The 67,238-nt window shown below is 36.0% G+C and overlaps 2 protein-coding genes and 1 long non-coding RNA gene across 3 annotated transcripts; 2 read left to right on the top strand and 1 right to left on the bottom strand.

Annotated features, from left to right (window-relative positions):
• The first annotated feature begins 7,744 nt into the window (after nt 1-7,744).
• LOC116168505 (electron transfer flavoprotein-ubiquinone oxidoreductase, mitochondrial) lies at nt 7,745-11,631 on the top strand. Its single transcript, XM_031484395.1, has 7 exons — nt 7,745-7,870; nt 8,064-8,156; nt 8,203-8,514; nt 10,053-10,385; nt 10,435-11,067; nt 11,116-11,337; nt 11,392-11,631. The coding sequence occupies exons 1-7, from the start codon at nt 7,837-7,839 to the stop codon at nt 11,553-11,555; spliced, it is 1,791 nt and encodes a 596-aa protein (XP_031340255.1). The 5' UTR covers nt 7,745-7,836; the 3' UTR covers nt 11,556-11,631.
• Nucleotides 11,632-42,974: 31,343 nt separating this feature from the next.
• Nucleotides 42,975-43,462, bottom strand: LOC116168507. The gene is made up of 2 exons (XR_004144774.1): nt 43,167-43,462; nt 42,975-43,111 (listed from the first exon to the last, which is right to left on the bottom strand). It is a non-coding gene; the product is annotated as an uncharacterized LOC116168507 (long non-coding RNA).
• A 1,002-nt stretch (nt 43,463-44,464) lies between these two features.
• Nucleotides 44,465-57,229, top strand: LOC116168506 (pickpocket protein 28-like). The gene is made up of 9 exons (XM_031484396.1): nt 44,465-44,640; nt 44,691-44,900; nt 48,190-48,289; nt 48,338-48,498; nt 55,573-55,777; nt 55,821-56,091; nt 56,141-56,200; nt 56,688-56,928; nt 56,977-57,229. Exons 1-9 carry the CDS (start codon nt 44,525-44,527, stop codon nt 57,227-57,229), a joined length of 1,617 nt encoding a protein of 538 aa, XP_031340256.1. The 5' UTR covers nt 44,465-44,524.
• The last annotated feature ends 10,009 nt before the right edge of the window (nt 57,230-67,238 follow it).

Raw genomic sequence — 67,238 nt, 5'->3', positions numbered from 1 at the left:
TTGATACTGGATACTTGATACTTGATACTTGATACTTGATACTTGATACTTGATACTTGATACTTGATACTTGATACTTGATATTTGATACTTGATACTTGATACTTGATACTTGATACTTGATACTTGATACTTGATACTTGATACTTGATACTTGATACTTGATACTTGATCCTTGATACTTGATACTTGATACTTGATACTTGATACTTGATACTTGATACTTGATACTTGATACTTGATACTTGATACTTGATACTTGATACTTGATACTTGATACTTGATACTTGATACTTGATACTTGATACTTGATACTTGATACTTGATACTTGATACTTGATACTTGATACTTGATACTTGATACTTGATACTTGATACTTGATACTTGATACTTGATACTTGATACTGATACTTGATACTTGATACTTGATACTTGATACTTGATACTTGATACTTGATACTTGATACTTGATTACTTGAATACTGAACTTGATACTTGATACTTGATACTTGATACTTGATACTTGATACTTGATACTTGATACTTGATACTTGATACTTGATACTTGATACTTGATACTTGATACTTGATACTTGATACTTGATACTTGATACTTGATACTTGATACTTGATACTTGATACTTGATACTTGATACTTGATTGATACTTGATACTTGATACTTGATACTTGATACTTGATACTTGATACTTGATATTGATACTTGATACTTGATACTTGATACTTGATACTTGATACTTGATACTTGATACTTGATACTTGATACTTGATACTTGATACTTGTACTTGATACTTGATACTTGATACTTGATACTTGATACTTGATACTTGATACTTGATACTTGATACTTGATACTTGATACTTGATACTTGATACTTGATACTTGATACTTGATACTTGATACTTGATACTTGATACTTGATACTTGATACTTGATACTTGATACTTGATACTTGATACTTGATACTTGATACTTGATACTTGATACTTGATACTTGATACTTGATACTTGATACTTGATACTTGATACTTGATACTTGATACTTGATACTTGATACTTGATACTTACTTGATACTTGATACTTGATACTTGATACTTGATACTTGATACTTGATACTTGATACTTGATACTTGATACTTGATACTTGATACTTGATACTTACTTGATACTTGATACTTGATACTTGATACTTGATACTTGATACTTGATACTTGATACTTGATACTTGATACTTGATACTTGATACTTGATACTTGGATACTTGATACTTGATACTTGATACTTGATACTTGATACTTGATACTTGATACTTGATACTTGATACTTGATACTTGATACTTGATACTTGATACTTGATACTTGATACTTGATACTTGATACTTGATACTTGATACTTGATACTTGATACTTGATACTTGATACTTGATACTTGATACTTGATACTTGATACTTGATACTTGATACTTGATACTTGATACTTGATACTTGATACTTGATACTTGATACTTGATACTTGATACTTGATACTTGATACTTGATACTTGATACTTGATACTTGATACTTGATACTTGATACTTGATACTTGATACTTGATACTTGATACTTGATACTTGATACTTGATACTTGATACTTGATACTTGATACTTGATACTTGATACTTGATACTTGATACTTGATACTTGATACTTGATACTTGATACTTGATACTTGATACTTGATACTTGATACTTGATACTTGATACTTGATACTTGATACTTGATACTTGATACTTGCCAAGTAACCTGTGCTACCTTTGTGTACAAGATACTGAATAATCACCTAAATGTCCCGCAATTGCTTCAGGAAATTAACTCAAAGTGCCATATGTTAAATTAAGGAAAATCGATATCAACTTTGTAGTGACCACTCCGTCATCGCAACTATCGAGGAGCCTGTTAGTTTTAAATGACCACTCCGTCATCGCAACTATCGAGGAGCCTGTTAGTTTTAAATAAGAAGTGCCGTGAAAGAGACATAGATATATTTCACGGCTCGTTGCATGAATGAATTAGTCATATTAGATCGTAATTACTATGTAGTTTTAGCATCCCAGTGCCATGTAATTGGAATACTTGCATTCTGTATTGTATCTGGCTAAACAAATAAGTAAATAAAAATAAGGGCCAGGTATTTTTGACTGTTTGTAAAAACGCCAAAGTAAACACTTGGCCAGAGGAGCCTGCAACATGATAACGCCAGACCCCACACCAGTATTGAGACCATAGAACTCTGCAAAATTTGGCTGGGGCGTGTTACCACATTCACCTTACAGTGCCTTGGAACTTCCATCTCTTTGGACCTCTGAACGATGGTGTACAGGGCGAACATTTTCAAGGCTTGGATGCTGTTGTCGCGGCTGGTTTTGATTTTTACTGGTGCGGCATAAAGGTTTTTGTTCATCGTTGGCAAAAGTACATAACAAATATGGTAGTCTCACGTGTCAAGTCAACGTAGTCAAGGTGGAAACCCTAAAGGCGCAGTTACACGCTGCGTGGTTCGGCGAACCTGGCTTGACGAATCACGAGTCGTCTGACCTGACATAGGCGGTACGCTAATGGCTCGTGGTGCGCTCGCGCTGCGTGGTTCGTACGATCCGTTGGCGGTCGGTAAAAGTGCTCACATCAACTTTTGTTTTTCAAATAATGCAATGCCTATGTTTTGTTAAAATAGTGAAAACGAGATTCGAAAAGAGTATTCAATTTTCTGTACAACAAATAAGTATGCATATGGTTGATATACAAAAAATGGAGAAAATCATGATTCAAATACTGCATGGAAATACGCTGATATCATCATGGTGCACAAACCCGGTAATCCTCCACATGAAACATCTTCATTCAGACCTATTAGTCTGCTGCCAATCCCGTCTAAGCTAATTGAGAAACTTATACTTAAACGAATTCAATCAGACCAATACCTAAACAACCTTTACTGCCTAATTAAGTATCAGTTTGGTCTTCTCTACAAGCTCAAAAATATGGTTAATAGCAACTATTACCTTCTCCTGAAGTCTTACCGCACTGATAGAAACTTACTCTGTTAAACTCAATGGCTCTGTCTCTCTCCACTATTCTAGACATTCTGGGGTCCCTCAGGGAAGCGTGCTCGGCCCGCTCCTTTACCTATTATATGCTGCCGACATAACATGACCGTTGGCGGCATTTGCGGATGACGTTGCTATTTTCTCCTCTGACCACGATCCGGTTGGATGGTATTCCAAATGGCGAATCAAGATCAATCAAGCCAAATCAGTTCAAGTTACTTTTACCCAACGCAGAGAAATCTGTCCTGCCCCTGTCCAAACGAAAAGGGAGCAGTTGGATAACAAAGTCAAACAAATGTACTGGCTCATGGGACGCAAATCTAAACTTTCTAAACTCCTGCTGAACAAAACCATGGTGAAAGCCCACTCGTTTAAAACCAATCCAAGCGTTCCAAAAGAAAACACCCCCGAGCAATCGATCGTTAACGCTCCATGGTACGTTAGCAACTTCATACTCCATCAAGACCTTCAAATTTCATATGTCACGAGCGTAATCACCACTGTCTCTGCCGCTTACCAACAACGAATTACAGGTAATCCAAACGTCCTCATAGAAAACCTCTACCAGGGACGGACCACCCATCAGAAGATTAAGCAAAACCTGGCCTGCTGACCTACCCCCATAACACTAAGTGACAGTGAACTATGGCGAATTGTCAGTGGACACTTAATCTTCCAAGACCCAAGTCCAAGTCATACATCACATTAACTTAATACTCTTAATGAAGTAGACTGTAAATTTGCAATAAAGAAAAAAAAATTAACATTTAGAAAATTTATTATTTATTAAAACTTACTTTTATTTATGCTAATGACATTCCCAGCCAGATAATTGCCAATACTAGCAGATAACTTTCTTGTCAGGTCCTTGTGTGTCTAAGCCCGTAAGTAATTGACAGTGGTGTTGCTGGTGGTGGCGAAGAGCATCATCGTGACTGTCTTTATCCGCGATGTTGGGACTTGCGAATTCCTCGACAAGAAGTTGTTAGTTGCATATTTGAAAGATCGGGCGGATACTCACGGATTTATGTGTGTTGGCATTCGGCAGCCAAATGAAGAGCAGTTTGTAAGTTGACATTTCGTAGATCCACGTTGGCTTTCCATTAAGGACCGCCACTTCAATTTACTAGGTCTGTGTAGCCGTCCTTTTTTTTTCATCCGAAATCCATGGGCGTAGAAGTTTGTGACCTAGAAAATTTTCATAGCGCTAAAAATAGAAATAATAGAAAGAATAAAATAAAATAAATAATAAATGTTTTTGTGAAAAGTCACTAACTTTGAAGCCAAGTAGCAGAGAATGTGTCTTGCACTTGTGGCACATAGTTCAGAAAACGAAGCTTAAAATAGTACCAATAAACCTAGCAACTTTTGCAAAATGCATCGATTTGCATAACAATTTGAGATTAAGCTCCACTTCCAAAATCTATATTATGCTGGACGGACCCCTTTTTAGCGCATTTTTGCAAATTAATTTGTAAAAAGTAGCTTTAATCTCACTTTGGCTGGCTGGCTGGCTGGCTGGCTGGCAGCAAATGTTGTAGAGGCAAATGGGGTGTACGTGTATCTGAAAGGCCGTGTAATTTTTCAACCTTAGGGCTACATGATGTGGGGTTGACGACATCTGGGAGTCATCCTCGAGCGTAGTTTACTGACGTGAAGGTTTTTCAGTTTTGCCCTATCTTCTACTACAGTTTTTGTCCGATTCTTTTCAAATTGGTGTCGTCGGAAATCTGTTGTAAACGTGCACAACTCCTGCGTGGCGGAATTTTGTTTTTCGTCCTAGGGGCGAAATTAACGACCTTTTGCACGGCGCGCGTCTTCGCGAGGTAGTCAACTTCGGGCGCCTTTTACCTTCCGTTGCGAATTTTGTCACGCGGTTTAACGTTTCGTACATCTCGAATCGCTGTCTCTCTTTCTCGTGTCGCTAATAGAAGCTTGAGTAATGAGAAGTGTCCCAAAAATTAAGTACTATCTTGTGGAAGGTTTTTAGCGAAATCCACTAAAATGTGGGTGTAATGTATAAAGTATGCACCGAAGAAGGAAATGTGGTAGCCTCCGACAAGATCTTCCTGATGGCGGAGTCAAATCTTCCTCCGCGCATTGGAAGGGAATGGAACATCGGAAGTGGATACCGACAAAGGGAATATGGTAGCCCCCAACAAGATTTTACTGATGGTGGAGTCAAAACTTTAAACGTGAATTGCACGTGCACGAGGAAAATGGGAAGCGGGTACCGACAAAGTGAATGTGGTAGCCTTCGACAAGATCTTTTATTGATGGTTGAGTCGAAAGTGGCTAATAGAATACTGATCTGCCACACAAAAATGCGCAGAAGTCCCTTCGATCTCACCCCTATGATGGTTTTATAAAAAAAAAGTATTGACCCTCAAAAAATTAATAATAATAATTTATCACAGCGTTTTAATTAAAAAAATGTTATTGCTTAAAAAAATTACTAATTCCATTTTGTAACTTTCAATCCTTTAAAACCAGATTTATTTTCTCTGAAGCCAAAGCAACAATATTCAAATTAATTAAATGACAGCCAGATCTTTGTTATTTCGGCTGTATAAGATTAGGCGCCCTTCAAAAGATATTTTTAAAGTCACTAGATGTAGAAAGTACCGCAATCATCCGCCATTTTTGGGCAAATTTGCTGCCAACTTAAAAAAATTGACAAATAAAATCTGAATAGCTGTAATTTTTTATAACCTAACTTCATAGTACTGTCATGTTTTATAAAAATATATACAGATATCTCCAAACAGGTGGAACAATCCCTAACATTAAAGTTACTAGAATCTGGTAACTTCCGCCATTTTTGGGCAAAAATCATGCGTTCTCTCTCTAACACACGAGCCCAATGGATTGCGGTACGTTCTATATTTAGTGACTTTAGATATTTTGTCATTTAAAAGTAGACATAGGGAAAAACAATACACGTAAATCCCTATGTCTACTTCTTAATAAATTGCACTGTATATTCAATTTGAGTTCTACATAATGGCAGTTTTGAATTACAAATAATTAACACATTATGTATAATTAAAATGTGGTTTAGCTAAGCTTCTTCTAGACTTACAGAAAACGAATGTAGGTACTTACTGTGTGACAGACAATACTAGCAGATAACTTTCTTGTCAGATCCTTCTGTGTCTAACCCCATAAGTAGGTAATTGGCAGTGGTGTAGCTGGTGGTGGCGAAGAGAATCGTGACTGGTCTTTATCCGCGATGTTGAGACTTGCGATTTCCTCGACGAGAAGTTAGTTAGTTGCATATTAGAAAGATCGGGCGGATACTCACTCGAACGATTTGCGTGTATTGGCATTCAGCAGCCAAATGAAGAGCAGTTTGTAAGTTGGCATTACGTAGATCCATGTTAGCTTTCCATTAAGGACCGCCACTTCAATACTAGGGCTGTGTAGTCGTCCTTTCTTTTCATCCATGGGCGTAGAAGTTTTTGATCTAGAATTTTCATAGCACTAAAAATAGAAAGAATAAAATGAAATAAATATAATAAATGTTTTTGTGAAAAGTCACTTGAAGCCAAGTAGCAGGGAATCTACCACTCCGGTGCGATATGTGTCTTGCACTTGTGACATACAGTTCAGGAAACGAAGCTTAAATTAGTACAATAATAAACATAGCAATTTTTGCAAAATGCATCGATTTGCATAAAAATTTGAGATTGTGCTCTACATAGGGAAGAACAATACATGTAAATCCCTATGTCTACTTCTTAATAAATTGCACTGTATATTATAATGGCAGTTTTACAAACAATTAATACATTATGCATAATTAAGATTTCGTTTAGCTAAGCTTCTTCTAGACTTACAGAAAAGAATGTAGGTACTTACTGTGCAAATGCACCTCCTTTGGCGTCCACGAAGAAACTAATTCTAAATATTTGAATATTATAATAGATAACAGTTGAAAGTGAACCGGATTGAACGGTTACGCAGTTTTATTACTCATGCCCACAATTAAATGTGTACCTATGGAGGTACTTATACACATTTCGTAATCAAAATTGCCCGTTTTATGTTAAAAAAAACCGTGGGGGACTCGGAAACCCATGAGATACACGGTCGGTTAAATTAGAAAAAAGTTGCGTATTTCAGGGCCTAGTAAAATGATGTTTTAAAAATTCGGAAATTCCGATCAGTGCCGAAAATATTCGAAACTTATGTAAAATAGGACCAAGAGTTATATTTTCAAGTCTCAAAAACGGCGGGATACATTTATACTGAATTCGCTTTTAAATAAGTACAATTTTTTCCATTTAAAATCCTGCAAAAATAACCCAATGTTTACAAACCGCCACCACCTATACACGCCATTTGTAAATTATACCAGCGGCTCTAGTGTTAATCTGAATCGCGAGCGGAAACGAAAAGTTTTTTTCTTTTACCGTCACAGATTCGTCGTTTTTAAAGAATGATAACAAATCTAAACCTTCGCCGAACTGGATGAAACACTCCCCACGTCTCCATATCTACTAATGCACTAATCTGGTGTAAGGTGGGAATCATTCTGCCGCACCCTGTAAAGTAGGCATTTTTCTTTAGGGTAGTTACAACTGAACTAAAATACTCTATTTCTGTGGTAGCTACTTTTGTGCCATCTGTTACATACAACTCAAAGCATGGTGACAGTCAGCTGTGATGTTGTTGCCACAAATCAGCTGAAGTATGCAGTAACCCTAGCAACAAACTACAAAAATCATGGCAACTAAAAGTTTATTAAAATTGAATTCTTGTAAGTGTACCGGCCAAATTAAACCCCGGTTAATTAATTAAACCGCCACTAATTATCAATTTAAGTGCTGATACTTTTAGTGCAATCCAGCTGCTCTGATTACCTAAATTCAAGTGAACTTTGTACTTTGATATAAATATACTAACACGATTATTTTGCTATTGGGAAATATGTTGATCGTCTCTAATTGCAGTAAGCCACCTGAGGTGGTCCTCGACGTCCACCTTTCCAAAAATCACGACACACTACACAATTCATCCGCGCGAAACGGACGAAAGATGGAAAGGTAAGGCGACTTTCGGCTCGTGCAAAACTGAACCGCAATCTTCCAGATGTAAAGATGGAGCGGTTCGAAGACGCAACCGATGTACTAATCATTGGGGGAGGGCCTGCCGGCATGTCGGCCGCAATCAGGGCAAAACAACTGGCGGCGGCCAGCGGGCAGGAAATTCGTGTTTGCGTAGTCGAGAAAGCTTCCGAGGTTGGTGGTCACACGCTGTCGGGAGCGTGCATCGAACCGATATCGTTGAACGAACTAATACCAGATTGGAAAGAGAAAGGAGCTCCTTTGAATACGCCGGTAACGGAGGACAAATTCGGATTGTTAACTAAATCTGGACGGATTCCAATTCCAATTTTGCCTGGTATGAGATGCGTAGATTGGTAGTTTGGCTATTTGCATCAAACAATTTTTGAAGGTCGTTAAGCATTTTCCAAATCCGAACTGCTCTTCCTCTTTCAGGATTGATATTACTGCCCTTTAAAACTCAGTATTTGCTCTGGAAACCATTATTTAAAGTTTGTAGTTTGAAATAGTAGTTCAAAGTGGCGACAGTAGTTCACAGTTCACTTGCGTGTAGAACCCAACGTGACTCTCTAAAAAAATGCACATGCTCAACGTTCCGCTGCGATTTGTAAGATACAATTTTTTTAATTGCCTTTGTTTACAGTACTTGATATTAAACACATTTTTCGAGAGTGGTGTGGGATTGTAAATGCAAGTCGGTAGTTGTGTCATTAGAAATGTGTATACAGGGTATGCAAAAAGTCCTGGAATGGTCAATTATATAGCTACTATATACAGCAGATGACTCGTCCGCCATGTTGGAGCCCATCTACAATTGACGTTTGCAAAACGTTCCATGTCCTGCATGTATTGTGTTATTATTTAAAAAAAACTACGTTATTAATGCATAAAGATAAACCTCATGACTGAAAAATGGCTGACGAGTCTGCTACCATAATCAAGTCAATTACCTCGATTACTTGCTAATCAATCTTTTTCAAATTTGTTGAGAGTATACTGTAAAGGATTACTTTCTTTTTCAATGGTAGATCCCGTACATTTTTTATATTTGAATACGAAAAACTACAATAATAAATAGGTATCAGTAAAATAAGTTTCTGCTTTAAAGAAAAATACAGGACAAAATTTAAATAACACAAAATATTCACGAATTATGGTTTTACTTTGCATAATTGAGGAGATTGGGCAACTGAGAGTGTTTATTTTTTGATTCCTCTAATTTCTCCCCTACTATGCCAAAACAATTCCCAATAGCCAACCATGGTTAATAGGTAAATTTTTCCCAATATTGAATTACTTTACCATCTACCCCTATTACTATAAAGTGCTTTGGTTCCTTCATCTGTCCATGTCTTTGGCTACTTTTTAATCGAAGGTCCTATTGCTGTTAAAGCAAAAGATTTCTATAACAAAATGTCTCTCTCTCTACCCATATCATTTTTATTCTCTATTTGAAAGATCCTTACCTAATGAAACTGAAACTTTAGATTATGGCTTTTAATATTTTCTTGGGTATTTAATTTTAATTGTTTGTAAAATCTTAGAGTGCTCTCTAGAGCCAAACAGCCCTATAAAAGGTAGTCTATTTATAATTTTTTTAATTTTTTAAAAAATATTTGGGCTTGTTGAGGGCCCAGAACAAGATCAGGCTAATAAATAAATAAAAAAATAATAAGAGGCTACGCGAAGTTGGCTTCCCTTACTTTTAAAAGTGATCATAAACGAGTTAATTGTTGCAACTGTTCTAGAATTGATCAAGACCTCCAATTAAAATTGTAAAATTGCATTAAGCCAGGGGGGGGGGATTTATATTTATAAAAACAAAACAGTAGGAAGTAGGAGCGATTACACCCAATTACTTTAAAAACATTGTAGGTATGACGCTAAGAAACCATGGTAACTACGTGGTGCGACTGGGCCACTTTGTCAAGTGGTTAGGCGAGCAAGCCGAAGAGCTGGGCGTCGAGATATATCCGGGATACGCGGCGTCTGAGATTCTGTTTCACAAGGATGGCAGCGTAAAAGGCGTCGCGACTAACGACGTGGGAATCGCAAAAGACGGCGCTCCCAAAGACAACTTCGAGCGCGGAATGGAGTTGCACGCGAAGTGTACGATTTTCGCCGAAGGTTGCCACGGTCATTTAAGCAAGCAAATAATTCAGAGGTTCAATTTGCGTAGCGACAGCGAGCCGCAAACTTACGGACTGGGTTTGTATGCTGGGTGTAGTGTGACTCTTAATCCGTGGGGTTTTTACAGGATTAAAGGAGTTATGGGAAATTGATCCGGGACAACACAAACCTGGGCGAGTGGAACATACGGTGGGATGGCCGCTGGATACGCGCACTTACGGTGGTTCATTTTTGTATCACTTAAACGAATCGACCCCACTTATAGCGGTCGGCTTTGTGGTAGGCTTAGATTATACTAATCCATACATCAGTCCATTTAAGGAGTTCCAAAGATTTAAGTTGCATCCCTCTGTTAAACATTATTTTGAAGGTGGAACTAGAATCGGTTACGGAGCGAGAGCAATTGTCGAGGGAGGTATTCAGAGTTTGCCCAAATTAACCTTCCCAGGGGGGTGTTTGGTAGGGTGCTCGGCCGGCTTCCTCAACGTTCCGAAAATAAAGGGCACTCATAATGCCATGAAAAGTGGAATGTTGGCGGCCGAAGCGACCCTAGAGGCGATTAACGGCGAAAAACAAAGTACGGAAGGGTATGAACCCAAAAGCTACACTGACAAAATTAAAAACAGCTTTGTCTGGAAAGAACTGCACGCGATTAGAAATTGCCGTCCGAGTTTTCATAAAGGACTATACGGTGGTATACTGTACAGCGGCTTCTCCATGATGATCGGCGGGCGCGAGCCTTGGACATTCAAACACGGAGGTAATTGCTGAAGTGTAGTTAACTATTTTAAAGCAAGATGTCGTTTAGGTCGAGATTGCGATAGCTTAAAACCAGCAGCTGAATGTAAACCAATCGATTATCCTAAACCGGACGGAAAAATTACCTTCGACATCCTCACATCGGTATCCCTAACCGGTACAAATCACGAGGACAATCAACCAGCTCATTTAACACTTAAAGATGATAGCGTACCTGTTAAAGTAAATTTGGATAAGTACGACGGTCCGGAAGGAAGGTTTTGCCCTGCAGGTACATACACGAACACAGTGATTGGTCATGCAAATAACTCACTTTTGTTTTTAGGCGTTTACGAATTTGTTCCTTTAGAATCTGGAGATGGGCAAAGATTGCAAATAAACGCTCAAAACTGCATTCATTGTAAGACTTGCGATATTAAAGATCCGACGCAGAATATTAACTGGGTTACACCAGAAGGTGGCGGCGGTCCGGCTTACAATGGAATGTAATAATGCAATTTTTATAAACTATTTGTACATTTCTTATAATTGATGTCTTTTACATTATTAAATGATTTTATTATTCGTTCTTTTTTTTCTTTTTTAAAGCAGCTGATGAAAGCAAAAAGTAGGTAATCAGTTTGAGCGTTTATACTCCTTTATGAATTCAAAAAGGAAAATTCCAGTCGCTCATAAGTGGAATATACAGTGATATTTGTTTTAAAAAATGGACATCGGGATTGACCTATATCGTTTTTCGGATTTTTTCTATGGCCCTCAGAAGTGCGCCGAATTTTATGCAACCAAAATAACATCTTAAAACAAATAAAAGTCACTGATCTGGCTGTCATATTCAGTAATTTGAGTATTGTTGCTTTGGTTTCACAGAAAATAACCTCTATACCAATAAACAATATCAACTTTTTCTTCAGTTGAATACATCGTAGACGAACAAAAATTAAAATACGGAAGCCAAAGCATTAATATTCCAAGATCTTCAATTTATTTAAGGCGTTATTTTGGTTGCATAAAATAAGGCGCGCTTCAAGTGATTTTATCATTTAAAAGTAGACATAGGGAAAGTGGCAAAACTGTCGTTAAGTGGGTAAAATTGGCATTGACTGTTTTCAGTGGGCCACCCTGTATGAAAGTATTTTCATGTCTCTTATTGCCACATAAAGATGAGCATATCGATTTTGATGAGGAAATGTAAATAATGTACAGGCTCTCACTTATAGTTATTTGTTAGTGTTTTGTAAGTACGGCAATGAGAGTTTAGGGGGGGGGGGCGTATTTTTTTGTATTTGTAGTATTAAGTTGGATCCCCCACGGATTTTCCGGTAAACGAGAAACGCACACACTTAGGCAGGGTAGAGATCTGATGGGATAAGTAAATTTGTACCAAACTCGCCTTTGGCTCGCACGGTCCTGCTTGTAAAAAGTATACATTTTTCGAAAGTTTAATAACAAATCTCTTTTCAAGGGCAATTTTGAAACAAATTTACCTACTCCATCAGAGCTCTACTCAGTACTCTGCCTAGGTTTGTGTCGAATTCGCCTTCAGGGGGCTTGGCACTGGCTTTTTTAGTAGGGTACACCTTTTCTAAGGTAAAAGAACAATTAGCGGAATTGGACCGAAGATTTTATGAACTTTTGTCGAGTTCGCCTTTTTAAAGGAAAAAGTTTTAAAAACGTTCTGTTAGTTTCATTAAAAAATTGTAAAACTGAATCGGTTGCATCCCTGCTAAGGTAAACTCATTGAAAATTGAAAGTAGTTTCCGAGCGTAACTGTAAGAATTATTTAACTCTTGGTTACTTCAGAATCCAGAACAATACAGGGTGTTTTTGTTGTAAGCTTTAGTTAAACGTTTCTGGGAAAACAAAAATAGGTATAGGTTTTTGAAAATTTGTACTTAGGTGTTCCTCTCTTGGCCAAATGGATGTGGAATATTTCCAAAATGGTGGCACTTTTGGAAATGCCGGAAGTAGCTAGTAACTTCGTTATTTTAAATGGCAACATTGGCAACCCGTATTTTTTTATTGCATTTTTGGAAATTGCCACCATTTTAGTACCTCTATTTCACTTTCCCGGAAGCGTTTAAATTAAAGCACCCAAAAAAAAACTTGTTAAAATGACTTCCACAGGAGTCTCTGACGGACAAAACTGAATTGTTTTTTCTTGCTCCCAAAATTTACTTCCCTACGATTCTAAATATCAGGTGACAATTAGCAAAAGATCCCTATAAGAATATCGATTTGATTCGCAAGTCTGATGGATCTGCTAAACCTATAGGCAACATTTTTTGAAATGTCTATTAATGTTACTGATGAGCAATTTTCTTTATTGAAGGCATTACTAAAAAACATACGTTTAAATGTGATTAATAAAAACATTAGACATTCTGAATTAAAACCGTCTACCTACCACTATGAAACCACCATGAAGTATGAGTAACATATTCTAACCCCAAGTAATCCTTTGGGAACCTATGAGCAACTTCTGTCTTAAAAAATACAAATTAAACGACTGTTTTGATCCCGTAAATGCAAAATATAAATTACGACTCTCTTCATTATCCCCATAGTGCATACAACTTTTAAACAACAGAATTGGAAAACCTCGCTGTGACTTTTTGTTTGGTTTTCAGCAGCGCAAAAAAGTCTGTGCCGATTAAAAAACCTTCCTAAGTACGTGCCATATAACAGAAATGGTGTAAAGATCTGAATAGTTCAAGACTTGAAAAGGGAATTCAAAAATGTTCAAAGAAATAAAACAATTCCATACCTTACTGTTCTGTTACACCAAGGATTTTTGAGGAAGTTGGAACACCAGTTTCACGACAACGACGATGTACAACCAACCGCGTCCGCGGAGCAACTACATTCGAAAATAAGAAATCAGCATTTATTAGTTTAGATTAACAGGTTTACTTTATCTGCATTTACGTAACTTACGCAAGTTTCGGTGACACGTATCAAATGATTCACGTTTTGTTTGAGAGTGGTCACTTTTAAAATATTTACATGTTCGTTTTTAATATATACCTACCTTTCTCATCTAGTTATACAGTGCTATTTATTTACGTGTTACGTTTTTCCCTCTGTCTACTTTTAAATGACAAAATCGCTTCTGAAGTGCGCCTAATTTTATGCAACCAAAATAACTTCTTAAAACAAAAGCCAAAGAGTTTATGATTTGGCTGTCATATTCAGTAATTTGAGTATTGTTGCTTTGGTTTCACAGAAAATAACCTCTTACACTATACCATTGACTATACCAATCGACAATATCAACTTTTTCTTCAGTTGAATACATCGCACACGAATAAAAATACGGAAGCCAAAGTAATAATATTCCAATTAACTAATAGGACGCCCAGATCTTCATTTTACTTAAGAAGTTATTTTGGTTGCATAAAATAAGGCGCGGTTCAAGAGCGATTTTGTCATTTAAAAGTAGACATAGGGAAAAACAATGCACGTAAATAACCCCTCTGTCTTCTTCTTAATAAATATCACTGTATAACGAAACCACGCAGACCAACTTGGCAGAGCCGAATGGGCTGGGGTCAAGATAGATAGATCTTGGATCAAATGAAGGTTTCGGCATACACTTTTGGAAGTGCGTAGTGCGGTTCCACCTAACTGAAAATAAAGGTACCTACTTATATGAAAGAAATTCTGAAGAGTCCAAAGGTTCTGATACTTTCCCTCGTACTTTCCCTAACTGAAAAACTATGAAGATTTTTAATGTTTCAAATCCAAAGAAAACATTTATTTTTTATACAAATTTTGAGTTCTGAATAGTTTCATATAGTTTCATATAGTCGTCTAATTTTTGTTTAAATAGGGCGTTGGATGATATACTTATTTTTAGGGGTTCTAAAAGTTTTTCAAGTTAAAATCTACTTAAAAACGCTGTTGTTGGGGGTGTATTCGGTATTTATGGTAGAAATGTATGCTTCCTAGTTTGAGCTAGGGGACTATTGCGATCACCGTTTTTTGGACGTGTCACAATTTCATCAAATGTATACGCTTTATAATATATCATTTTAAGGAACGTTTAAAAAATAACTTTCTTCCATCTGTAGGTACGTCGGTCGTACGTATTTTTTTGTATTTGTAGTCAACAATTTTTGTAATAGGGTTCCCTTTTGGCTGAACATCTTTTTGAGTATGTTATTTAGTATTTTGATGAAATCAAATCATCCTCTAAGCAAAGGCGTTTTTTTTGTCAAATGTAAAATGTTAATCATCTTTGAGGTTTTGTTTTAGTGGTTGGAGGGGCGATAGAACAAAAGGTAACTCCTAACGATAGAGAATTTATGCTCTCCAGGAAAGGTAACCGCACCTTCTTCAATAAAGAGTGTAGTTTTGTTGTGGAATACCAAAAACTCAAAACATGCTTTAGGGGTGGCTCACCCTCCTCCGCCAGATGTTTGTATTTCAGAAAACAAATGAATAACGAAAAACAATTGCATTTTATTTAATAGCAATGTACCCGTTCATTAGAGTCATTTGATAGATATTTTTTTCCCGTTTCATTAATGTAACACCCATATCATTGTTTAAATAAAGTTTTTAAATCAATGCCCATATACAAGAAATTTTTTTCAAGCCGTTTGTGATACGTTAGGTTACTGGTTTGCAGTTAATGGCGAACATTTTGAACATTTATTGTGGTTAAAACTATTTTACTGCTAATTTCGTTTCGTCTTCAAAATTTAATAAGAAACGTAGACGTTCATTTGTTTTATTTAGATGTAAGGTATCTAGATTAATGTTATTGATGTAATTACGAAGTAAAGACTTTTTAAATTTTTTTTGAAGAATTTTCTATAGGGAACTAACATGTTACCTCATCGAAAAAGCAAAAAAAACCTCTGTCAAATGAGCCCAATGAAAGGGTAGGTACATTGGTATTTAAAAAAATTCAGTTGTCTTCTGAAATAAAAACAACTGAATTCTGTCATATTATGGGAATTCAAATGCTAAACAACTTTTATATAGAAAAATTTTGTATACAGTCGTTATTTGCAGATATAATATTCCATACATAATGCACCCTGTATTTGTCTAATAGTTTTTAAAAGCGTAGCTGGCGGCAGTCTCTTACATTTTATAGTATGCGATCAAAAATGAGTTGCAATCGAGTCACCTTTGGAATTTTTGGTAACATAGGAAATCGTACTTTACTTGAACTTCCAAAGGCGACTCCACTCATTTTTTAATTTGTTTTGTTGGCACCTCCTTTAGATATATTGATTTACTCCGAAAGGAAAGGCGCCCAAATCAATAATTGAGCACAAAGTTATGGAATTAGTGCTATTTGGATACAAGAATGAAGTATTCCACTATTAAGTTAGACCCCCAACGGAAAAACTTGATTTTCTGGTAAACGAGAAGCGCACACACTTAGGCAGGGTAGAGGTCTGATGGGACAAGTAAATTTGTACCAAACTCGCCTTCGGGTCGCTCTGTCCTAATGGTTCTATAAAGTATAATTTTTCGAAATTCAATAACGGATCTCTTTTATTGTTTGGCCATCCAAGGGCAATTTCGAAACAAATTTACCTACCCCATCAGAGCTCTACTCTCCCTAGGTTTGTGTCGAACTCGCCTTCAGTTCACTTGGCACTGGCTTTAAAAGGTTAGTAGGGTACACCTTTTCTAAGGTAAAAGAACAATTAGCGGAATTGGACCGAAGATTTTATGAACTTTTGTCGAGTTCGCCTTTTTAAGGGAAAAAGTTTTAAAAACGTTCTGTTAGTTTCATTAAAAAATTGTAAAACTGAATCGGTTGCATCCCTGCTAAGGTAAACTCATTGAAAATTGAAAGTAGTTTCCGAGCGTAACTGTAAGAATTATTTAACTCCTGGTTACTTCAGAATCCAGAACAATACAGGGTGGTTTTGTTGGCAGATTTAGTTAAACGTTTCTGGGAAAACAAAATAGGTATACTTAGGTTTTTGAAAATTTGTACTTAGGTGTTCCTCTCTTGGCCGAATGGATGTGGAATATTTCCAAAATGGTGGCACTTTTGGAAATGCCGGAAGTAGCTAGTAACTTCGTTATTTTAAATGGCAACATTGGCAACCCGTATTTTTTTATTGCATTTTTGGAAATTGCCACCATTTTAGTACCTCTATTTCACTTTCCCGGAGGCGTTTAAATTAAAGCACCCAAAAAAGACTTGTTAAAATGACTTCAACAGGAGTCTTTGACGGACAAAACTGAATTATTTTTTCTTGCCCCCAAAATTTAGTTCCCTACGATTCTAAATATCAGGTGACAATTAGCAAATGATCCCTATAAGAATATCGATTTGATTCGCAAGTCTGATGGATCTGCTAAACCTATAAGCAACATTTTTTGATATGTCTATTAATGTTACTGATAGAGCAATTTTCTTTATTGAAGGCATTACTAAAAAACATACGTTTAAATGTGACTAATAAAAACATTAGACATTCTGAATTAAAACCGTCTACCACTATGAAACCACCATGAAGTATGAGTAACATATTCTAACCCCTAGAAATGTACTTCTTTATTGGGAACCTATGAACAACTTCTGTCTTAAACAATACAAATTAAACGACAGTTTTCATCCCGTAAACGCAAAATATAAATTACGACTCTCTTCATTATCCCCATAGTACATACAACTTTTAAACAACAGAATTGGAAAACCTCGCTGTGACTTTTTCTTTGGTTTTCAGCAGCGCAAAAAGTCTGTGCCGATTAAAAAACCTTAATATATAACCATATAACAGAAATGGTGTAAAGATCTGAATAGTTCATGACTTGAAAAGGGAATTCAAAAATGTTCAAAGAAATAAAACAATTCCATACCTTACTGTTCTGTTACACCAAGGACTTTTGAGGAAGTTGGAACACCAGTTACACGACAACGACGATGTACAACCAACCACGATCACGGAGCAACTAAATTCGAAAATAAGAAATCCGCATTTATTAGTTTACTTTATCTGCATTTACGTAACTTACGCAAGTTTCAGTGACGCGTATCAAATGATTCACGTTTTGTTTGAAAGTAGCCACGTTTACTATATTTTTGCATAAAAGATCTAAATACATGTTCGTTTTTAATATACCTACCTTTAACTAATTTCTCAACTAGTTATACAGTGTAATTTTTAATTTATTTACGTGTTCCGTTTTTCCCTATGTCTACTTTTAAATGACAAAATATCTTCTGAAGTGCGCCTAATTTTATGCCCAACTTCTTAAAACAAATAAATATTGTGCTCTCATATTAATTCATTTGACTATTGTTGCTTTGGCTTCACAGAAAGTAAATCTCTTACGCTACTTAAACGGCTACCGGCACTATACCAATTGACAAAATCAACGTTTTCTCCAGTTGAATACATCACACACACGCGAATAAAAATACGGATTCGGCTCCCTCGGTTCTGGTTGTAAAAAGTATACTTTTTTCGAAAGTTTAATAACGAATCTCTTTTTCAAGGGCAATTTTGAAACAAATTCAGCTACCCCATCAGAGCTCTACTCTCCCTAGGTTTGTGTCGAACTCACCTTCAGCTCGCTTGGCTTTCTAAGGTAAAAGAACAATTAGCGGAGTTGGACCGAAGATTTTATGAACTTTTGTCGAGTTCGTCTTTTTAAAGGAAAAAATTTTAAAAACGTTCTGTTAGTTTCATTAAAAAATTGTAAAACTGAATCGGTTGCATCCCTGCTAAGGTAAACTCATTGAACATTGAAAGTAGTTACAGAGTGTAACAGTAAGAATTATTTAACTCCTGGTTATTTCAGAATTCAGAACAATACAGGGTGGTTTTGTTGGGAGCTTTCGTTAAACGTTTCTGGCAAAACAAAAATAGGTATAGGTTTTTGAAAATTTGTACTTAGGTGTTCCTCTCTTGACCGAATGGATGTGGAATATTTTCAAAATGGTGGCAAATGCCGAAAGTAGCTAGTAACTTCGTTATTTTAAATGGCAACATTGGTAACCGGTATTTTTTTTATTGCATTTTTGGATATTGCCACCATTTTAGTACCTCTATTTCACTTTCCCGGAAGCGTTTAAACTAAAGCACCCATAAAGACCTGTTAAAATGACTTCCACAGGAGTCTTTGACGGACAAAACTGAATTATTTTTTCTTGCTCTCAAAATTTAGTTCCCTACGATTCTAAATATCATCTGACAATTAGCAAATGATCCCTATAAGAATATCGATTTGATTCGCAAGTCTGATGGATCTGCTAAACCTATAAGCAACATTTTTTGATATGTCTATTAATGTTACTGATAGAGCAATTTTCTTTATTGAAGGCATTACTAAAAGACATACGTTTAAATGTGATTAATAAAAACATTAGACATTCTGAATTAAAACCGTCTACCATTATGAAACCACCATGAAATATGAGTAACATATTCTAACCCCAAGAAATGTATTAATCCTTTGGGAACCTATGAACAACTTCTGTCTTAAAAAATACAAATTAAACGACCGTTTTGATCCCGTAAGTGCAAAATATAAATTACGCCTCCCTTCATTATCCCCATAGTGCATACGGAAACTTTTAAACAACAGAATTGGAAAACCTCGCTGTGACTTTTTCTTTGGTTTTCAGCAGCGCAAAAAAGTCTGTGCCGATTAAAAAACCTTCATAAGTACGTGCCATATAACAGATCTGAATAGTTCATGACTTGAAAAGGGAATTCAAAAATGTTCAAAGAAATAAAACAATTCCATACCTTACTGTTCTGTTACACCAAGGGCTTTTGACGAAGTTGGAACACCAGTTACACGACAACGACGATGTACAACCGACCGCGTCCGCGGAGCAACTACATTCGAAAATAAGAAATCCGCATTTATTAGTTTAGATTAACAGGTTTACTTTATCTGCATTTACGTAACTTACGCAAGTTTCGGTAACACGTATCAAATGATTCACGTTTTGTGACGACAATATTCAAATTAATTAATATCTCTATTTGTTTTAAGATGTTAGCTTAGTTGCATAAAATTAGGCACTTTTCAGACGAGATTTTGTCATTTAAAAGTAGACATAGGAAAATACAGTGTACGTAAATCCCTATGTCTACTTCTTAATAAATAAAACTGTATGCATACTGGAATGGACAACCCCGGTTTTTTAGTTGAAAGTTTGGAATACTTATTAAGAGAAAATGTTTTTTTTGCTTACTTTTTGTCATTCCCATCGCACCCTGCTATTTGAGCACAAAAATGATGTACCAAACCCTCTGCAGTTTGTGCTCCTTCATCATTACCTCGATAAAGGAAAATTGGATGACATTTTGAAGCCACAGCATCACAATACCCTGACTTTTTCATAACCACTTATACCGGGTGGCTCGGGGAGAACGCACCATAGGCAAACAGAATTTGTATTTTTTCGCGAAAGATCCAGTAGGCTTTTGATATGAATTTGAAGTTAGCGTTCAACGTACGTTATTGCGCTTGCGGCTTGCCTGATGCTAATTTCAAAGGCCTCGTGGATCCTTCGCGAAAAAATACATTGCCGTTTCCCTTTGGTGTGTTCTACCTGAGACACGCTGTATATACAAAATGAAAGCTCATTAATTTCCTAACTTCCTTATTAGCTTTAACCATTCGTCGTTTTCAAAAAGTCAATTTCCAGTAAAAGTTGAATAGGGGGTTCCATTAAAAAAATGCAACTTTGATATAAATCACCCTGTGTAACAATTGCAATTTCGTTGAAAATATGTATATTCTTTCTTTTCTTTTTACACCCCAATGCCCACTACCCAAGTGTACAACAGCAAGGGAAAATTCGCGATAATGGTAGTCTTGTAATAACCCCCGAATTGAGTACAAGAAAGTAAAGCGTGTATGGCAAGTGGAGAGTAATTAAATTTGTGTACACGAGCCCTCTTTATGAATTCCTGGACTGGATGGCATCATGTGTTGGTACATTCCTTAGTTTACTACCACCTATAGGTAGGTATATATGAAGCGAACGTAAATTAAGGTGGCTGAAGGGAAAATTTTATTGCGCGCAGAATGAATGCCTACCCCATAAATTTTATCGAATTCGTTTTCATTGATATACGAGGTTTAATGTGTCAACTCTTTTTTATGGGCATGTTATCTACTAAACACACGATTAATCTTGGACACCACGACAATAAGGACGGATATTGCATACATTTGGTCATTCAATACCTACGAATGTGCCTAGTTCCTTCGTAATGTGTCGAGTGGTCAAGTAGCTGTTGAAGTGCGAACTATTGGAATAGTTTCAAAAGGAAATGAACTAACTCGTCACTCAGACGGACGGATAGATAAAACGTTAGTACCTAACCACATTTTCACGTCTGAAAACTGTGCCAAATATATTATTCTTTATACAGGGCGTTCATTTCAAAACCGGTTGATGCAATTTTTATAAAAAACAAATATTTCAACGAGACTCTCATTTAGATAGCTCGAAGGAAATTTAACCTTAGTTTTAGTGCTTGCGTCCGAACCCCCGCCACAACTTAAAAAAATGGTATAGCAGTAGTAAAGGCCCATTATCCCCCCCCCCGCCTTTTTTTGTGATTTTATGATCTGCAATTTTTGTCTAATAAGCCTAAGCTATGTTTGATAACACAGTTGTAGAGAAAAATCCATAAAACCGAAAATGTTGACCTTTGACCATGAAAAATGAGATCTATGGAAACTTTTAGCACTTTATTTCTATTGGTGTACCCAAGGTATCTACCAAAATTCAGTTCTGTCACAATTTTTGTTATTTGATCACTATTTTTACGTCTATTTTGACCGGGCTACTATGTCACATAATCACTGTGACAAATTTTTAATTTTACCCGCCTCAAAATGCCCTCAGCAGAACAGAATTGGTGTCATATTGATGTCATTATGACATCCCGGAACAAAAATGGCCGAACACAAAACACCCTATGTATAACTATCATTACGCCCTGTAAATTTCCAATATATACCGACTCAGACGATTCAATTTGGTCTCATCGGAACGAAATGGTCGATCAGTTAACGACCTATTTCCACCCGCGCAAAAACATCGATCACAAATACCCTGTATATTTAAAATGACAGCCAATCACAGTAACAAATTCAAATTCCCCGCACAAATTTAAATTTACCGCTACAAAATGGCCGGCATCCCGAAATTCAAAAAATCAAACTTACCGCCACAAAATGGCGCAGCCAGGCACAACTCAGAACTGCATCGTCACGTGACTTCAGAAAAAAGATGAGGCTTGTACTACTAATGGTCGCCCCATCCAGTGACCCATCTACGTTTTTCAAAATCTCCTGGTCGTAATGGATAGTATTTCCACCCTATGGTTAGAAAACACACTTTTACATCTGAAACAAAAATACGACATGCTCTGTACGTAACCAATCCTGCTACGTTTCCGATTTCGACCGTTCTGCGCAGATGCCGAAGACCAGAAGATTTTCATAACGAAGCTTTGTTATTGTTTATGTTTTGCATGAAATATTTGCATACTCCATGCTTTTGTCTTTGAGTACCGTTATATGTATGACTCATGCTTGTTTGTTTTACTGTACAGGGTGAGGCAACGATTGCGCGGAGTAACTTAATGCCTTGAAGATAAGATTTTTCGATAGAGTGCTTTTGTATTATGATACGGTTGAATATTCTCCACATTTTAAAAATATTTGGAATTATACAGGGTGCGCCCACAAAGTAGGGCGCCAAAATGGTACATTTTTTTAAAATAGAACTGTATTTGAATGCATTTTTGCGTGTAATTGTACATCTTTTTTATTATATGGTTAATATCCGAAAAGCTAGTAGTTTTATAGATAATTCGATTTTTAAGAAAAATTGGGCATTTGCAAAATTATTACTTAAATTTGATTCCAGGTTCTGTATCTTTTATCGTGGGTTAAGTAAAAGTCAAATAAATATATCTACTATAAGACATTAAAAAAATAGCTTACAGGGTGTTTTTTTTTCTAGATCCAAAGTTACAAAACTTCATATTAAAAAATCTCACTTTTTTTAAATGGAACACCCTGTATATTTTTCTGGCATCTTTTAGCTCCTCCAAAAACCTTCAACTTTTGACAGTACTCGTGGCCCGCTGCCGGACGGTGCGTAAGCTATACAAGAAGGCGGGGGGAGGGGGGGTTCTAATTTAATGATTCTGATATGATATTAGTTTCATCTCTCATTGTATTCTAATTAAAGGTCTCAACGAAAGGAAGCTTTTTCTACCAACTACTGTGCCCTTCTTTCTGTCTTCTGATCAAAGTACGGGGAGGGGGGGGGGAATGGAACTAGTTTTATCCTTCATGGTACTCTAATGAAAGGTTTCATCGAAAGCAATTAATTTCTACCAACCATAGCCCTCCTCCTCGGCCTCTTATCGTGATCGGATTAATAATTAACTGCTATTACTGACCAAATATTAACAGATAAACAGCTTTAATTGCATTTCCCTAGTTTAATACAGCAGCACAGCTTATAGATATTAAGTAAGCTGTGACAGCAGCCTATTGAGATTTGTTAAATTCATTTGGATAGATATGATGAAGTAATACATCCAGAGTTATATATCGTCATGAAAAATGGAGTAAAATATGAGAAACAATTATTACAAAAATTCGAAACGGCGAGTAATACTCGTAAAATTGATCATGCAAGGTAGAGAGGGTTTGTCTGTAGAATTTTACTAAAATTCCGAATTTTGCTTTTTTTGTTAAATATCTCAAACACGATGCGAATATCAACAGTACTTCAACGAGTTATGAAATACGAAACCTCTGTGTCCGTACTGGTCCTCCGTAATGAAGGTAAATGGCAAAGCAAAAGCTAATGCCGTTGGTATCGAATAATGGAAAAAATTCCGTTTGACTGTGAATCAAAAATTGCATGCAACGCGAACGCTTTTTTTAAACAATCAAAGTCGCCATTAGCAGCCGATTAAATGACCGATCGTTATAACTACCCCGTTTACTGTAGAACTTGTAGAACATGCGGCAGTGGAATAGCGTTTACTTTCCCTAGGGTGCTCTCTTTGCATGTGCAGACCCTTTAGTGTTGATAAGCACCAATTGTATTTTCGAAATCGACTGTTTATCGAGTTTTGCTATATAAAACTCTGAATTACGAGTACTGTTGTGCAGCTGGAACCTACCTACAGATTCCCCAACCCCATTTCCGGAATTATTCGTGTAGATTGTGTCAACAGGGAATGTTGTCTTTTGTGTGGCCTAACGTGGGTCGTGAAAGAAGGTTAACTATATCAGGATAATAATTTAATTATTTAGGACTAAGTTGTATAATGAAATTCAATTAATTATTTTGAACAATAAATCAACTACTAGAAGCCTATTTCGAGTCTTAATCAATTGTTGAGCTTAATTACGTTCGCGGATTATATAAATGAAGTATTTTTTAAAATTTTATTTAAAGAAATATTTCATGCTTAATTTAAACTTTTCTTTTGGAAATTCGTTTTTCTATTTCGCTTTATGCTGCTAATTTGCTCATATTAGCTATTCGTGGATCTCAATTTGTGGTATACATTGGGATTTATAGCTTGTCAAAATTTAAGTAATATTTGCATATGATTTATGGGTAGGATTGTGTATGGAGTAATCGTCATTGATACGGCATAATGGATTTTCCGGGTTAAATAAACGTTCACGCGGTGACGTGAAAAGTACGCAGGTTTTTCAAATTAGGATAAAATCCTTGGGGTTGGACACAATTTTTCATCTGCATAAATGAAATGTAGGAACGGTAAAATTGAGTGTCACTTTTCACGTACTTTTTTTGTACTATCGAAAATAGAAAAAAATTCTTTATGATTGTGACTTTAATTATTATATTGAAATTTAATTGGTTTTTACTTGCACCAGGGCGTAAGTTAATTTTCAACCAGATTGTATGGTTCAAAGCTTCACGAAAAATGTAGGGTGCACATTTATTTATTTATAAGCTATTTAAACTCAAAGTTGGTACCTATTCTAACTAGTCCTGTAACGGTAGCTCTAAATTTGGATTTACTTTTTCGTATTTTATAGAGGAAGGCAAGATTTTTTTTGTTAGACCACAAGTCCAGTTCAGTTTAAATGTTTGGCGTGGAATATGTTTATCGCACCGTTCTATGTGAAGGAGATCTAAATTGTGATAGATACTTCAATTTCTTACAAACCGAGTTCGAGATGACAATGATGACATTTCCATACGATACACGATACAATAAAAAAACTCGAATCAATTTAAACAAGACGGTGCTCCTGCGCACAATGCACGAGTTGACAATAATTATTTAAACCAAAAATGTCCAGATAGATGGTTAGGATTTAGGAACAAATGGACTCATACTTTGATCTGCAAGGGATCTAACACCTTAAAGAGATGTTCCAAGCGACGTTTAGTGTCCATTAATATCCATTAGTTCTGGAAATTTATCATTTTGCCTCAGTGGAAAAATTACGTGAAAAAGTAAAGCTATCGTTTTGGATTAGAATATAAAAAGTGCTTGTTAGTTTCCGCTATCCTTAGCGGAACTTACGTGTAGTTACAGTTTGCCACAAAAAGTGCTACCTCAGTAAGAATTAACGTAACACAAAGTTACGCTAAGGAATATCTTCACAGAAGGTTAAGAACTGGAAAGCGTAATTCAGTTATATAAAGACACTGTCTATAGTTGTAACCAAAATGCTATTCGGCAAATTCCACATTTTACCGCACTCTACGCTCTAAAATTAGAAAGAAAGATACTCCAATAATTCGTGTAAAAGTGAAATTGCCATAAAGAAAACTGTTAGCAAAGTAAGATTATATTTACGTTCATTTTTGTGGCGCTAAAATTAAAATTAATCAAGGTGAAACGTTTACTAAAAGGATTTCCCTCGAATTCAAGAACAAAATTTGTTCTGACCAGAAGGATGAACAACCAAAATTTGCAATTCAATCGACCATCGGTTAAAGACGTCAATTTCCAAGTTATTCATGCCGTGAATTTAAGCATACATCCCGGAAATCACCCCAATGTACTGATTCAACCCCTGAATTTGTGACCGGTCTTTTCACAGTCTTTATCGCGCGGAATCAAAATCGAATTCCATTTACCTAAAGTTCTAAATTTGTATAAAAAAAGCAAAAATAAACAATTCTTCAGATAAGATCACAACACGAAACTCACCCGGGCCAAACACAAGCCATAAGAAAAGGCAAAAAGTCTTCTTTCTGGGTGCTTGCTCTGTGATAAATGACGTCTGGGATCCTGAGCCTACCAGTGCTCATAGTAGATGGCGCTGTCGTATGATGTCCTGGGCCTGTTCTATTACTGTTGATAGTAGTACTTGTTGAACTTCTTCCGTGATTTCCATATTTTTGGCGGCTGTGGTTGCGTGGGACATCGATTGGCTTACTCTTGTGTCTGGTGCTGTCCTTGGGGGTTGGTGTAGTAACGAATGGTGAGGGTATCTGCATGTAGAACAGTTTTTAGTCGAGTAACATGTTGTGTTGCAGCTATGCCGTATGCAGTTAAAGTACTGTTGTTTTTGGACAACTTTGATTCTTTCGCTAGAATTTTGGGCACACGTCGATTTGGTGTTGTTCCTTACAGTATGTGCAATTTAGTGGCTTATTTCCGACCCAGTTAGCCTTGTATAACGATGGTGATGGGTGGTCTCCTTTCTTCATTTCTTAATCCTCCAGAGATTGGAATCTTGACTTTATGAATTCCATCACTTCCTCTAGGGCCGGAATCTTGGTTGGATTTTTGTGGGACTGCTCAAAGACCATATTGGTTTCAGTGCCCCATTTCCTGGAAATAAGTTTTGTTATTATCGGACCATGCCCTATGTTGATGATCCCTTCCAGACACTCGTGTACTGTGTCATGAAGCATCCTCACTTGGTCTGCATCTTCTTTATGGCTTACCGGAAAGTTGAGTATTTTGTCTTAGTAGTTTCGAAGTAATTAACTCATACCGCTTGGTTGTTTCTTTCGCTGCTCCTTTCTTTATGCCGCCGGTGGTGTTGACCTGGATCTTCTGTTATCTGTAATCTTCGGTGACCGATCGTGTTGGCTCGAAGGGCCATGAACAATCTTCTATATACTGGAAGACTGCCTGTGCGGGGGATGTACACCGTCACTTGTACAGGGTGGCCAAATAAGAATGCGAGGTACTGTATCTGGGAACCTGTCCATCGTAGAGGATTGCGGTAAAAAAATTTATTACTAAAACGTCCACGAGAAAAACCTGGAAAATATTTTTAAGTTACTGCAATGGCCGCTAAGGGGCGTAACTGCAATATGGAATTTAAAAAAGTGATTTTTTTGTGAATTCCGCTACACTAACCTAACAAAAAAATGTCCGGTCTTTGAAGTTGACGATAATCTGAACAAATTTTGTTTGACAAATTTTCCTGTATCTTTAAAAATGAAGTGGTGGGGGGTATTCAAAGGTTTCCGTAAAGAACACCCTGTATCTTCGAAACGGCTGAGCCGATTTAAACAAACTCGGGTTAGTTCAAAAGAGCTATTCTTTAGCTACAAATATTATAATATTTGAAGTTCTGTTAGTTTCGCATATCGCAGCTTGAGGGCTTTTTTCGACATTCTGACAGAAATGGTTAATTTTCTCAAAAAAACAAACGTTAAATCAGGGAGTCGACGAAATAAAAAAATTACCTTTGAACACATCAAAGGGGTAGTGAATCGCGCTTCACATAAAATATTGCGAAATAGCAATGCTAACGTCTGACACGGAGGCAAATCTAATACTAAAACTGTTGAAGAGATCCGAATTTTCCCATTTTAGATTATTAAACGGTGCTTGTGGAAGGTCTAACCTTTTCTGTGTCATTTGAAAACACTTTTACTTTTCGCAACCATAAACCATTTGACAACGAGTTTTTTAAAGTGTCACTTTAAATGTCAAAATTTAAAAAAAAAGTGTTTTTGGTAATTGGTTTTTCGTTATTACTGAGTTATGTTTTAAAATGCCTAAAAATTCAAGCCATCTGGACACTTTTCTGCGGTTACCTTAAAACCTTTTCTGTCGGTTCAGTATTAATTAGGTACTTGTTTCCAATCGTACACATTTTAAAGCGGATTATGCACTAAAATCAAACCACCAATTAAATTGCTTGCCTATTTTATGAAAAAATCATATAATTATTTCAAACGGGCGTGATTTTTAACGAAGTAGAAATCGAAGAAATAATGTTTGTGTGAAAAATGCAGGAAATTTTCACACATTTTGTTATTTTATGAACAGAGGGTGGATATGCTTCTTTATTGCATTTGAACAACTTTATTATACAAATGTATGCAACGTAGGCGAATTTACAACGAAATTGCAGAAAGTCGCCGAAATTGCGGTTATAAAAATGTTATAATTTCATTTCGCTGTTACACGTTTTCGGTGTGCATTATGCATTAGCTACTAACTATAAGATTTTGTAGTAATATAACGTTTATTCCACATTTTACTATAAGTAGTCTTTATTTGCAGTTCTCATTAAACCTGTGCTACTAGCAAAACACACAGGGACTATTCCACTATCATAGAAGTGGGGCCCGGGGTAGATATTTCGTTAAAGAGTCCTTCAAGATGTACTGAATTCAGGATAAACAAAATAATTAGATAGTGTGTTCAAATTATATTGGAGAAAGCGAAGTTATCCTATACACCGCAGAAAAAAGGGGATAGGGTGAGGGAAGAAATGGGAGCCAGACACCCTGAATTAAAAAAACAAAAACAAATAGACACTAAATGTGGCGTCACGACTTTATCCTGGAGGAAGTGGAGGTAGGAGAAATGGAGGAAAAAGATAAGTACTTCTTCGTGGGGGCGATAAAGGGTGCAGACGAGAGGGAAAGAGCTAGGTCTATTTGTGACACCCTTGAGCCCTCAACAGGCTTGCGCCCAATTACAGAGTGACCCGCATCATGCTTTTTTAGAGGTGCCTCTGCAGAAGGTCTTAAGTTGTTCTATACTACTCCGGTATTTACCTTACGAATTAGGAAAACTGCAGGAAAACCTAATTCGGAGTAGCCGGCAGAATGCTCGAAACTGATCTAAGGAAATTCCCATCTCTGCCACAGATGAAAAATTCACCTCAACCCGGGTTCGAACACCCGACCTCCGGATTTATAACTCAACGCTCTACCATTGAGCCATAATGCCGGTAAATGTTGACCATGAAGCTTGTAGAGTGTGCATACTATGGCAAGAGTATCAATTACGGTACCGAGAGAAACCAAACTATAAAAGTGGCGAAAAACCAATAAGTAACAATAACGCGGAATCAGTGCCGATTATCGTAAAAAACGAAACTAAGACCTCGCGTAGGTCCTCCTCAAAGGATGGTGAAGTTTTAAAATTTTGAATTGTGCAGTAATGTGCAGATTATGAAGCTATATTGAATGTAAAAATGGTAACCATCGTAAATGTATAGATTCCACCAAACTCAAATGTCCATCAGTACTCTAAACTTTTTGGTTTCATTGAGCAGAATGCCTCACTAATAGACTATACAAGTATTTGTATTCTTGGATATTTCAACCTTCAAAATGTATGCAGTCCGGATACTGATTTAAGCGGTGTGCGGTAAATTCGCCCCGGAAGACTCGCCCCCGGAATATTCGCCCCAAGTAAATTCACCCCCGGAATATTCGTCCCCAATAAATTCGCCTCCGAAGGATTCGCGCCTGCCTCTAGAAGATTCGCTCCCGTAGGATTCGCCCCATAAGATTTATTAACCCTCGAAAGTAATAGGTTGGTTTGGTAACATATTCCGATCTCGTAGAGGTAATTTTAGTAATTAAACTTTTATTAACATTATCCCTTTCCAAAGTAATTACGTAGTTCTTCATTTTGTTAATGTATCATAGTCTAATGGAAATTACCAAAGAAAACGTTTAGTCTAGAGGTGCAAACGTAATTACAGTGCGTTAATGGAGCTAATTATCAAACCGCAAACAATTGACAACGAAGCGGTAAGGAGTATTTTAGTTAACAGGTATATTTGAGTGCTATTATTCTACCCCCTTTATGTAGGAATACACATTTATTACAAAAAAATTAAAATTAAACAAAATTAATTTCATGAACTGCAGAACGAGCATATTATCATTGTTTACTAACCAAATCTATGAATCTCTTGGAAAAAGGGAACAAGTAGCTGTGTACACTGTTGGAAAAGTTAGCCGGTTGCGGGCTGTCTCATATAATATGCTAAAATTCTTTGCCTCGTACCTAAAGCTTGCGAACATTTACAGTTAAATTTAATGGAAATACACCAGGAAAGTTTACAGCAAACTAAGGAGTTCCACAAGGGTCTTTTTCAGGGCCTTTGTAATTTCTAATATTTATCAACGATTTCCTTAATGCATTGACGAATGCTAAGCCTCTGGTGTTTGCCGATGATCAGAAAATGTTTATAAAAATTAGTTCCTTACTAGACTGTATAGCCCTGCAAAAGGATATAAACAACCTATAATTGGAGTTTCAAAAACAAGCTACCGCTAAATGTAAACGAATGTCAAGTATTGTCCCTTACTCGCAATCCTTTCTGACTGCACAATTACCGAGGATATACTACAGCGCACTGAATTTGTTAAGGATATTGGTTTAATATATGACAGTTCTATGAGTTAACATATACAAAGCACTGTCGCTAATTCAAACCTTAATTTAGGATTTATTCTTAGGCAATCATATGAGTTCAGAAATATAGAAACTATTAAAATACTATACTACACAATAGTAAGACCAAAGCCGGAGTAAACATAAACATTTGAGAGATTAGAGTCTAAGAGAAATTGAAACAATACAAAATAAGATATTTATATTTCAGAAAATATCATAGATATCCTGATTTGCCGTCTTATTAGATCAGTTGAAATTCAGAATCTCAGTACACGTAGGAAAATTTTACTTAAACCTCTCGCCAGGAAAGATTACCGGTCACAGAACACCTGATCCCGGTCTAAAATCTCTGGTTTTCTTACGATGCGAGCGACTTCCGGGATAGTATCGTGTCAAAGTTGAACGAAAAGACTTTTTGGTCAACATTAGCACGATCCTATTCCAGAAGTCGCTCGCATCTTAAGAAAAACATAGATTGTAAATCGACACAAGGTGTCCTGTGACCGGAAATCTTTCCTGGCGAGTGTTATATGCATTTTGGTTTACTTTGCGACAGTTACTTATTATCATTATTTAAATTCCGATTACCAGCCAAACGTACCAGGAGTGTGGCCTTATTTTACGTTCCATCTGTTGCATACATACACTTAATATTTTTTTTCTGATAATGCCACGACTGCTGAATGAAATATGTCTACTAGTATGTCTAATACTAGGTGCCGATTTAAGTCTTCCATATAAATTTTTATGTTATTTACAGATCACTACAAATTTCATTAAGTAAATTCTACGTTATTAGTAGCATAAATTCAATACATCTGGGTCCTATACCATGACTGCTCTATAATATATGATGAAAATTAGACTCAAAAATTGTTTATTTTCTAACGGTATCGATTTCGGCGATAAAGTTATCTTCAGGCCGAGCTGAAAGATTTTACATGAAAAACGTGTAACAACAATTTTTGAGTCTCAATTAATTTGCATCATATATTAATAATCACTCAAACATAAAATGGAGTCCTTCATCAACAAAGACTGCTCTATAAATTATTAAATTTTAATTTTTGTGTTATTTTAGGTGCAATATTTTAATTAATTGTTGTATATGTGCTATATTATTTTTTATTATTTTATTATTATCCCTCTTTTGTTTTGGGCCCTCAACAGGCATGCGCCCAATTACAGAGTGACCAACATAATGCTATTTAGAGGTGCCTTTGCAGAAGGTCTTAAGTTGGTCTCTATACTACTCCGGTATTTACCTTACGAATTAGGAAAACTGCAGGAAAACCTAATTCGGAGTAGCCGGTAGAATGCTCGGAATTGGTCTAAGGTAATTTCCATCTCCGCCACAGATGAAAAATTCACCTCAACATATATGTACGTACAGGGTGCCCATTATGTATGGAATAAAGTATATATCTCGATAATAACGACTGTATACAAAATATTTCTATATAAAAGTTGTTTAATATTTTATTTCCCATAATAAGGTAGCACTCAGTTGTTTTATTTCAGAAAACAAATGAGTGATGAAAAACTATTGAAGCAATGTACCCTTTCATTGGGCCCATTTGGTAGATTTTTTTTCTCTTTATAATGACGTAACATGTTAGCACTTTCATACAAAAAATAAAAAAATTTTCAAGCTTTTCGTGACGGATTAGTGCGATGAAAACCATTTTATTGCTAATTTCGTTTTGCTTTCAAGGTTCAACAAGAAACGTAAATACATGGTCATTTGTTTTATTTTGTTACAGCATACCTAGATTCATGTTATTGATGTAATTATTTATTGAAGAATTTTTAATTTTTTTTGGAAAATTTTCTTGATACTAACAAAATCAAATGAGCCTAACGAAAGGGTACGTTGCTAATTAAAAAAATTCAATTCTTTTTCGTTACTCATTTGTTTTCTGAAATGAAAACAACTGAATGCTATAATAATGAAATAATTGTTTATTTACCGAGATATACAGGGTGGTGCCTAGCGCGACCCAGCATAGGGATTTCAATGGTAATTTCTTTATAGTCAATTACTAGCTTATTTTAGAGCAAAAGTCTAAATACGTTTTTTTTTAAGAAAAAAATTCTGCATCTGTTCAGTACCAGTACCTACCACAGTAGACAGAATTGTGCGCAAGTTTGAAAGAACAGGCACAGTGTTAAATATCTGCAAGTGCAATAACGTTCAAAATTTCCGCCAAAACCATCAGGAAAACGACAATACATTACAACGTTTTGGCTGCAGTAGCGGAAAATTCGAATATAAGTTTAAGAACAATTCCTCCTCAAATCAATTTCTCAGCATTACATTCTCGAAAAAAACTTTACCCCATAGACGCTGCGTCGGATACTTGAAACAGAAGTAAATATGAAAATCGTTCCACGTCAAACAACGATAACTTAGATGCGATGCGCTTGTAGTTTGTTAAAAGAATCCAAAGCATCACTGATTTATAAAAATGTAATTTTTTATTTTGTCGATTTCTACGGTTTTGAAAAACGGAAAATTATAAGTAAAAGTATGAACAGATGCGATACATTTTTTCTCTAAAAAGAACACATTTAGACTTTTGCTCTAAAATAATTAGGGGAGCTAGTAATTGACTATAAAGAAATTACCATTGAAATCCCTATGCTGCGTCGCTCTAGGCGCCACCCTGTGTACTATATTCCATACATAATGGGCACCCTGTATATGTATGTGACTATTTCCCTCGCCTTAATTGCTACCAATCATAAACTATATGACAGCACCGGTCAGCAGTTTTTTCGAGTTTACCCGCCGCAAAATTTAACAGCAATAAACGTATTCGTGCCACCAGCACTTGTTAAAATACTACTTAGCAACGTGTTTTTTCGATTTTTTTCGGCAAAATTAGATGCCCTTATGATATTGCATGCGAATATTTCCCTCATATGTCATAAATGCCATATGAGGTGTGCAATTATCGCTCAATTACAGCGATAATTGCACTGTAGAAAGCGAAAGAGCCCTGCGATAATTGCACTGTCCATATCCATGGCAACTGGCAACTCCTTTGGACAATTTCACAATACACCGACAATTTATAAGTAGGTAACGTCAGTTTGACAAGTAATGCTTGTTCGGGAAATATTCCCCTAAATTACACTCGTGCATCAAAATAAACCTGACTATTCAATTCATCTAACATTTGTCACATTTCGACCAGTGAAATGTCGAGATTTCAAATTATTGAGCCAATGGGAACGAATTATAGTGATAATTTCACGTGTGGTATTTCAGCGATAATTTCACGTATGGTATTTCAGCGATTATTTCTTTGGTCTATTGAATGTCAATTATCAACCAATCACACTTTTGATTCCTGTTTGACGAAACCAATCAACACCCTCCATTAGTGACTATTTTGCATGGTGCACGATAGCCGACTATCAGCATGACAGCTTGTGCATCTGACAGCACTTAACTTAAACGTCAAAATTGTGTTGTTGAAGTTTTTGAAATGAATCGTTTTGGCGAAACCACAAGCGAAGAAATGATGGTGTTGTGGTCCAGTCTACAATCCCGCATAATACAGTGAGGAGTAAAAATAGCGTATGGAGGCAGTTCATCAAATTTTGCGAGCATCGTCAATGTGAACTAAATGAATCAACACAATTCACAAAACTGAATATTTTGACCTGGAACATGAAAAAAGAAGATGGGGAATAAGGTTATAAAGAATAAGTATAGTGTAAAGTGTATGTGGAATTCAATTCATTCAATTGATACTTATGTTTGTATTTTGTAGATTGTTGTTGATATATTTTGCATAAATGATATCAAACTGTTTCATTTTGTGAATATGCCTCTCTGATATAAATAATTGGATTCAAGAAATAATCTTCATAAATATAACACGACCTTGATGAATAAGCGACTATTTTGATTGCTGCTAAATTTCTCTTGTATTTATTAATTTGACTCGACATAATTTTGGCGTTAATAATCATAGATGAAAGCCCTCGAGCTTCGCTCTCGGGCTTTCATCAGATTATTAACGCCAAAATTAATATGTCTCGTTAAATTATTATAAAATACAATCGAAATTTAGATGCAATCAAAATAGTCGACTATTTATCAAGGTCTTGTTATATTACCCTTGACAATTCAATGCGATTATTCAATGACATTTGTCAAACTTCCACCAGTGAAATGTCGCGAAATTTTGTCGTATTAACCGGAACATTCTTCTTAGTTTGTTAATCAATTTCGACAACCGACATCACCACATCTTTTAATTGAATCACTCATAACGAATTAGCTTGGAGCACAAAAGTTCGAATAGAATCAATAGCAAAATGAAAAGCAACTTCCATAATTTATTTTGACGTTTATTGTTGTCATAGTAATACATTCGGGTGGGTAATTATGCTTAATTTTTCTTTTAATTCATTGAATAGTCCTCCGAATACCATTCGTAGTCGAAGTATTTGTAGATTATTTTTGAGCTGCTGCTCCACTCATGCTAGTTACGCTTTTTAATACCACTCGCGCAAGCGCTCGTGGTAATCAGCGTAACTAGCATTCGTGACAGCACCTCAAAAATATTCGACAATACTTCGACTACTTATGGTATTATATATGATAATTTTTTATTCGAGCATGATGTCAGTAAAAAACTGCATTCGGTCATTTTCATATTTCGCCAAAATATGAAAATAAACTCATGCAGTTTTTAGACAACATGCTTTCAAAAAAAATATCGGTAATTTTGATGCACTTGCGCAATTACCTACGAAAATCGCATTGTATGATTCATGTAATTAATTCCCTGGCCTGATTGAATTATCATCATCTTAAATAAAGCTATACAGTGCTATTTTACTATTACAGAAATCGGGCTCGGAGCATCAGATATTCCGTTAAACAGTCCTTGAAGATATAGTGAATTCAGGGGTAAACAAAATAATTAGATAGTTGGTTTAAATTATATTAGAGTACGATGCGCTAAGTGAGGTGTGCCAACTATAAATATCAGAAATAATGCTTCATACGACTGTTCTTTGTATCTTCTTGTGCACGAATATGGTAGGTACTACTAACACTAAAATAGGGCCGTATTGAATACTTTAGTTTCCAGAAGTTTCTAATTTTCTGCTTTCTGGTACTATGGCGAATGGAGTTGGAGGCAAGCGTTCTTCCCGAGCATCCAATAAACGTTAGCGTCCAGGAAAATACTACGATGACGAGTGAAAATGCGACCGACTCCTCCGAAGAGATCGGTGTAACGGTCATAAAATTGTTCGACAAGCGAAGTGATAACGTGGAATTGGTACGGGAGGATCGCGGTATTAAAGGAAATTATAAATATAATCCCGTATTTCCCGGATAGTCTAAGTATTGTCGGTAATAAACTTTTGTTTGCTACTCTTATTGATTTTGACGACCCCATCAAGCCGACAGCGGAAGCGTTGATTAGTAATTTTACTCACAAAAGAAGTGGCACTAAGCGAACATGTGTGCATTTGCACCCCGATTGTGGGAACTGCACTCATATCGATCAAATCGTCTATGGAAGCGTGTATCAATTGTTGTCGCGCACGTGGCTTCCGTAATCACAATTTCCCCTAGGTACCTACTCTCATCTCATCAAATAAACGAGGAACCTTCATCATGCTTCAAATAATTTGATCTAGATTAATATTCAAATTAGAATTGAAAAACTGTTGCCAACGGATGGATCGATTGTGTTACCCAGTCAGTTACAGATTAATCTCCGCGCGTGCAATTATAATCCGAATTGGAACAGAACAGTTATTCATTTGTTTAGAAATGAAGGCGCTTAGGGGCTGTATTACACGCACACAACGCGACCATGATTTGCACTCATTAACAGCATCCCCTTCGTCCCGATGCGTCGATATAAATTTGAATTTCCTTCCTTCGGCGTTGCAAAAATTAATTTCCGCGCTATTAGCGTGGCGTCGCATCAAAATTGAGCGACCGACGTCTAGTTTTTGAAGTAGAGATAGTAAAGAATTAATTTTATTATTTGGGGTGGAAGGCTTGTAAACATTCCGGCACGTCATTCTTCGACCTCTCCTTAATCGGCAGAATTCGTCGGAGCTTGGAAGCTCCGAAATATTGATCCCGTTAGTATAACTTGCACAAGTTTTCTGTGAATTGGAGCAGTTTCCTCTAAATAATTAAGTAGGTGACGTTTGTACAGATGTGCGGTAATAAAACTGAGTGATTCTATAAGCTACAATGAACATAACGGTGAATGTTTTATGTGATCATAACCTTAATGTCCCGGTCTCATCCGACGTCGTCGGAAAATGCCACGTTGAATGGACGTCGACGACGAGAGCTTTTGTATGTGCTCTTGTGGTGATTTTAGTGATTACGGCCATTATTACGACACTTATTATTCGAGTCATTTTAACAATGTTTGTGCTTACTTTAGATGTTTAGGGAAGGCCTTTTTCGCTTAACGGGTTGCAGAAGATCAACAGCTTGCGAAGTGTGCGTTCCGTTTGCGCTTCAAGCATGGAAAGAAAATTGCAAATTTGTAAACAACCAAACAAAATAAATAAAGTATTTGCGCCCGTTTCCATAAATACGTTTAAATGGAAAATCCCTTATTATGCTATGTAACAGCTGGAGAGGGAAGCAAAGGGGCGCATTTTGGTTTAGATCACTGCTAATGGAGTTATCCTTGATACGGTGGTATTTATAGTTGCCAACTTGTTATGAAAATATAGTATTATATGCTTTAAGTAATATACGTATTTTCATTATCTTAGAAAGTAATAAAACCATTTTTGCAAATTTATTTTTAAAAAGATAGCTTTTAATGTCACTTTGGACGGCTGGCTGGCTGGCTGGCAGCAAATGCGGGCCCATAGAACAACGCTTGTAGAAAGACGAGGAGTGGTACATGTACCTACCGAGTTCATATAATTAACAACTTAGAGACGGGACTACATGATGTGGGATCTGTGCGCCATCCCCGAGCGTAGTTTATTTTGGCGTGGTGATTTTTCAGTTTTTTTTTCTTGTACAGTTTTCGTCCAAGTGTTTCCAATTGATTTCATAATAATAATAAGCTTGCCTACACAGCAGCATTATGGGAACACTTCAATCCACCATTCCTTTAGATGAGATATTTTGTTTATAAAGATTATTATTGTTTATATTTATTGTTCTATATGTATTCTTGTGCAAAAAAATTATTATTTTGATATTGATCTTTAAGCCTTTAACCAATATTTCTTGTAGTACCATAAAAAATATCAATTTCAAGTTTCCTAGAGATCGAACCACGCTTTGTTTCTCGTGTCGCCAGAAGAAGCTTGAGCTATGCAAAAATTGAGTACAATTTTGTGGAGGGTTTTTTAGCGAAATCCACCAAAATGCGAATTGCGGGTGAAAGGGACGTCGGAAGTGGGTACAGACAAAGGGAATGTGGTAGCCTTCGACAAGATGGTCTTGATGGTGGAGTCAGAACTAGCTAATAGAATACTGATCTGCCATACAACATTGCACTGAAGTTCCTTCGATCTCACACAAGAGCTTTGATAATTTTTTTAATGTAAAAATACAATAGAACATGCTTCTTCACAGTCTCGGCGTATGGAATTGTTTTTTAATATATTTTATTTATATATTTTTAATATATGCCCTTTTATTAGGCTCGTTTGATAGAGATTTTTTTCTCTCTTCGTTGACGTAACATGTTAGTACACTTATACAAAAAAAATTTTTCAAAAAATTTAAAAACTATTTGTTAATTACATCAATAACATTAATCTAGATATAGATACATCAAAATAAAACAAATGAACGTGTACGTTTCTTATTAAACCTTGAAGATAAAATGTGCGCTTTAACTGCAAGACAGTGGCCTAACCTAACACGAAAAGCATGAAAAAAAATTAATTTCTTGTATAAGTATCAAGTATCAAGGGTGCTAACATGTTAAGTCAGTGAAAATAGAAAAAAAATCTCTGAACCTAATAAAAGTGTACATTACTAATTCAAAATTCAATTGTTTTCCGTTACCCATTTGTTTTCTGAAATCAAAATAACTGAATGCTGCCTTATTATGGGAAATTGTATATTAAACCACTTTTAATTTTTAAAGAGAAAATACATACATAGTGGGCACCCTGTATATGGTAATAGACATTGAATATTGAATAAAATTTATTCAAAGTTATAGGTATGTATTTACTATTATACTCAAAATTCATGTCCAATCGCGCATCTAGGAGGGGATGGAGAGGGTGATAGAGCAAAATAAGTCGAAAGTAAGAAACATGCGTTTTCGATATTCGCACAAATTAGAATACTTCTTAAAAAAAAGGCGTAGGTATTTAGATCACCATGTCCGCAGTAACAGATCTCGCAAACTGTGGAGAAAACTAAAAAGTCTAAATGTTTGATGTACGAACAAGATTGAAGTTTCTTTGCAACTAAATAATCTTGCTTATTAATGAAGCCCTCATTCTCAAATCTAAAGATCGTGCTGATGAAAAATTAATAAATTTGCATTCGGAGAACACCATGTATGATTTTCTAACACAACTTAGATTTCAACATTATGAATGTCCTTTATAACATTAAACCTAGCGTTGCTAAATGGTCGTAAATCGAAAGCTATTCCTCTATGCCGTGGAGTGTCACAAGGTTCCATATTGGGCCCCTTGCTATTTATCCTGTACACCTCAAAATTCACTAGTATGCAGATAATACCCAGACTCCACTCTTCAAGGTGCTTGAACTCGTTTAACAATGGTTTTTAAAAGGTCTTAAAGGCACGCAAAAGCGCCCTTAAACACTCGGCTCCTAAGAGGGGAAAGAATCTCAAGAATTTGAAAAGCTTCTGAAAGACTTTTGAAGACTTCGTCAAAGATTCTTAATCAGTCATAAATGCTTTTAAAGATGTCCCATGGCAATTCTGCTAAATGCTCTATAAAACGCTGTTAAGACAAATTAAGCATTTTTAGGGTCTAAAAAAGCATTTAAATTTTAAAAGAAAAACCTTGGAGCCTAATGTCAATTTTGAATAGGTTCTAAAGACTCTAAAAGCCTTTTGAAGGAGTCCAGAAAGAGACATTTGGAAAATCTATTAAAAACCTTTAAAGGACCGAGAGATACCGACAGATTTTGTGCGATGATTAAGTAAACGTCTGTCACCCCAATTTTCTTTTTACATAGGTTAGAGAAGTAACGTATAAATGTATATCATAGGTCTGTTGAGCAGTTCCATCTATGTTTAAGCAATTTTTGAAATTGTTGTCAACACAACAAACAATCACATAAGAGTCAGGAAAATAATACATTACAGGGGAGGAAATATTGAAGTTCCTAGGCCCCTTTGCAGCCGAGTACTTTAATCTCAGAGTCAAAAGTGAAATTTTACTGACGGGTTTTGTATTAAATTTTACCCGAAATTGTATTTTAATATATAATTTCAGTTTTCAGATAGAACTTTTGATTAATGTCAATCTGTCATTGACGACAAGAGTCATAGACATTTAGCAATGTTATAGGCGCGGCCGGTAAAGTGCAAGGGGGCAAAAAAGGTGGTCTGCCTCTGTCATGGAAACTAACATTTCCCTGCCATAGAGTACGCATGAAAAGGAAGGTTTCATGATGAAAATTTATTAATCGACATCTGTCATGATGTAAATATATTTGATATTTCATATTGATAGAAGTTTGTCAATCAAACTTTTTTTTAGAAATTTTGGAAAATGCCGATTTCGTTTATGTTTTTTTCTGCTGTTATTATAAGAGATACAAAAAAACAACACTTTCTCATTTCCACTATTTCGGCTCTACAATACAACGTTTCGTTTCGGAGAAATAACCATTAACTTTATTTTTTTATATGGCCCGTAGAGAAAGTACATACTGTATTGAGTAATATTTTTTATTACCAACACAACGATGTATGGCACACACACAAAAAAAGTTGGAAACTGTTGATTTATTTCAACAGGATGGTGCACCTGCGCACAACGCCCTAATCGTGTGAGAATACCTATAGGACACATTTTTCATTTTCTAAGAAAATTTTTAAATATACGAGTATACTAGCCACTATCATGACTTGTAAAGTTGGCTTTCTCGGCAGCTTTTGAAAGTGGTTAGCAATGACATCATTATCAACTAGTAGGCAATAGCACAAAATCTGTTAGTTTAAAGTACTAGTAGTGAAGAAAATAATATACAGAGCGAGTGTAAAGTCTGGAAGTATCACAATAAATCTGTTAGTAAACGTTTTTGAAAAAAATCCTCGAACACGTCAATTTTTATCTTAAATGAGACATATTTTACTTGTCATTTAAGGATCGTCTTTTGTTTTTGAGATATGACGGAGAAGTTGTCAAGTATCGTGCGATCAAAAATGAGTGGCTGTCGAGTAGCCTTTGGAAGTTAAAGTTAAGTACGATTTCCCATGTAAACAAAAATTCCAAAGGTGACTCGACAGCAACTAAGTTTTGATCGCTATGTAGTTTTGTAATTGCATAATTTTCAGCTTTGCACATTGTATATAAGTATAATATGTTACATCCAAAATTGATAAAAATGATGATGTCTTTCATTGTTTCAACAATTAGTGATCACTAGCTAGCTAAAGTGAGTGTACTTATTAAACCGAAATGAGTGAGTACAAAAGTACATAGATCCAGGTGCCACTAGTAACGGGCGATTATTGCCATCGAGTCGCCTTTGGAAGTTCAAATTAAATATTTCCCATGTAAACAAAGCTTCCAAAGGTGACTCGCCAGCAATTGATTTTTGATCCCATAGTACAATAACGTCATCAGTACGTCAAGTGCGGCACTAATGACATCAATAAAAATTTGAAACATGATTATTCTGATACATTAAACAAAACAGGTGTTTATTATCGAATTCCTAATGAATATTAAATTATTCTTGAATGTTGTAAGTCTTACAGAATGTCATAATTTTGCGTTAAAAGATAAGGTTGAGGCATAATAAAAAATTTGGTCAAATTCTGGTCAAATAGGTCGAAACATTATAATGTAGGAATTAATTGGTAAACAAGTATTGGATCCCACTTTCCTGATATTAAGCATTCAAAGTAGTTAAAAAATGTCACCTGTCATAAAAGCAAGTTATGCTTGAGGTACATATACAGGGTGCCCGTTATGTATGGAATATAGTATAATAGCTCGGTAAATAATGGCTGTATACAAAATGTTTCTATATATAAAATTTGTTTAATATTTTATTTCCCATAATAACGGAGCATTCAATTGTTTTTTCAAAAAAAAACAAATGAATAACGAAAAACGATTGAATTTTTTTTTAAATAACAATGTATCTTTTTATTAGGCTCGTTTGGTAGAAATTGTTTTTCTCTTTTCCATGACGTAACATATTAGTACCTACCCTTATGTGAAAATGTTTCAAAAGCTCTATTAAGTAATCAATAACATTAAACTAGATATCCTACATCAAAATAAAACAAATGAACGTATACAATTCTTATTATACCTTGATGACAAAACGAAATTAGCTGTAAAATGGTTTTCAATAAGGGTTCAAAATGGCAGTGGGGTAAGCTATCACGTACAATTGTTTTTCGTTACTGATTCGTTTTCTGAAACAACAGCAGAGTGTTGCCTTATTGTGGGAAATGAAATATTAATTAACTTTTATATAGCAAAATTTTGTATACAGTCGTTATTTAACACATAGTGGGCACCCTGTATTTAGGTACGGATTAAGGTATTTTTATTTATATACCCAAGGACTGAAGTGTATCATTTAATCTTTAATGCTGCCAATGTTTTTCCGATAATCCAAACTAGTTTTACTTAAGGAAAGAGGCACGTTATGTATTGGGTGAGTAATCTATGGTAGAAAGCCTGTTCAGTAGCGTGATTGGTTTGCAATAATTATTCATTAAAAGAATAGCAGAGCTCAACCTATTTTGTAAATGACGAGATTTCCAAAGCTCCTTTTAAGGTTTAAAATTGTATAATGAGGTTTCTAAGGCATACAGCTGTAATTTCAATGTAATCAGATCAAAACTGACGCCAAACTAATGGAAAAGAAAACTATTAAAATTACCAAACCAAGTGGTTATCTTCCTCTTTTGTTAGTATTGCTCCTTACGTTAAGTGTCGTCCTTAGTTCCCCATAAAACATCTAAAGATCCCTCAAAATGTAGAACATTTGGGAAAATGAAGGTCAAAATCATAATTGTTTTGAAACTTAAAGCTTGTAAAAAGGCGAATATTATTGACAAACGCAGTTTACTAGCCTTTATTCATAATGCGAAAAGTAAGCAACTTTTCACCAATTAATAAATACGAGTACATTAGATATAAAACAATAAATTAGCAAAATGAAAAAAATACTGACAGTTTCTGGAAGGGCTAGTTTTTCTGAAAAATATGTATATATGAAAATAGGAAGAAGCTTGCAACCAAAGGCACTTACTTAATCTTCTAACGCCGTAATGTAAAAACGAACTCCAAAAACTAGAATGGCCGTTGCGATGGCCGCTATCATAATCATAATGATAATGGCTGGACATATTGCCGTAGCGTCACCGGTACGTAAATACGATAATTCCGGCTTAAGCATTTTATCACTTTCGCCGATGTGGCCTTCCACTAATGAGACCATTGTTTGGCACTCACTGAAAATTTGAAGCACAAGTTGTAGTACACAAGCAGGGCAACAAAGAGTACTGATTCATTTCGTGCACACTCAGGAACAGAGATAAGGCAGTTATTTATATACAGTTTCTTTTCCTGATAACCTTTATCTGGGAAAACGTCGATTGTTTATGGTACTACGAGTACAATTTTTGCTGATCAACCATTAAATATTTATTTATTACAATGGCTAAGGTGTTGGCCTTGCCTCAATAGCAAACGAGGTTAAACTTGTAGACAAAGTGAGTTTAGATTTTGAGGGACTTCAGACTTCTTCGGTTCCTTCACTTTTACGGATTTTCAAGTAGTTTAGGCATTTAATATCACAGAAAGTATACCTGGTGTACAAAATTTAAAGGTTCAAACTTTCCAGTAGTAGGTGAAAAACGATCGTCTTATCTACCTCATTTGAATTCTATGGGGCATTGTATTTTTATAGGATCCGGAAATCGGGGAGTAATGGCATCAGCCATTCTTATTAAAAATGGGACGCGGAGCATGAAATAAAAATGAAGTGTACAACAGAAAACAACCAACTTTACTTTTTTGACATTAAAATTAATTTCAAAATCACACTCTAACCTGATCCATATCTTCAAAGTGCTTTTTATAATAATTTTGTGAATATATTGATGAAAACAAAGAAACTAATAGTACGAGATATGACAGTAGAGTTAGGGCTTAATGACTAAAGATGGTTGCTTCTGTAAGACGAGGCGTTAGCGTAACGGAAGGAATTGTCAAAATCGAAAAACTGAATCCGACGCGTCACGTTTACGTTATTCCCTTATACGTGAGAATTATAGAGTGAAAAATAATTACTATTCACTCATACACGGAAGCATAATAATTTTCATTTTTAATTAAATAATTTCATTACCTGCTTAGATGGTATTCACTCAACGCGTCAACCAAATACGAAATTAGCGTATGAAAAACAAAAAGACTCGCCGTTTAAAGGGCAGGTAACCAGCAAAAGATGGATCAATACTTAGGTATGTACTAAAAAAAAATGTAGGAAAAATTAATATCAACGTGGCATCCCAAAAGGGTGTGACACCCGCTATTTATTATACACACCATCACGCCTCATTTTATTAAATTTGCTTATCTCAAACGAGTCGCGTCTTCGCCAGTATGACCGTTAGATCTTTTATTCGCAATTTCAAAAACTACGTTACCCATTACTGCAGTAACGCCAGCATTCACGGTTTGAAATTTTTGGCGGAGAAAGATCGCAGCATCTTGGAGAGGTGAGAGTTTGATCTGCACGATTCGTGGTACGATTTTCATTGTATTTCAGATTATGGTGGTTGGTTTTCCTTACTTTCGCCATATTCCTGTGTGCGAGTTCCGTTTTGACCACGCACGCAAAATGGCTCAATTCGCCAGTTATTGTTTCATTTGCGACTAGCGAAACGCCGATCTATCAAATTCCGTTTCCGGCCATTACGATTTGTCCGCTTAATAAGATTGAGAGTGAACAATTAAGTATTAATGCAACTGGGGCAGAGTAAGTACACTTAATTTCGATGTAATGATGATACAAACAAATTTTTGGGCATTTTCAAGCAACAAATTCTATGAAACTGTTTCGACCGCGATGCCATCATCATCAACGAGCGCATAAATTAGACAACAGTTTTTCAATGCAATTAAACAAATTTCTTACAGAAAAAACGTAAACTGTTCGTGAGTCTGAATTGGAGTAGGGCCATATTTTAAAACAGCGTATAAACTACTGCGGAAAAAAACGCCGGAGGACACAGTTTCGTGTTACTAAGGTTCCGAGAAAAGCAATCCGTTTGGGTACAGCGCGTTCGCATAATCAACTGTCATTAATACAATTAATATTAACTTCGACGTTACGTTACATTAGGCGACCTCATTTCGAAGAAGTCGTACTATAAGCAAAACGCGGTCGTAGTTAAACAATCAGAGACAAAAGTGGCATTTTATTTACCAACAAAGTCAAATCATAAGTGGAAAAATTAGCGTGTGCAAAGCATATTGTAATTTGACTTTTTATTCGTGTATACAAACAACTCGAATTATTTCATCGAGAATTTACGCAAGTTTTGAACACAGTCAAGATAAAAAACAAGAGGCAATTTTGTACGAGGGCAAGTCACAAAAGGGCACAACTGTATCACCCTAAAAGCGAACCAGTTTTAAATTGTTCTTGGAGGGAGCCTTTTCAGAGGTCAATTGTAATGTAAAGAAAACACTGATTGCAGTGATATTCGCTATTTCTAGTTTTGAAATATTACAATAGCCACCATTTTGAAAATAATGAAGTGAAGTTTGTGATTATTTTATATACGTTTCAGAAGTGTCATGGTGTCGGAACGCACCGGAACGGCGTTCCAGCACTCGTTTTACAGAAACAATACACATGCAGCCTACATTTTACGCGGCAACAAAACAAAGAAAATATTCCCCCTATGCACTTGTCATTATGATAATAACTGATTTAAAAACTTAACCAGTTATGTTTCCTGGAAAATGGAAAATATGCCTGATAGGTAATCTCGTACGATTAGGGCGTTGTGCGCGGGTACACCATCCTGTTGAAACCAACAATTTCCAATTTTTGTTTTGTGTAAGTACCCTATATCGTTGTATTCGTAATAAACAAATCAGCATATGCATGATTAAAGCGCATTTTTGGTAATACAGGTCAGTATTTTATTAGCGAAGTTTAAAATTATCGATCTCACGTGTAATTTTGGCTGCGTTAAATAATTAATTTTATTTAATTTCAATTGAGGATACGTCTTTATTTTGTAAAACAAATCGCAAAGTAAATAATTAAGTTTTTATGCTGGTAGCGCTACCTAACGGTCAAATTATAGCACCTCCGAAAACCATATCGAAATTATTTTCTTAAATTATCGATCTCACAAGTAATCTAACTCAAAATAGACCAGAGCCTGCACATCTACACTACATCAGAAAGGTGAAAATTTGAAGTCTCTAGCTATTGTAGTTGCCGAGATCTCACCCGGACAGCCGGCCAACTAGCCATAACGAATATAATAGCGTCTTTTTTTCAAAAATGCGCTAAAAAATTGTAATAATCAACTCTGTGTATATTCTAATACCGTCAAAACGTGCAACTCTAACGAAAATTTAAAAAAATCAACTCCATTAAAGGTCTCCCGTTACCATTGGAGGTGCATATGCTACTTTTAAAATGGGGGTAGCTGGGGGTGCGAATGTAAATTAAGGTAAACCTTTGATTAAATGTCTTCCTAGCTATCTAAACGGGCGTAGTGTTGTAGTTTTTTGTCAAGACTCAAGATTAAAATTCACAATCGGTTTACAGTGTTACCCCAAAACTTTAGTTTTATTCACTGCCACTTAGCACGAAAGAAATTGTTGCTGCGATTTACACAGGGTGGTTCACTGAAAACAGTCAATGCCAATTTTGCCCATTTAACGACAGTTTTTCCAGAAACGCTCGAACACGTCAATTTTAGTTTTTAGGGGGACACCTAAATTAAGTAATACTACTTACATAACTTTAACCCCGAGAAGGGGGTGAATTGCACCCCAAAAATTTTAAATGGGAAGGGGTGGTAAATGTAGTCAGTAGTTCCAGACAAAACTCGATTTAAATGGATTTGCTGGGACGTTGTAAATGTTTCTTAAGTAGGCGTTGAAGTTGAAATAATTGAGAGCTTGTGTCAGACAAGAACATCTGAAGTGCAATAAGTGCACAAGCAATGAAGCGAATTTGTGATTAACTTGTTTAATTTTGTGGTAAATTCAAGAACAATGACGGTTTACACCTCGGTTTACACTATAGCGCAAAGGGTGGAAATTGTTTCGATTTTTTTTAAATGGCGATTCTGGCTTCACAAATTCGCTTCCTTGTTTGTGCACTTATGTCAGATGTTCTTTTCTGACACAAGCTCTCAATTATTTCAACTTCAACGCCTACTTAATAAACATTTAAAACGGCCCAGCAAATCCATTTAAATCGAGTTTTCTCTGGAACTACTGATCGGATTTGAAAAACAAAAACAGTTCTGAAAACATAATGAACATTCCTTTCGACCTATCTAACATGTACTACCCCTTCCCATTTACAATTTTTGGGATGCAATTCACTCCCTTCTCAGGGATAAAGTTATGTAAGTAGTATTACTTAATTTAGGTGTCCCCCTCAAAACTAAAATTGACGTGTTCGAGCGTTTCTCGCAAAACTGTCGTTAAGTTGGCAAAATTGGCATTGACTGTTTTTAGTGGGCCACCCTGTATAGTGTAATTCGAATCTCATTATGCAACTATTATACTATGTATGTACACTTAAAAAACCACGTATTATAATTTCTACCGAAGGTTTGCAATAGTCACGTGAGTTGTTTTTTGTAAAACCGCGACCTTTTCCGAACGAGTATTTAATTAATTTTGCGCTTATTTTAAAACGGAAAGCGTTGAGGAGGGTCTCAAAAATCGCCAAAAATTGAAGATGAGTTTTAAAACGGGTTTCGGGAACGTTAGGGATTTAATTTCTTAATTTTTGAAGGGAGAAAGAATTTTAAAAACGTGCAATGTTCGTTTCCTATCACCATCTATTCCATGTATTGACATGATTTTTTAAAAGCATACATGGCCCATTTAAGAAACATTGGTTATCACTAGCACTGACTGCCGATTTCCAAGCTGGCTGCGATCGGAAATGTTCAGTTCAAAAACCACCAAAGAAAACTTTTGCAATTAAAACACTTTGACTTTTGCTTCTCCCAAAATTCATCTTTTGTTTTTTAAGTCAAAGTCAAAAATTTCTGTTGCAGGACAATGAAGTACGCGTCTTTAATATGCCCCAAAGCGATGCGGTACGTTTACGAGTATGCCGAAACTGTCGATGAGGGTGCACTGGACTTCTTACTAAACGTCAGTATCCTAATTGTGAATTAAAAAAGTTGATCGAGAAACTTTCAGATATCGAGCGATTTCGAAAAGGACGTGTGGCACTGTAACATGAAACAAGAGTACTGCAATTATGATGATTATCCTAATTTTGTGCCAACACTATCCACAGATGGGGTGTGTTTTTCATTTAATTCCTTAGATCGAAGCGATTTATTTACGTCAGAAACTGAGTAAGTTATATGCTGATTTTTTGGTAAGTTACTCGAATGTGGAACACACAGTATATTATTTGGTTCTTGTACCAGGACATACAATTTAGGTACAAAATCGTTTCCTAGGCCTTTTTGCGTAGGTCGAAACGAATATTTGTTTCAAAACATTTTCAAAAAATAAAAAGTTTCGTTTCCATACCTTTGGTTGGTCTCCTATGGTACCAAATGATGTCCATAATGGCAGTTGCTACTCGGCAAACCACAACGGTGATTAATATCGCGAAAATTAGTCAGGTCAAAAGTTGCGAACAGTCCACTCCGAAACGCGGTCACGGATCAACTGGTAACAATCGAATTTACGCGTTATCACCTGAAACAAGTTTCCTTTCAATGTCGATTACTCATCATTTTTTCTCGGTTTCAAATAAACAAGTTAGATTAAACGGCCGAATTTAGACACCTCTAACTCGAAAAACGTGACTTTTCAAATACGGAAAGGCGAATATATCGGACTTAGAATTCGCCGTGGAATTACCAAAGGGTCCCTGCATCCAAAATTTTTTTTGGCAACCCGATGTTGAGGTTGTTATTATGCTCCGGACGAAATTTTGAATTTTAAAAGTTAGTCGTCGGTTAATTTGACCCATACACAGTGTGATTACTTAGAAATTGTATCTGAATTGCTCATTAACCATGGAACTAACCTTTTGAAGGAAAACCGTCCGTTCTTAATACAAAAACCTTGTTTCGAGCCGAATCGAAAATAGCCCTGTCTGTTACTAAAGTCGGAAGTAAAGTTTCTTGAGGGCCTTCTAGCTTGAAATCTGGTGCGTACCCCCTTACCTTAACAGTCAATAGAAATGGCAACACTGAATCCGCGTGAAGATATAGAAAGGTGCCTAAACAAGAACTTGAATTTTGAATTGCGCGCCACTTTCGACTGTCAATTGTTGAGTCGGCCATCTTTGGTATTTGTTTAATTAAAACATTGACATTTACGAAAATGGAAGAACGTTTGAACAGTGAAAACTCATTACAAAAATGGGGAAAATTTTACTGTGACGATTCGCAAGTTACGTAATCATTTCGGTGTGCATAATCGACCCTGCTATTGAGAACTTGATCCAAAAATTTGAGCGGACGTTTTCATTGAAAGATGAAAAAGAGCTTACCCGTCATCGGCCCAAAAGGTCGGCGGAAAACGTCGCATCTGATAGGGATTGTGGTCCAGCACGACCAAGCAACTAAACCTTCATCGCAGCACTCTTCAACGGATTTTGAGAAAAGAGTACTGCAATTATGATGATTATCCTAATTTTGTGCCAACACTATCCACAGATGGGGTGTGTTTTTCATTTCATTCCTTGGATCGAAGCGATTTATTTACGTCAGAAACTGAGTAAGTTACATGCTGATTTTTTGGTAAGTTACTCAAATGTGGAACACACAGTATATTATTTGGTTCTTGTACCAGAACATACAATTTAGGTACAAAATCGTTTCCTAGGCCTTTTTGCTTTGCTTGCCTAGGTCGAAACGAATATTTGTTTCAAAACATTTTCAAAAAATAAAAGATTTCGTTTCCATACCTTTTGGTTTAGTCTCCCATGGTACCAAATGATGTCCATAATGGCAGTTCCTACTCGGCAAACCACAACGGTAATTAATATCGCGAAAATTAGTCAGGTCAAAAGTTGCGAACAGTCCACTCCGAAACGCGGTCACGGATCAACTGGTAACAATCGAATTTACGCGTTATCACCTGAAACAAGTTTCCTTTCAATGTCGATTACTCATCATTCTTTCTCTGCTTCAAATAAACAAGTTAGATTAAACGGCCGAATTTAAACAGCTCTAATTTATATTAAAATAAGAAAACTCGAAAAACGTGACTTTTCAAATACGGAAAGGCGAATATATGGGACTTAGAAATCGCCGTGGAAGTACCAAAGGGTCCCTGCATCCAAATTTTTTTTGGCAACCCGAGGTTGAGGTTGTTATTATGTTCCGGACGAAATTTTGGATTTTAAAAGTTAGTCGTCGGTTGTTTTGACCCATACACAGTGTGATTACTTAGAAATTGTAACTGAATTGCTCATTAACCATGAAACCAACCATTTAAAGGAAAACCGTCGGTTCTATTTAATACAAAAACCTTGTTTCGAGCCGAATCGAAAATGTCTGTTACTAAAGTCGGAAGTAAAGTTTCTTGAGGGCCTTCTAGCTTGAAATCTGATGCGTAGGCCCCCTTACCTTAACAGTCAATAGAAATGGCAACACTGAATCCGCGTGAAGATATAGAAAGGTGCCTAAACAAGAACTTGAATTTTGAATTGCGCGCCGCTTTCGACTGTCAATTGTTGAGTCGGCCATCTTTGGTATTTGTTTAATTAAAATATTGACATTTACGAGAATGGAAGAACGTTTGAACAGTGAAAACTGATTACAAAAATGGGGAAAATTTTACTATGACGATTCGCTAGTTACGTAATCATTTCGGTGTGCATAATCGACCCTCGCGGCCTGCTCTTGAGAACTTGATCCAAAAATTTGAGCGGACGTTTTCATTGAAAGATGAAAAAGAGCTTACCCGTCATCGGCTCAAAAGGTCGGCGGAAAACGTCGCAGCTGATAGGGATTGTGGTCCAGCACGACCAAGCAACTAAACCTTCATCGCAGCACTCTTCGACGGATTTTGAGAAAAGATTTTCCGACTGGATCTTGGAACAACTGTCAAGTGACGATGAGTTTCACAACAAAATCGTCTTAAGGACGAGGCTCATTTCCACCTCAATGGCTTCGTTAACAAACAGAATTCTCGAATCTGGGGAGATAAAAATCCACATGTCATTCGCGAGACCAAAACCAGCCGACACGAAGTTGTTTACACTATTTTCTCTGTGGTTTTTTGAAAGGTAAGGTCTATGCGAACCACTGAGGACCTCAAAGAAAAAATTGCACGTCAAATTCATCAAATCCAGCAGGTTTTACTGCAAAATTTTGTCAAAAGAGTGCATACCTTTATTTATTTATTTATTTATTTCGATACAGATTTTCATTTGATACAAGTTTACGACCAATAAAAATGCACCATTACGGGATGACGACGCACAATTTATGAAAATCAAAGTTGCCATTACAATGACAGATCTAAAAATTATTAGTTTTGACAGCTGCTGAGCATAGCGAATTGGTATTTTCTCCCAATTCCCATACAAACGTAATAGTAAGATTTAAATCGGCGGCCATCTTGAATAAATTTGACAGTGACTTCCGTTGGAACGCGTTACCATGACTACGCATGCTTTGAGGTCGCTGACTTCACTAAAAATCTCAAATTTTGGACCGCTTTTGAGGCTATCGTGGCATCGCCGCTTTATAGGTAATTATAGTCGTAGAAAAACTAGTGTAGGAAACTTGCATTTAATGCTATTGAGATTTTAAGACACGAGTATGAGTATGAATATGAGTATGGTAGTAGAGTAGTACCTACAGCCATAATTAATTCATTGCATAATAAAGGTACTATTTGTTTCATGTGTAAATGTCATCACTACCTCCATAAATATATACATTTTTTTTTTAAATATATTAAATAAATATATATGTTTCTATTTTTAAAATTCAAGTTCTTACTGAGACACCCTTTATAACCAAATACCTTAATATATTCTATAACCGAAAATGGGCAATAACGATACGGCAATAAATATGCAAAAATATGCAAGGTGAGTAGAACTATTGATTATACACACTGTATAGTATGTTCTCCTAATATAATACTATGCGATCAAAAAAGAGCAGCTGTCGAGTCACCTTTGGATTTTTTTTACATCATAATAATGTCTTTATCTTTCAGGAAAAAAAAACAAAAATACAATTATATGCACTAGAGAGGGAAATCTTATTTAACATAAACTTCCAAAGACGACTCGACGTCAAACCATTTTTGATCCTCCGTTATAGCTTCTTCGAATAATAATGATAAGATCTCCTCATGTGGGTTGTTGTAACACACCAGTTCTTGATATTGGTTGCGCAAGAAGTAAAGAATGGGGACCGTCAAAGAAAAAAAGGTCCCATGGTTCCTTTTGAAAGTCTCTCTCGGAGCTCAGAGTTTTGCGTAAAAACGGAGAACCGGTGGTCTGGGGGGTATATGAAACACCCCCCAGTATACGAGATTTTCATTTGTATAGATTGCATGATTGTAGAAAAAGGGTAAAACTAATTTCCGTGTACTAGGGGGGTATTAATACCCCTCAGACCCCCTAGCGCTACATTCTAGCCCAAAAATGTTTAGTGTTAGCACTCTCATGATTGGTTTAGAAAAAAGACCATAGAAGTTAGCTTCGTCCCCCCCCCCCCACCCCTCGGTCCTACATTCTCACCCAAAGCATTACCACTCCCATGAGTGGTTTAGAAAACAGAACACACAAGAAAATAGAAATAAGCACTACGTTCCTGTGGAGGATGCAACATTCGTTTATAGTCTTTTTTGGAAATGTCAGTATCCTCAGGGTTTAAAGTTTGTCATAAAAATGTAGTACCGGTGGGTCTGGGGAGTATATGCCCCCCCCCCCTCCCCCCCAGTATACGAGGTTTTATTACGGTAGTTATGATTGTAGAAAAAAAAACTCATTTTCGTTTACTGGGCGGTATTTCATACTCCCCAAACTCCCCGGTGCTACATTCTAGCCCAAAAATGTTTAGCGTTTAACACTCCCATACGAGCTTTAGAAAAAAGACCGTAAAAGTTAGCACTACGATCCTGTGGAGCATGAAACATTCGTTAAAAAAAGAAGGTACGATGGTCTTTTTTGAAAATGTCAGGAAAGTATTCGTCAGGGCTTAAAAAAGGGTAATCGACCCCCCCCCCTACAGAACTGCGATTCTGCGGAGCATAGAACATTCGTTAAAAAAGAAGGTCCGACGGTCTTTTTTGAAAATGTCAGGAAAGTATTCGTTAGGGCTTAGAGTTTTACATAAAAAAGTAGCACCGGGGGATTTGGGTGGTACGGAATACCGCCCAGTATGAAAGGTTTTCATTCGTATGAGTTTTATGATGGTAGTGATGATTGTACGAAAAGACCCCCCGGTGCTATATTCTCACCCAAAAAGGTTCAACGTTAGCCCTCCCAAGAGTGGTTTAGAAAAGAAACTAAACAAGTTCTACGATATGTTGTACTGGGGGGTATTCCATACAAGATCTATTCAATATTTGAAAAATATACAGGGTGTTCCATTAAAAATGTACCAAATTTTCATCTTTTACTAGCTTTGCGATATTCATTTGTTTTTTAATTTACATTTTCTGGCGATTTAGGATAAACACCGTAACTTTTGTTACTTAGTTCTCTTACAATAAACCCGCTGTCCAAATTAACAGAAGTACCCTGTAACAATGCTATTATTTCATTAGTATACCTACAGGTTGATTCAAATTCGAGGGCCACCATGGGGATCTCGGGAACTGTAAGAGATAGGTAAGTAGTTTAAATTTGGAAAGCTTGTGTCTTTTGGATGCAGTTTTGAAACTGAAAAAATTCCGACTACTTTCGGAGATCCGGAAAAAAACGAAATTTTGCAAAATAGTTTTTAATTTTGAAGGAAGTTATTTAAAAAGATATTTCGAAATAAACGACACATTATTATGGCCATTTTTTTCCCTTTACAAGATTGCTACTTTTAAATTTTAATTTTGACGTTTCGTCGCCAGTCAACCAACATTAACTGTGTTTTTAGCGCATTTTTGAAAAAAATACGCTATTATATTCGTCATTGCTGGCAGGCCGGCTGTCCGCGTTAGATCTCCACAACTACAATAGCTAGAGACTTCAAATTTTCACTAAAAGCTTCCTGCTATAGTGTAGATGTGCAGGCACTAGTCTATTTTGAGTTAGATTACTTGTGAGATCGATAATTGAAGAAAATAATTTCGATATGGGTTTCGGAGGTACTATAATTTTACCGTTAGCGCTACCAGTATAAAAACTTATTATTTACTTTGCGATTTGTTTTACAAAATGAAGACGTACCGTCAATTGAAATTAAATAAAATTAATTATTTAACGCAGCCAAAATTACTCGTGAGATCGATAATTTTAAACTTCGCTAATAAAATACTGACCTGTATTACCAAAAATGCGCTTTAATCATGCATATGCTGATTTACAACTTGTTTCTTATGGAAGTCATTTTTACTTTTTGTGCCATTGGATAGAGTATTTTGTTCTGATTTCAAAAATGCAAATATCACTATTTTTTAATAAGAAATGGCGCTATTAATTCGTAAAAACGCAAGGAATTACTAATGTACACTATCCAAGACAAAATTTTCTAGGCAAAAAAGACGATATTTTAACAATATTAAAAAAATTGTGATGTTTACATTTTTGAAATCAGGAAAAAATTTTCTATCAAGTGACACAAAAAGTAAAAATCCTTCCATAAGAAAAAACAACGAAACGTCGAATTTAAAATTTAAAACTAGCATCTTGTAGAGGGAAAAAAAGGCCATAATATTGTGTTGAATATGAAAAATAAAAACGATTTCGCAAAATTTCAAAAGTAGTCAGAATTTTTTCAGTTTTAAAACTGCATTTTGTTAAGCATCAAAATACGCAACTTTGCCAAATTTAAACTACCTACCTATCTCTTATAGTTCCCGAGATCCCCATGGTGGCCCTCTAATTTGAATCAACCTGTATAAATGCGCCATAAGTCGGTATTGAACGGTTAAATATCTTGGCTATGTATGAACAGATTTGTTTATCAAATTGGTGTCAATTTCTAGAGTAAAATTCAAAAAAATCATTGGTTGTAAGGAAACTTTTTCACTTCTGAGTTGGTCGGAAATGACCCCATAGTTTTTTTTACGAAATAGAAGTCTGAAAATCTGTTTTAAAAAAAATTGGAGTATTTTCCGGCAAAACCAGAACTGGGAAAAATTGCCAATGAATTTTACTCGAAATTTAAGAAAAATTGGGACATCTAAATTTGATCCTTTAATTGAGGGAAGACAATGGGAAGGAGAAAAACAACTCTTCCCAGCTCACTGGTACATGAACGTGTAATCATAAAAGTTGTTTTTAGCTTGGACTACTACGATCGGTTAGGAATTCCACATCAGCCCAATTCCTCTTGGAGTACCAGATACGGTTACCATTTGAGTGCGCCATTAATAACCTACCCCCGTAGAGCTATCGCAACTGGCGCGTCCGGTGGACTGAATCTTATCCTTCACAGCCTGAAAGCAAAATTCGATGACCTATGTGGAGGCGTACTCGACGGCTACAAGGTACACCCTTCTTAACAACCCTCATTATTGGCATTAATTTCAGATCGTCATTCATCATCCCAGCGAGTCCCCCCAGTACGACCAACGATACTTCCTGCTTCCCCAAAACGAACTGGTTTCGGTCGCGGTTAAACCCAAAATGTTACGGACGTCGCCCGAAATTCAAAAATACGCCGCGAAAGATCGCAAATGTTTTTTGGACTACGAGAGACAACTGAGATTTTTTAAAGTTTATGATCAGCAAAACTGTCTCAGTGAGTGCTTGACGAACTATTCGTACGCAAAGTGCGATTGTGTTGGATTTTATATGCCACGTACGTATTAGTGTTCTATAATAGTTTCTCTAACCAATCTTAATTTTAGATAGTAGAGGTACGCCGATATGTGGACCAGGTAGTGCAGAATGTCTTCGAACAGCAAAGAGTAAGTGGTCAAAGTGAAACCGAGCTAGTTTTTAAAAATCGCCGTTTAAAATTTGAGGCAGATTTAAATAATAGCAACATTAGATTTCATACCGAGCGCACATATGTACGTACGTCTTTATGCAGTTCTTTCAGTTCAAAACAAACCATCATCGGTTGCAATTTGTAATTTTTTTTATTAAAAAAAAAATTGCAAAAACCCTTCTATTTAGGGGTAGGTTCAATGGAAGGTTTAGAATCCATTCCCGCACCCCTACCAACTCTCACGTTTAAATTATACTAATCATTTTAAAGGCCTTACAATTTTGGATAGGAACGATTCCATTATTGGCTTGTGCGATGAGTAAGGTTTTTTTTAATCTGCTGAAACAGCGCCCCCTAGAACCAAAAATTGATACATCCTAGAGTAGTTTTGGAAATTCACTTTGCTCTGTTTCATTTTAGTCATGTCACCAAAAAGCGGATTCAATTCTCTAAGTGTTTTTTAGATGAGTTCTTCATAGCCGATAGTGAATTGCAGCTGGAAAACTACAAGAAAGAAGTGTCACTTCGGATGGATTCCATGAGTGGGGTGCCTAGAGAAAGAAAACAGTTTAGAAAAGTGGCCAAACCCAAATGCAACTGCCTCCCATCCTGTCATTCGCTAAGTTACGATGTCGAAACGTCACAGATAAAATGGAATTGGCATAACGACTTCAAGTACAGCGGCGAAACCATAAACTCCACCACGTAAACTCATTACCCCCGTTATTACCGAAGAGTACATTTGATTTTCAGATCGGGCATCTCTCGATTAAGGGTCTACTTCAAGGATTGGCAATTCATGAGCTCCGAAAGGAACGAACTGTACGGAGAGAGCGAATTCTGGGCGAACTGTGGAGGACTGTTCGGACTGTTTTTCGGATTTTCCCTAATGTCGGTTATTGAAATTGTTTATTACGCGACCCTTCGGCTCTGTTGCAATATCAGAAAGTTTGGTTTCGGCGGTTGGTCGGGCGCCGAAACGAAGGAGGCCAAGTTTTCGAAATAAATGCCTAACAAAAACGTTGTATTTCTTAGCAATTGCGCACAAACAAGAAAAAGCGAAGAGGAAATCAATTGGCTCGCGAAATGCAGGCAGTCAACGAAGCAATAAATTTTAATTAGCTAACTTCAAAGCAATTTCCATTCTTTCGAGAAGAGATTGACTTTCAGGAGAGGTAATTAGGTCTCAATTGAGTTACTTTTCTGAAATTCGTCCTTATTATTTTTTTTTTTTTATTAAAATTCTCCTCTTGTGAAGTTTCCCCGTTATTATCCCGGACAATACGATCCAATAAATACGTGACGTCACAGACGCGACAGATGGTACCTAGTAAAGGGTCGGCCCCATGACGCGTGCCCCATAATTCTACGAGATTTTGTCTAGGGAGTTACCCTTGTAAATTGACGCATTCAAATCTGCATGTATAATTTGGGGTTCATTTTGTAATTCCATTCGAGATTATTTTCATTCAGTACACTTTTTTTGTCGACTGCTGCCCCATTTACTTCCGCGAAATAAAGGAGAGATGCATTTGAGTGATAAGCAAAAAAATGGTACGCGTGCCTTTCAGTATGGATGACGGTTAGCTATGTCAAGGTCGTCGAGACAATGCCAATAATGTTCGTGCACCGTACAGCAGCTGGCCTGTTGAAGGGACGCTTAATAATATACAGTGGGGTTAATCACGAATGTAAAAATGTATCGATCACTGTCAAACAATTCATTTCATAATGCCCCAAGGGGGAGCCGTTTCGGCGATACAGGAAACCGTATGAAGTAATTAAGTGGATAGATTTCATTTTTGGTAAACCTCGTTGACTGTAATACGTACAAAACACGAACATATATAAGATATAACAGATAATTATTAAAGTATACAAATTTCCATTCAAAGTAACACAACATGTCACATGTGTAAAAAACAGTTCGTTTCCGATCCAATGCACCATAATGACTCCAATACGGTACAATGTATAAACGTAAAAAAAAATTTTTTTTTGGTATCAATTAATTTTATTTAAATATTAAATAATATATTTCGAACATTTAAAAAAGGTTTAAAGATTTAAGAGAGGAAGAAATTTCTCTGACCGATACGGAGATCCCAAGGGTAAGCCACGTATTTGAACCACCCTGTACAATTCTGTAACGTTTTGATTGAAAAAAAAACGATAAATAAATTTATTTTGTCTTTGATGATTTCGCAATAAATATAGTGGAGGGGGGAGGTCGATAGTGGAAAAATCTTGGCAAGATTTTCAGTACCCTTAAAGAATAGAATTTGAATAGGTTGCGGCCAGAAAAGATACCGAGAAAGATTTTAGAAAAATTTGAAGAGAATTTGGATTTGAAAAATGTCAAAAATGTTTCAAACAAATTCAGGAATATCTTTGGATGTCTTTTCTGTGAAACTTTTGGAAGGGGAAATTCGAAAAATACTTCTACAGTATTAAAAATAAAATAAGTAAAATGGGCGGGGGAGAAAATAGACATTTCCAAATGTCTATAATGACTCCTGTCATCACTGACAGATTGACATTAATCAAAAGTTCTATATAAAAACTGAAATTTTATATTAAAATACAATTTCGGGTAAAATTTAATACCAAACTCGTCAGTAAAATGACATTACCTGACTCGGAAATTAAAGTACTCGGCCTCAAAGGGGCCTCGCAATTCAATATTTCCTCACCAGTAATGTATCATTTTCCGGACTTATATGTAAATAACTATTTCCACGATAGTACTGTAGAATTATTTCCCAAATTTGTTTTTTTTACCGTCCCTCAAAATTTGCCTGGGCCCACATGGCCCCATGCCAAATTCGGCCCTGCTCCTTGAACAATCTTTATAGAACGTGGCCTGTAGAATCCATAATTTCAAACAGTTCCAAGATTGGGCCATTAGTTCAAAAGTTACAGCCCTTTGAATTTTCTTTCGAAATTGGTTTCTAGTCTATAACTTTTGATTGAGAAGTCTGATCGAAAAAGTACGAATTGTTTTGGATTCTACGCACCAAAATTAATAAGAAAAAGTGTTTTCCCGAGAAATTTTGGTGCAGTCGATTTTTGGAAAAAAGGAAGGTTATACACTGCCTTTTTTTGCCCCGAAAAAAAAATTGTCTCAGATCGTCCCGGAAAAAAATTTTCCTTATAGAGCGTGGCCTGTAAAATCCATAATTTCAAACAGTTGCAAGATTGGGCTACTAGTTCAAAAGTTACAGCCCTTTGAATTTTCTTTCGAAATTAGTTTCTAGTCTATAACATTTTTTTGAGAAGTCTGATGGAAAAAGTACGGATTGTTTTGGATTCTACGCACCAAAATTAATAAGAAAAAGTGTTTTCCCGAGAAATTTTGGTCCAGTCGAGCAATATTGCAAATTTGTTAGTTACAGAATTGGACTGAATAACCAATTTGAAATAAAAAAGTTAATGGTGACTATTAGTGTGGGTAATAGGGAGTTTGAAAATACTTCAAACTGAAAGAGAATCTGGAATTATTCGGGACTCCGACAGATTTTTCCATTACCGGAAACTTCTAACGAACCATGAAAAGTAAAAATACTCGGAGTTTCCCAAAAATACCGTAGTTATTTACGTATATCAGAAAGCAATTTCAAAAAGAATTTTAGTTCAAATCAGCAATTTCGAGGTACATAGATTAAAACAAAATACGAAGCATCGCGTGCGATTTTTGGTGGGGGAATTTTTTGACACTTAGCTCGCATTCGAAAACACGACTTTTAATCTGGCTCATATTCACTAGCACTAATCGTTGAGCTCGTAGAAATCGATTAGCGAAAGTTTCTGTTTCCTTCGAATAATTCCCATAAAAAATGGCATATTTCAAAGGGTTACGTTACGTATTTAAGGGTGTTTTGTGAATTTATAGCATGAGTAATTTTAGTGCACAATTCTTATGGTAGTTGGGAATTTTTCATGAGAATTAAAACACAATTTTTTGTTTACTATATAGGCAAATTGAATCCTGTTTAATGGAAGTTCCAACATCGATGCCGAAGTGATTATTAGTTAAATTCGCGCTCGTATGTGATAAATTTGGACACAACACTAATAAATTCATTAATATTTAATTCTAAATAAATATATCACGTAATTAAATTAACATTACAGTAATTATAATGTTCTGATGTTTTTTAAACATTAAGATTGATAAAAAAACTTGAGCAATTGTAACTTACAACAAATGCAGTTGCAAATCTAGTTTCGCTTCAGGATATATGAAAGTAGTTTTTGCGCCGCTCTATATACAGTCTGTTAAGTGCATTTGAAATTTTGTAGCGTTCTATTCGACTTCGGTCCCTGAATTATTTAGAGGTTTCCAAGCATTTACAAAGCCCTAGAGAGATTAGGAAGCTCTAAAAAAAAACTACCAGAACTATGACTAAAATTTATTAAGTACTACATATTTACAGAGTTATTGAAAACCGTCATTTCTCTCCTAAAGAGAAAGTCCAGACTAGGGCCCAGACACATATCCGACCTTTTTTTAATAACCCCGCAACAGAAAATTATTTGAAAACAAACCTTACGACTACTGAAGTGATCCGTCCATAATAAACTAAAATCGGTATAAAAACGACAAGATACGAGGAATCGCATACGATTTTCAGTAAGCTAATTTTTTACTACTCAGCTCGTATTTGAAAACCAGACTTTTAATCCGGCTCATATTCAATAGCACTCGTAGAAATCGATTGGCGAAGCTGTGACATCGCTATCTCTTTTCGTCATCGAGTTAGATGAGGAGCAGATGGACAACACCATCACGTAAGGGGAATTTGGTCGTTCAAACCGTTACTAAAATTGTACAGAAGTTTTGTTAATTATATTCAGTTCGAATCCACCATAGGGAAATCGTGAATTGAATAGGTACGTAATTTGATATCGCTCGAACTTAGTGGTCTAATTACACCGAAATTAAGGTTCGTAAATGCCACTAATCTTAACTTTGTCAAAATTATACTTGTGCTTAATAATCATTAATTAAAATTAAGCCATTCGGACTGTCAATTATTTGTAATTGGAAACGGAATTAAGTTTGCTAATCACGCAAGCTGCCAGTAAATTACAAGTTGAAAGGATTAATTAATTCCTTCTCTTATGATTGATGGTTGATGATGGATTTGCTGATGATCGAGTGACCAAATAGTGCCTTAAATTTTGGGTTCTGTAGGAAGCGACCTAGGCGGAACTACGCCTATTATAATAAAGACATTATTATTCTGTCAGTGAGCCTCCAACGTTGGTTCTGTAAACCGCAGGTCATTTCATTCCATAATACCAGTCCGCGTTTCCGTGGCCAATCGATGCCGAGTACAGCAATTTATGCCTGTCTGTCCCAAAAGAGTGGAGAGCCGAATGTCGTTGCAATCGGTATCGCTCCGACGGGTTTACATTTCCCAAACTATCATGGAACGCGACCCACGAATATTGAATGGGCGATTCGCCGCTGTATAAAATATGAATAAAAAAATAGTGGCAAATTTGAATTTTCAATTAGAACAAATAAGATAACATTAAGTAGTTCCACGACCCCTGTTTCGATTCTTCGATGCAACCCTTACGAATTTAGTAGCAATTTGACCACAGTTTGTTCAGATTATTTTATTCTGATGTTGCTCGAGTGAGCCCGATTTCCCATTAGAGCCTTTGGCTGCGTCTACTGTTCTTTGGTGGTTTCGGGGCAAGCCTTTGTCAAATGACCTTCCTTTTTGCAGTTAAAGCACAACATCGAGTCAAAGAAGGGATAGGAATAGTAGGAGGTATTATCATGACCAATAGCACAGGAATGTTATGTACACCTTGGGGCTAAATAAATACTTGGCGCCGGAAGCTTAAAATATGTTGGTATCCAGGAATGGTTAACCCTGCACGTAGTATCGATATGCTTGATACTGGATTGATTTTCGATTGTTTTAACTTGGATAGGATGGCGTCGTTGGGTATTATAGGTGGGACACAAGGGCGCCATTCGAGGGGGGCGTAACCCCCCCCCCCCCACAGTATTCGAAAAAATAGTCGAAATACTCACGCACTTACAGCAAAAATGTACACATGAATCGTATATGTTTATAGCATAGATTCCCAACCTTTTCCACAGCTTCGCCCCCTTAAGGAGCATACAAATAGCTACCGCCCCCTAGTCATTTAATCATATAGTCATAGTTACTTTTGAGTGACTTTTCGATACACTGCTGGTAACATACTTCTTAGATTCCTTCAGAACTAATTTCTCTCCGTGTTATGCACGTTTTGGAATAACAGAGAAATTTCTTTATCGCCCCAATTTTGAGGGCGACCGCCATCTTGAATTTTTTAAAAAACAAAATGGGATATTTAAACTTCTTTTCATGCCGAAAATCAATATCTCGAACCATTGCCTTGTTTCTTAAGTTTAGATCAGATAAACAATTTTTTTCGAAATTTTCCAAAAAAGGCTTAAATGTTTACATCACTAGAAAGAGAAAATAAGAGGCTTTCTATTGTTGTCATATAGAAACATTCAAGATGGCGAACGCCCTCAAAATTGAGCAATGAAGATATTTCGTTTTCATTCTGAAACATGCATAACAATGTCTCATTGAAGTACTTCAAATTTGCAATCAATACCTCGAACCGTTTTAGCAAGAGAGCCTTGTCCCATTACTTTCTAGCCACCCTGTATAGACGTGCACATGCCATGCTTATTCGAAATGATTCAATTTAATTAAAGGAAGTATTTATCTATTTTTATAATCGGTACTAAATTAATAAATATTTCAGTAAAATTAATCTTACAAATTTATAGGAAAGAGTACCCCTCTTTGGTTCATAGTTATGCCATGACCATCCGTCTGTATGTACAAAATCAACTACCGCCACTTACTCCTGACGCCCCTCCCCCCCATGCAATCCCCCAGGGTCCATTGCCGCCCCCTTAACCTATGGTTTATTTTATAGTATAACGCATGGCTATGTAAATGTACCTAGATAGTACAGGTGCATAGTACCGTGTGTGCTATTTTGGCTTGTTTTTGAGATACAGGGTGAAAACGGAAAGTTTGACTTTTTGGGATATCATATTTTACTACCCATGCAAGATAAAAAAGGGTAAAAACGGCTTATTTGAAATATTTTTACGTAGAATCCAGTGGCGTAGTTCAAAAATTTTGGACCATCGTTTTTGAGATTTGACTTAAAATTGGTATTTTTTTAAATGCAACACCCTATATATTTTAAGGTCAATTCTGCAATCGTTTTTCTAATTAACTTGAAATTTTTTGCGATCATTTCTGAGGGTAAAGGGTAAAAACGGTTTGAAATATTTTTAAATAGAATCCAGTGGCAATTAACAAAATTTTTGCTCACCGTTTCCGAGATTGGACCCACAGTTGGTATTTTTAAATGCAACGCTCTGTATATTTTAACGTTAACGTGTTGCATTATTTTTTCTGATTGCATTGCTGTATCACTACCTATATTTTTTTAAATTTTAGCTATGAACCAAAAATAAAAACCTTATTTTTTGCGGTTTTTAAATCGTAAACCATGGATTTATGGAGATTTTGTTTTGTTTATTGTATCTATAGCAGCCGATACCAATCGATAAAACTGGCTGGCGGTAGAAACATGCCATTTAATATTATATAATTATGTACAGGGTGAGTCAACGATTGCGCGGAGTAACTTAATGCCTTGAAGATACGATTTTTCGATAGAGCGCTTTTGTATTGTGATATGGTTGAATATTCTCCATAATTTAAAAATATTTGGAATTATACAGGGTGCGCCCACAAAGTAGGGTGTCCAAATGGTACATTTTTTTAAATAGAACCCCCTGTGTTTGAATGCATTTTTGAATTCTACGTGTAATTGTACGTATTTTTTATTATATGGTTAATATCAAAAAAGCTAGTAGTTTTGTAGATAATTCGATTTTTAAGAAAAATTGGGCATTTGCAAAATTATTACTTAAATTTGATTCCAGGTTTTATAGCTTTTATCCTGGGTTAAATAAAAGTCAAATAAATACATCTACTATGAAACATTAAAAAAATAGCTCACAGGGTGTTTTTTTCTAGATCCAAGTTACAAAACTTCATATTAAAAGTCTCACTTTTTTTAAATGGAACACCCTGTATATTTTTCTGTCATCTTTTAGCTCCTCCAAAAACCTTCAGCTTTTGATAATAACGTCCTATACCTATCTCTGATAATTTTCGAAATATCTTGTTTTCCTGGGTATTATATTCTAATCTTAAATAAGTTATATGTAATTTACGTTTTCGCCCTGTATTTCAAAAACAAGCGTACTAAATTGATTCTGTTTGTGGTATTAAAAGTTTCACAAAAAAAATGACACAGGGTCGCGGAAACCTCAAGTCTCTATCATTAAAAACATCTGATATACAGTCTCAATCAAAATAAGACACTCGGTACATACACTAGCAGTCGAAACTTTCACCCTAATCCGCATCGCTTAGTGCTAGCCCCCCCCCCCCCAACGTTAAGGGGAAATGGCGCCTCTGGTAGGAGGATTGCTCGCGATCCTTGACAGATGTTTGATACTTTCTGGTTCTAGTTTACTTCCAACAGTGATGGAGTACTCGTGGATTTGCACGACGTTAGTGGAGTCAAGGGTGGTTGCTTGGTCTTTGGTGGGGAACGTTTTCGGTTTTCAGGGCGTTTGTGTAGCTTTCTAATGGTGTCATTTTACCAGCACAGAATCACTTGGGACAGATTCACTTTTGTTTATAACCCATACGATACGATACTCAAAAATAACACCAAGGCCCTCTATCTATACTTTCTAAGTGATAAATAATCGCACACAACACGCGTACAAACAACGAAGTTAACGCTTCGTTATGTCTACTTTTAAAAGACAAAATCTCGACACCGAAGGTGGAGGGCTCTTTTAACAAAATATGAAAATGACCGAATGCAGTTTTTTACTGACAACATGCTTGAATAAAAAATTATCAGGTTTATTTTGATGCACGAGTGTAATTTAGGGGAATATTTCCCGAACAAGCATTACTTGTCAAACTGACGTTAAATTGTCGGTGTATCGTGAAATTGTCCAAAGGAGTTGCCAGTTGCCATGGATATGGACAGTGCAATTATCGCAGGGCTCTTTCGCTTTCTACAGTGCAATTATCGCTGTAATTGAGCGATAATTGCACACCTCATATGGCATTTATGACATATGAGGGAAATATTCAAAGTAATTAATGACAGTCAGATCTCTCTATTGAAGTTATTTTGGTTGCATAAAATTAGGCGCGCTTCGGAAGGCATTTTGTAATAGGGAAAAATTAATACACATAAATCCCTATGTCTACTTCTAATTAAAATTAAAATACTGGCAAAAACATAAACAATCCAGTTTAGCACTTCAGGTTAACTATTACACTTAAAAACCTATAAAATTTGGGTAGGAAACACGACTGGAGTACACTTTTTGGTATAATTATCTTAACCATCGCGATCTACGAAATAATAGATTAGAAGTAAATATGAAAGTGAATAATTTAACTCAATTAATTATTTAAAACCATTATCCGGTGCAAATCCGATGTAATATTAACCATTATCGCTAGATTCTATAATTCAAGCATAATTAGTACGTAAAATCTCTAGCTCAATTGTAGACGCTTCTATTTAATATAAAAACATAGACGTACCGTATAGGTTATTAACGTCAGAATATATCTGCGCCAAGTAGAATTAGCGCGTAAATTTGTTGTAACAATTCAAACAAAGCCATTGAGCTCTCTCTGTTAATGATAACACGTTTAATATTCAGTAGGCGTTAAAATTGCTGCAATACGTGGTGTATACACGCTACAAAACAATGAACAATGGAAGTGGAACTGTTTCAAATTTCTAATTCATTCCGTTAAAAGATAATAAATTAGAATTTCAGTTTGGAAAGCGACAATCACGTTAAAATGTGGAAATTTGCTTGCTTTCAAATAGTGGTGGGAAGGTGCGAGAGTGCTTTTAGATAGAATTCTAATTAGAGATCGCGTACATTTTCGCTCTGTCCTATTAATTGTCGTTGCGATGCCGCCGCTACAACGCTCAAATGGTTAATTAATCATTCGAGTTTCATTACGCTTTAAGAATCTTCTAAATTTCTATGATTAAAATCGGCAAAAACAAGGCGGATGTTTATAAACGCGGAAATTCCCTTGCCCACGCCACCGTAACACATCGTAAATCAATCGCAAAAGGCAAACAAATTGATAAATTATCATCTTTCCCTCCTATACAGATACAGCGTTTCATTTTTTTAAATATTAATACGAAACTCATCAATCATGGTAACGCCACGCCACGCTTCCGGTAATCGAATCTATCTATAAAGAGGTAAATTCAATTAGAAACTAATACGCGTTTAACATTATGAAATACTCCAAGGTTTAAACCTATCAAATGCCGTCAAAGGTAATTGGGAAACTTGTCACAACTTGTATTACTTCGGAAACACTATTTAGTTGCCACCAAGGGCAATATAAAGGGCATAACGTAGTTTACTCAAGTGAAAGACTTTCAAGTTGACCCAAAATGTTAATTTAACTATTACCTGTCAGAAATTACAAAATCTCAATGAATTTGACACACGTACTTTCAGCTATTGTACATTAGAAACGAGTACAAAGAGAAATGAAACACAAAAGAATTAAGGAAGGAAATGACTGTAACGAGAGTGTATCTTCCATTAAAAATTAAAACGACAAAGCGTTGCATGCCCCCGCAAATCCCGTTGTGCGAACTGCATAAACGCCGACGTCAAATTACAAGTACATCTCAGCCCGTTTATTAATACGTAACAAAGATGAGAGAAATTCTAAGTAAAATTACCGCAAAACCTGTGGGGATTTTCTCTCGTGATCGGGCGACCAACAAATTACTTTCGGGACTGCTTAAATATTAACGCGCGTATCGATTTTATGCATAAAACCCAACAGGTTATGAGTGTTGGTAATCAAGATAATCCGTCTCCT

Source organism: Photinus pyralis, unplaced genomic scaffold, assembly GCF_008802855.1.
Source record: "Photinus pyralis isolate 1611_PpyrPB1 unplaced genomic scaffold, Ppyr1.3 Ppyr1.4_LG4, whole genome shotgun sequence".
Taxonomy (NCBI): domain Eukaryota; kingdom Metazoa; phylum Arthropoda; class Insecta; order Coleoptera; family Lampyridae; genus Photinus; species Photinus pyralis.
Note: the sequence above shows the minus strand (reverse complement) of the source record. Positions and strands in the feature narration are given on the sequence as shown.

Excerpts from the sequence above, each read along its gene's own strand:
- LOC116168505 (XM_031484395.1), top strand. The coding sequence starts at position 7,837 with ATGGCAACTAAAAGTTTATTAAAATTGAATTCTT. Across the intron at positions 7,871-8,063 it reads TTTATTAAAATTGAATTCTT|TAAGCCACCTGAGGTGGTCC; the intron begins GTAAGTGTACCG and ends CTCTAATTGCAG. Across the intron at positions 8,515-10,052 it reads TCCAATTCCAATTTTGCCTG|GTATGACGCTAAGAAACCAT; the intron begins GTATGAGATGCG and ends AAAACATTGTAG.
- LOC116168506 (XM_031484396.1), top strand. The coding sequence starts at position 44,525 with ATGACCGTTAGATCTTTTATTCGCAATTTCAAAAACTACGTTACCCAT. Across the intron at positions 55,778-55,820 it reads GCGTACTCGACGGCTACAAG|ATCGTCATTCATCATCCCAG; the intron begins GTACACCCTTCT and ends CATTAATTTCAG. Across the intron at positions 56,201-56,687 it reads ATGTCTTCGAACAGCAAAGA|ATGAGTTCTTCATAGCCGAT; the intron begins GTAAGTGGTCAA and ends AGTGTTTTTTAG.